This window comes from Diadema antillarum, unplaced genomic scaffold, assembly GCF_040938485.1.
Source record: "Diadema antillarum isolate AM-2024a unplaced genomic scaffold, OU_Dant_1.0 seq00001476_RagTag, whole genome shotgun sequence".
Classification (NCBI taxonomy): domain Eukaryota; kingdom Metazoa; phylum Echinodermata; class Echinoidea; order Diadematoida; family Diadematidae; genus Diadema; species Diadema antillarum.
The window spans coordinates 469,316-541,404 of NW_027272215.1; the positions used below are offsets into that span (position 1 = coordinate 469,316).

General features: G+C 39.0%; 2 protein-coding genes across 2 annotated transcripts; both read left to right on the forward strand.

Moving 5' to 3' along the window:
• The first annotated feature begins 839 nt into the window (after positions 1 to 839).
• LOC139709868 (solute carrier organic anion transporter family member 3A1-like) lies at positions 840 to 15,186 on the forward strand. The gene is made up of 10 exons (XM_071621826.1): positions 840 to 1,440; positions 1,923 to 2,137; positions 3,307 to 3,451; positions 5,026 to 5,190; positions 6,353 to 6,557; positions 7,508 to 7,652; positions 10,151 to 10,356; positions 12,243 to 12,307; positions 13,485 to 13,693; positions 15,127 to 15,186. The coding sequence occupies exons 1-10, from the start codon at positions 840 to 842 to the stop codon at positions 15,184 to 15,186; spliced, it is 2,016 nt and encodes a 671-aa protein (XP_071477927.1).
• A 6,161-nt stretch (positions 15,187 to 21,347) lies between these two features.
• LOC139709876 (dipeptidyl peptidase 1-like) lies at positions 21,348 to 42,754 on the forward strand. The gene is made up of 6 exons (XM_071621831.1): positions 21,348 to 21,536; positions 22,893 to 22,989; positions 32,632 to 32,931; positions 33,797 to 33,946; positions 41,189 to 41,431; positions 42,282 to 42,754. Exons 1-6 carry the CDS (start codon positions 21,360 to 21,362, stop codon positions 42,752 to 42,754), a joined length of 1,440 nt encoding a protein of 479 aa, XP_071477932.1. The 5' UTR covers positions 21,348 to 21,359.
• The last annotated feature ends 29,335 nt before the right edge of the window (positions 42,755 to 72,089 follow it).

Sequence of the window (72,089 nt, forward strand, 5' to 3'; positions counted from 1 at the left end):
ACAACCTGGATAAGCTTAGGAGTGATTTCTTAGCACAGTCTCAGGATAAAGAGACATGGGGATTGAGTGTTAAAAAAAGGGGTAATAACGAAGAAAGAAAGGCAGTGTATATAATAAGACAACGCTACAACTTCTTGCTATTAGCGTCACTGATAATGATCACAAGGGCAAAGTTGTCAATATCAGACCACACTGATGATGGTGTAAAGAAGCCGTTGTAGTAGAAGCACTTTGACTATTACTGTTGTCATTAATATTTTATTATCATCAGAGGTGATATGACCATCGATTCAGAGGGCTAAGGGATGTGTGTACAGTGATGATAGCATGGTGTTAGTCACCCGAGTTAACCTCTCTGGTGCTTTATCACACTCCCTGTCGAGGCTGCCATACCACTACTGGTGACAGCTCGTTATTCCAAAGTTCAATATTCTGAGGCTATGTAAGTTTGTATTAGTAAAAAAGGAAAAAAAAGTGGTCCTAATCAAACTGGGTCCCACGTTTTATCACAACACCTTGGTCTGAGGGTATCGCAGCCATTTGAAATCCAATTTTCATCAAGCAAACCTGGAATTCCTCTCTGAATTGAATGCCCTTTGATATAAGTGTTTTCTAATTCTTTCGCAAAAAGTTAAAACGTGAATCCCCATCAGAATTCTTATCCAAAACTATACCATCCCTCCAAAGTTGCTTGCAACATGAGAGCAATGAGTGAAGAGGCTAAAGATCATGCATTAATTTTTCGTATCCGCCTTGTTTTGAGCTCTATGGTAAATCCACTTTCACCGTTTTCTTTCTTTCTTTCTTTCTTTCTTTTTACGTTTCTATAGATTGCCAAGATGGCCGGTCTCTACGAACGTATCTTTCATCGCCCGGTGTTTTTCACCGCTCTGCTAGCTGCCTCCATGTTCACCTATTTCGGCGCGCAGGGTAGCTTCGCCACTGGAATCCTGACCACGCTCCAGCGCGACTTCAAGCTCAAGAGTTCCGAGGTCGGACTTATTCTCACCATCAACGACATCACAGGGCTCATCATCGTCACCCCGCTGGCCTATTTTGGCGCCAAGAGTCACCGCCCCCGCGTCATCGGCATCCTCAGCCTCATATTCGCTCTCGGATGCATCATCAGCACCTTCCCGCAGTTCATCGGCGACAGCGGACGAGGGTCTTCAGGCGACAGTCTCGCCAACGACACCAGCGGCTCGCCGAGCTCCTCGCAGTCGGCGGCGGTTTGCGTGCCCGTCGACGAGTTGGACGATGGATCGAGCCCTGATCAGTGTTCGGCCAAGGAGGAGGCGGCTTCGGGAGCCCAATACCACCGAGCCTTCTGGCTCTTCATCGGCCAGGCACTGTGCGGCATCGGAGGAGCCGGCTACTTCCCTCTTGGCATCAGCTACATCGACGATGGAGTGAAGAAAACATCAGCTTCAATTCATGTTGGTAGGAATCAAAGTTCAAGTTTGAGTTCGAATTTCGTTATTGCTATAGTTGTACTTATTTGGTTCTTTTGGCAAAGACGCAGAAAATCTACGCCTGATGTTCGTGTTGCTGTATGTAACAATCCTAGTGTCAAATGCCAACACATTATTTTTTGACACAAAAAGGGGGTTTACTTGATGACGTGTCAAGTCTCTGCCACAAAACTCGCCAGCTTCTAATGGTGTTACCATGCTCATTACGACTAATCAGCAAAGAGGGAACATTGAACGCTTTCATGATGACATAAATGGTATACTGACACTGAAAACGGTCATTGCTTTAGCAATCACGACAGATAATCTGCTATTGCCATCAATTTCCTTTTTAAGAATAGTTTAACTCTCTGTGTGCAACAATAATTTCTTGTTCATTAGTATGTGTGTGGAATTTGGGCATATTTGACTCATTACAAAAACGTTTCGCTGGTCCCGCTTGTTTTTCAGCATCGCTCTTTATGATGGGCAGTCTTTGCCCTGTTTTTGCATTCGGTATCAGCGCATTTGTTCTCTCCTACCACACCGACTTCTACAAGATCGACGTCAATGAACTCGGCTATGATGACAGCGACCCACGATGGATTGGGGCGTGGTGGCTGGGATACATGTTGTACGGCGCGATTCTTATTCTGACCAGTATTCCATACTTCTTCTTTCCAAAGGTAAATGAAGAATAATTTGTATGAATGATTTTAAGAGATTTAGTTGTAACATTTACACATAACTTCATTTCAATTTCAAGTTATTTCTGCGACTGTTTCAAGAATATAATATGCGAATCAAAAATGTAACAATAGCAAAGATTTGTTCAAAATATATTTCTAAGAAAAATAATTTAACAAAAATTTAAGATATCTTTTATTATTGTATTTCATTATCTAATGGTCCACCGGTGATTACTCGCTGTTTTTTATTCGAAGTTGATTTAAAATGTTTAATCAAAGTATAATCTCACATATTTTTGGTTGACAGTTAATATAATGCTGGTCATTTTAGTGTGACTGTTTTCTCACTATTATGTGATTAATGTTCTGCTTTTTTATCGGTGTATTTTGTAAGTATTGAAAGTGTATTGCCGTTATGCTATTGTTGTTGTTTTTTTTATCACAATGAGCGTTAGGCTTCATGATATTCTATTGTATGGTACCATGTACTATACATAAAACCATGTATACAGCCAGACTCAAAATCCGAATTAGTGAAGCATTTACGACAGAACTTTACATCACGTATATATGCAACATGTATGTGACCTGTCTACTAACATACCCTTGCCGTTTTCACCTTTTCGTGGTACGTTTAATCAGGGACGTGAAACTAAACTCCCTGGGTTAAAATTTAATACTTCATAGCTAAAAATGTAAAGTAAATCTCAGTTGCATCTAGAAGACACACTCAAATTGATCTCAAAGATCCTAGTGTTTTTTTTTCTTTTACAACAAATTAACATGAGTTGTCCTATATTGCAGCACAACGGACTTCCAATACCTTTATAATGTATGGTTCCCAAGAGCTAATTAAGCCTAGAAATACTCACCTCGACAATCGAAGAGTTTTGATGGCAAAACGAGTTAAGTACCTGATTTAGATATTCGAAAGTAAGTCCATCAAAAGGTATTAAAAAGCAAAATATTTTTTTTTCAATCATACCTCCTTTTTGTATAACGAGGCATAACAAGGAATATTTTTGAAGTTTCGATGATACAGAATATCCCATTTTTTCTTTATTTTCTTTGCTTTTTATAGCAAGTTTTATCGCAAATATTTCAACTTGGAGCAAACTCTTCAATTGTATGCTTTGAAACTCTATTACATTATATTTTCTCTCAAGAAATGGCCACATAGGAAGGAAAAAGCTGACGAAGCCGGCGAATTGAACGTTCCTCTGGAAAAAGTGGATTCTGACTCGAGGAATATTTACAACATGAATTCACTCATGCCAAAAGAAGGAACGTCCTTAAAGGAAATCATAAAAGGTGAGCACCGTAACTAGTTAGCTATTAAGCAGGCATGCACTTCCTTCCCATAATGATGATGATAATACATGTAATAATAACAATACATTTATACAGCGCATTTTCAATATACATAAATGTTGAAATGAGCTTTACATTTGGATCATTAATGAAACAAGTGAGTCTTTAGATGTTTTTTGAAGATGAATTTGGGGTATGTTGATTTCACAATTTGGGAGCAGCAGATGAAAATGTTTTATCACCGAGTGGGGAAAGCATCCTAGAAGTGGAATGAATGGTTCAGTGTGATACCTTGTGAGGAGCGGAGGGTGTACCAGGATGGATAACTGATGGCTAAACATTACATATATTGATCTGTCTTTATTGCTTTTGTCATGATTGTGCTTTAGAATTAGGGTAAAGTAAACATTTCAGTAGGTTTGAATTAAACATAAGTAAGGATAATAAAGATTTATGTCTCATATTGCTACTTTTTAAATAAAAAAGGCACTCTAAGATGTGACTAGTATCTCAATTCCCCGTCATCTTTTTCTTCCTTCCTACAAACTTTTTTGACCTCTGTTTTATTTTTTCATTCTTTCACTACGGTTCAGATTATATTATTGTCTTTACGTCACGATCGTAATACACTGCCAGTGCAATTTAGATAGTTACGGCGACATTAGCGCGACGATCAGCATGGCTGCAGTTAATAAAATGTTGGCGGTACTACAGGTGCATGTATCATGTTTTTAATCCCCATGTTGAAGGCAAGGGATTGCAATGGCATAATTTCATAAATTTTGGAACTTTAGACTGTCTGGTTTGTGTGAAAATGTTCAAATAAATTTAAAAAAAAAAACCTTCAGCATAGATCGTTATGAGAATCATGCTTTCACTTTCATTAGATAAATGAACAAATATCTTTATGCATGCAAACTATTAACTGCATGGCATATTTTAACACGATATAAATGTCGGAAACACTGGGTATTGGTAAGACCAAGTCGCAAACATATTTTCACTCTTCTGAGATATTCAGCGTTCATTTTTACTGCTAAATTCTAGAGGTTGATATTCATACATTCAGATACTATCGTTCAACGTAGAACCATGTACCTGAGTTTGTTCAAACATCGTTATATCTTTGCATTATAAATCAATATTAAACCCGATGCCTACAGGGGATCGGATAAGGATTGTACAAACTTCTCAATCTTGATATTTCTCTTCTTTTTAAGTGATTCACACAAAGAAAAAAAAAAGCTTCACTTTTCATTTCCAAGGCAGCTGAAGAAGAACAGACATTGTGCAACTCATAAACCACATCTCATAATGATTTCTTTTTCACACATTTCTATTCAAATGTGTATTTGCCATCGCATTGGAAATGAAGTAGGTAAGAAGAAATGAAATGAAATGAAATAGAATGAAATGAAATAAAATGAAATGAAATGAAATGAAATGAAATGAAAAGAAGCGAAATGAAATGAAATGAAATGAAATGAAATGAAGCGAAATGAAAGGAAATGAAATGGATTGAAACGAAATGAAATGAAATGAAATCAATTGAAATGAAATTCTCTCACATCAAGGATACTTCTTCGCCATGGGTCGTCTTCTCTCAAACGTTACATACGTCACTTGTCTCATCGCAGTCTGCGCCCAACTGGCTCTTCTGGCTGGCTTCTTCTCATTCGTCGGTCGCTACATTCAGACGCAATATGACGTCACACCGTCAAACACGTCCGTTATCCTCGGTTAGTCGACTTAAAGGAGACCTCCGTATGATTTTCAGACTTTTACAATTGAACGACTAATTATTAGTTACAAATACACTGAGTGCAGAGTTTCAGGATTTATAGTGACTGGGATGAGGAATAAGAATGTTTTCAAAATTTATAACAAATTGCAATGAACAAGGATGATGACATGGCAGCCTCACAATAAGAATGATGAGTTGGGGCTCAAGGAAGCAGAACAAAAGAAGATGGCATGCAGACGTTCTACACAGGTGAACTTGTTTAGCAAGCGGTATTGTAATGGAATTACACCGTTACATTTCTGAAATATGTGAGGCTCATGTCATCAACACTGTTCAGTGTACTTTGTTTGAGATTTTTCAGAGTATTTGTTTCTCTGCTCAGGGACCACGATGAATTCAACAAATCTATACATGGAGCTGTTGATTTATGTACTACATGATGTGAAATCAGGAAAATCACCTGGAATTCCACTTTGAAGATAGTCAGAGATTAAAAATTGGACAAGTGAATATAAATCTTAAATTCAAGATGTCTAGCAAGACGAAAAAAGGTGTACTCTTCTATTTGACAATATGTTTTTCGACGTCAACCTGATTTTCTTATTTTCTTATATTGAATATTAAGGGCAGGGAACAATGTTTTATTCAACTTATAAAAAGAAGATAATACTTTAAAGGGTGTGTACAGTTCTGGTCGAGGTGAAGATTTAGCTTTTAACGTTTTGCGAAATATTCAGAAACCACTCTATGAGATGTCAAAGAGCATGCAGTTCTAAGGGGTATCAAAAGTTTATTCGATGAAAATCGGTTTTGAAATGGCTGAGATATCCAAAAACAAGGTGAAAGAAAGAGATCCTAATAAAGTTGTGGCATGTCGCCTGTTATTATTAGCACTTTTTGGGATATCTCAGCCATTTGAAAACCAATTTTCATCAAATAAACGTTGAATCCTTCTTAAAATTACATGCTCTTTCATATTTTATAATAGGCTTTTCATTATCTCACGTAGGAATGTTCAAAACATGAATACCTACCTCAACCAGTACTGTACAGTCCCTTTAAGATATTCGGATGAAAAATAAGTGATGATGGCATTATTATTGGAGATAAACATGACCAGATGATAGTGAGTAACACTCTGTGATGTTATTTCACAGGGTGCATCATGACACCTGCCGGTTTCTTTGGCAATTTCTTCGGCGGCCTGATCGTGAAGAAACTGAAGCTGAGCCTGAAAGGTCTGGCCAAGATGGCGGGCCTCATCTGTCTCTTTGTCGTGCTGCTCACTCCGCTGAACTTTGCCGTCGGCTGTTCGAATCGCCCCATAGCCGGGATCACCGTGCCGTATCCTGGAGAAAATGAGTGAGGAATATTAGATTCTGGAAAATAATACGTACAGTCCTGTAGGTCTCTTGTCTTCTCTACTAGCCCAGATATTTCATTGTATTTTTCTTCCTAGCTCCCCCCCCCCTCTCTCTCTCTCTCTCTTTCTCTGCAGAAGTATATAATTAACATCTCCCCCTCTCTCACTTTCTCTGTTTTCAAACACTCATATATTTTTTTTCTGATATTCTTTATTTGAATTTCATTCAGCACCAGGGCCATGTTAACAATGAAATTAATATGAACAAAAAATAAGCAGCTGTATTCTTCCCTCTTGTACGTGCTGCTAAATCATTTTTTCCAACATAATATACAGTACAATATATTTGGTGGGGTTTTTTTTTTTCAAATCATACCATGTATAAGAGAAATGACATGATAGCGTACACAAAACAGACACACACACACGCAGTCTCTTTTTTAAAGGTTTTTTCCAATCTCTTTCTTTATCCTACCCCCCCCCGCCATTCGAAAATCTAAAGAAAAAAATCATTCCAACTGCCTACCTGCTATAACAAGTACAAATCAAGAGGGATGCAGCTGAACCATTATGTATTCTATACGTTTATGTAATATGTTTATTATGTTCTGTGTTCTATAGTTTTCTGTCTTCATATTCTCATCCACATGGTGATCGTGGTCCTTCCCAAATTGATCGAAAGAGTGGTCCCTGAACCTATTTCCCCCAGTGACACATCCTGAAAGAATGATAGCCCTGAAAACCCTTGATAAATAAAGAAAAAAAATCACTTCCGCCTGTTTTTTGCGTCTACCTGATTATTTCGTGAACAACTTTTAAAAGAGACTTCATAGCACAAGGGACGTTGAGGGAACATTCAGGGCTTGATTTCATATAACCGAAAATCTCTGGAACACGGAATATTGTTGTGAATCATTAATTTTTCTTATAATTATTTTGGTTTCTGCAGGCTGAAAGCGTTTCCATCTTGTCTAGAAGAGTGTATGGAGTGTCCGTCCGGCACGTACGCGCCCGTCTGTGGGTCCGACGGCATCACTTACCTCACGCCCTGCCACGCCGGCTGCACCGAACTCCACGATTTCAACACCGAAGAGGTGGATACGTATCCACAGGTGAGAGTCATGAGTGAGTCGCTTTAGTTTAAAGGGGCATTCCAGACAATTTTCATAATTCAACATCATGTAGTACATAAATCGACAACCCCAGGCATAGATTTGTGGTTTTATTCATTCATTTATTTCATTTTATTCCATTTCCGACAAAAGTATACAATACAAATGACATTTTCAGAGAAATATTGTGGTCTTTGAGCAGAGAAACCAATACCTTAAACAAATTACAATGAACAATGTTGATGATATAGGAGGCTCAGATTTCAGAAATTCCATTACAATACCGTCTGCTTAACAAGTTCACCTGTGTAGAATCTATGTATGAGTTCTTCTTTTGCTCTGCTTCCTTCAGCCCCAACTCAGGCATTCTTATGGTGAGGCTGCTTTGCCATCCTCCTTGTTCATTTTAATTCGTTATGAATTTTGAAAACATTCTTATTCCTCATCCCAATCACTATGAATTCTGAAACTCTGTATTCAATACAACTAATTTACAATTTTGAAGTGGTGGTTTTGAAAGGAGTGACATTCTTCATTTTTCTATTTAAAAATTGCCGCTAATGATTCATTTAGAAATATTCACTGATCTAAATTCAGTAGACAATAGACCACTTCGTAATTAGCTCATGTATACATTGGTAAAAATGAACTTTCATATTTCTCAGTTGGTTAGGCACTTCACTCGTTTTCAAAGCGGCATAATGTATAAGCTTGCCCGACGTAACAATTTATGGCATTCGTATTCAAACAAATAATGAACTTGTGTGTTTAGATCAAGTGATCAGAATACCCCATCACTTGACAATTTAGCAGGCATCCATTTCATTGTTTTGTACTGAATGCAATAACAGCCTATTTCCTTTTGTATTGCGAAATACCATTCTTGCTGTCGGGTGGATGTGCTGGCAAGCACCATTCAGATAAGGATACATGAATAACCATCGCATCACAGATGCTTATCTCAGTGAATTTACGAACCAAGAAAATGCTTATTGGTACAAATGACTTTTTCTGCTCATGCGCAAAGTGGAATTAAGAACTGGTCTGCTGTGATTGCATCGTCTTAATGACGTTAATTCGTTTATTCGTCCGGGACTTGGAAGCCATACTTGGAAACTCTTTTTACGGTTTTTATCCCCACAAAAAAAGCAGGTTTTGTAAGCCTGTGATGTAACTTGTGCGTGCATGTCTGTATTTATCCATGCATAATGTGTGTGCGTTTATTTAATTAAAGGATAACGATTACATTGTATGATTTGTTGTTGCTGCTGGTGTTGCTGGTGGTGGTGGTTGGCAGATGTCTTTTTGGGAATAGTTTTCAGTATCAGCTACTAAAGTAGCATATGGAATATTACGAGAGCTATCGAGAACACAACGTAAGGCACAGGTGAGGTCATGTCCGAACAAAAATAAAATCGCTTGGGAATGAGAAATAAGATCGAACTCACCTTCAGCAGTCAAGAGTGTGAAAGGCAGTAATGTTATTGTTAACAAACGGAAGTGGCCCGGACACAATGTCAAGGAATGCCAATACAATTTCTAACCAAGGTCAGTTGAATAAGTTAGTTACAACAGACTGAAGAGTTTGATTGCAAAACGACTTAACTCCACTCTTGTCAATTTGAGATATTTGCCAATAAACCCACTAAAAACAATGAAAATACGGGATATTATTTTTATTGCATCATTACTTCAAGAACGTTCCTTGCAATGCAACATATGAGGTTTCATTTGTATTCTATTTTGCTCTAAGTGATGATGATGATGGACTTACTTTAAAATGTCTGAAAATGGCGCATAAAACGTTTTGTCATTCAATTCTTCGAGTGTTTCACCCTTGGCTTTGTTGATACTAACAGAAAAAACAGCTATTCCCATCATGAAAACTTGCACCAGACAAACAGTCTATAGAGCACGTTGTATGAACGAGTATTTCCTTCCGGTGGTATGATACCCTGGTAAAATATGTGGCAATCGACAACACAGTACTGGAAAAGCAAATGCTACACGTAGTTGTCAACTTACTCAGCCCTTCTCTTAAGTCCCTTGTTGCATTTGTTGATACGAATAGTATTTGTTTCTTTTTTATTCTTTTGTTTCATTTTCTATATCTTGGAAGTTGCCTATTAAATATACCATATAGCTGCACTGGCTGGTCTTCCGTGAGGTCCAGTTGGATGTGAGGCATTTATAAAAAAAAAAAAACAACAACCAAAAAACAAATCGTTCAACCAACCAACTCAACTCAAATATAAGAAACATCTAATTTTGATATTAGTAAAGATACTGTGTTATTTTTGGTGTCAGTGAAACGGCTTAAGACAGTATTGGAAATGTCTTAAAAAGTACGTGACGTGATTAATATCAAGGGTGAATACTTGAGGTTATTTGGGGTGTAGTACGAAGTCACAATACGTAGTAAGGAAGCGGTCAGAAAGTTTGACCATTTCATGACTGTTAATACATTGCAATTCACGCAGAAAGTTTATACTGGGTGCACGTGTGTGGGATCCAACACGACTGCTGGTGACAAGCCGCTCCCGTTCCCACATGATGACTTTGAGGGCGTCCCACATGCCTGTCCGCGAGACTGCTTCACGAGGCTCGTCGGCTTTCTCGTTATTTTCGGGGTCACTGCACTCATCAATTCTCTGATCAAGAATCCGAGCTTTATGCTCAAACTGAGGTGAGTTTCAGTTCCACGGAGGCAATGTAATTTATGTGTATTTTTACTACCATTAAGTAATACAGTACTCTCCGCGTAATCGGGTATCGCTTAAACGGGTACTCCGTTTACTAGTAATTAGGTAGTAATGTCAAAATCAGTTCCAATGCACATTAAAATTACCTGATAATCGGGTTGCCTCTCCGCATAATTGGGTAAATAATTTCCTTGTTATCTACTTTCTACCCACATTTTATAGCAGATATAACACTTTAAGAAATCATGAATGTCAAATTTTCCACGGCTAATCGCCTTCTCTGCTTAATTTGCAAAGATGGACCATTTGGGGAGTGATTAATTTTGTCCATAAAAAGAGTGTAAATTATTGCTCGTGACTGAGTAAGTGCAAGGTATGTATAATGTGCCGTGCAAGCACGAGTGTTAAGCATACAGTGTAGGTGTTTGGTGCAGTGTACAATGCATGTACATACACACTGTGTGTGTCAATTGTGAATGAGACGTGTTCTTCTGTTAATCGGGTACTCCGCTTAATCGGGTAAGAAACGCTCTGCCCGAGCCTACCCTATTATGCGGAGAGTACTGTAACAAAATGAATAGGTTAGTCAGTGTATCCATTTCGGTGTTTCATGAATTTTACCGGGGAGGTGTCGTCTCACCTGCCTGATTTTACAGAGTAAGAGGCTTGGATGCTTCTATCATTTAAGGATTCTTTTTTTCATCCACCGCGACAGAAAAGCTTTGCTGTATAGTTAAATAAGCAGAGAGGATGGTGGAATACAGATTGGCAATGATTTCTTTTTTTAATTCCAAGGGATGTAAAAATTATTTAATTATCTAATTATCATAATTATCAAATGTGTCGATACACGGTCTGCCAGAAATACGTGGATTAGAGACAGATATCTTCTCATCTGTCACTTTATGAATCTAACCAAACTTTTCACTGTGCTCAATCATTGGAGGGGAAGCACAGAAAAAGTGCACAGTATGATTAAAAACGATGAATCATATCGACAGAATTGTACATGATTATAAATAAAAATCGCTTTGATTTGATTCTAATGGTGTAGCTGGTTAGAGATTACATCAAGCTTAGTGTCTTTTTGTTTCTGTTTCGTTTTGATTTGTTTTGATTTCATTCATTTTGTTGTAATTATATGAGCGCTTTGAATCTATTTTGAAAAGACACTATATAAATGCTGATTGTTATTAACACTTATCATTATTGTTATCAGTATTACTATTATTGTTATTATTATCTCGTTAAACATACCATTGATTTGCTGGAAAAAGTATCTGGCAAACTGCATCGATCTTATGTCTATCTCTTATCTCAATCATCTGTACATAATTATAGTCTTCTTTTTTAATAGCTGAAATCTGGTGGCTATAATAATCCATTGTGTTCCATTTCAGTAGTGATTTATGGCACATCTTGTAGTGTTGTGCATCCTGTACTAATTGCTAGGAAACCGAGACTTTATGTCACACTTTTCAAAACACGTGACACTTTGGCATTGAATGTTACTGCACTCGTATTTCATTCATTCATGTCAATTACCTACGCAAAAGTAGATCCTAGTGAAATGTGCGGGTTTTTTTTTTCTATGGTCAAATATAAGACGCTTGCCACGATAAGAAATTTCCACTGGGACATTAGTATTTTCCAGTCCATTTCATGCGTCCCCATTTTTCAGTCACAACTATTCTGCGATACCTACTTCCCTTATCATTTTCATAACAAGCATGAACTTTTTAATTGGCAAGTTGATATGTGTATGAATCCATATCATTATTTTTTTTTTCTGTCCAGCACATATATATCTATGATGCATATTGTATTGCCTCCTACTGTTTTCTTTTTCTTTCTTTTTTTTTTGTGACAGGTGCGTTGAGGACAGGGATCGAGCCATAAGCCTTGGTCTCGGCAGCCTGCTCATCCGAGTGCTTGGTAAGGAGAAGCAGAACACCACATTCATATCAAGCAATCAACAAAGAATGGTGGCGAAAAGAATCAGGAAAAAAATAGTGTTGCCAATAAATACAGCCGAGCGACGCAAACACCATCATGCAAAATCAATCTCACTTAGGATCATACAAGGTTATCAATATCTAGTTCAATTGATCACCTGGACATTTCAATGCAATCGGGCGAAGAGTATTATAGGCCTTTAGGAATTACACATTTTCACTTTAGTGGTCACTAAAGTAGAGATAATTGAATCAAAGACCAGCTGTAAAAAAAAAACACTCTTTCATTACGATATGTTTAGGTTTATCAATAGTTTATCCACTTGATTCTCTGTGATTGACACAAAAAGATCTCTTTCTGCAGTGTTCTGTAGTCGAGACATTGCATACAAGCACTCCGTGATAAAGTTATGACGTAGAACTCTGAAATAAGTGTAAATACGAAAAAGATCAAAGTTATGAAAAGAAATGAAAGTTATCTACAAGTTCCCAGTTTCATAATAATCTAGAAAGAGTTATGTTTGGCTATCATATGAAATTGGAACTTATTTCTTTCCCCGAATTTGCCCAAAATGATTTTCTGATGATCATGAATATAAAATGAGAACTCGAACAACTTTCTCACGGCATGATTCGTTGTGCGAGTCTTGGGTTTCTTTCGAAGCATAAGGAATTTAAGTCGATTGGCCCTGAATTCGATTTCTCCTGGTGCTTAAGGTTTTCATCCACAATTTTTCTCTTGACCTACTTAGGTGCAAAAATCAGTGCAAGTACCTGACAGTGAAAGAGAAATGATAACAAACTCTCAGAGTAGTCCAAGCAACGAAGAGAGTACCTGTAAAATTCCTAGAATTAGTTATGACGTAGTACTCTGAAAAGTTCTACGTCATAACCTATATGATTACTACAGTATTACCAGAACTAGTGATTATATACTTTCACTGTAATAGCTTCATTTCTATTTCTGTTACTGTTCCATGACTACACTAATAATATTTTTTTCTTTCATGTTTGTCATGTTTGTAATGTTAATGATAGGTATCCTGTCTTCATCACCTAAATGATGATGATAATAATAATAATAATAATAATAATAATAATAATAATAATAATAATAATGTTATTACTGTATATACTCCTATAATTCCTTCTTTAAGGATTCGTTCCCGCCCCAATCTATTTTGGTGCGGCCATCCAGAAGACGTGCCTCTACTTCCAAGAGCAGTGTGGTAGGACGGGGAACTGCCTCATCTACGACATGGACAGACTCAGGAACACCATTTTCGGTCTCGTCCTCATCCTGAAGTTCGTCTCCGCCCTCGGCTACACCCTCTCCTACTTCTCAGTCCGACGAGACAAACAGGGGGTAAGAAAATTATATCATAAACTTCCAATGTATCTGAAGTCAATTTGACTCTTCATCGTCAGATTTCGGCACTTACCTGTGGACATCCACAATCCCAAATATTGATGTAGGTTTCCTCTCATAATAGTCAAGACTCATTAATATCGTCCCCTTTGTTCCTCTCTGTTCTGTTCTGTTGACTGGCGTTTAAGCCAATGAGGCCCTACACTGTAACAAACGAAACGACAAATCAACATTTTTGTCATTCCTCCAACCTTTTTCTGCAATGTTAAATTAGACACTCAAAATGTTAAATTCAACACTGAAAATGTGGAACTATATTTCCGAAATGGTAAACCCAACATTTTGAGAGTTCAATTCAACATTTACAAAAAAAAAGGTTAGAGGAGTGACAACATCTAGAATGTTGATTTACCATTTCATTTTTTAGAGTGTAAGGCTCTGTGGACTAGAGCATGGACTTTCAATAGTGAGAACCTGGTTCGAGTCCCCTGACATCACTGGTTGTGCCCCTATGCAAAGGAACGTTTTTCCAATTAAGGGGACCTAAAGCCGTCGTCCCCTTGGTAGCGTGCTCATTATACGAATTCAAGTGTATCCTTTAGTGGTCATGTGAAATGAATCCTAACACACACAGGCACACACTCTAATGTACTTTTGACCCACGTGTTATGCAAACTACCTCGCTATGATAAGGTAATAATAATGGCAACCATAGGTAGCAGGATGCCAATCCTGGACTATGTCCTTGGCAGATTAGACTATTTTCATCACGAGGGCTTAGTGACTTGAACTACACTGTATTTGAAAAACTGTGTGACTATTCAGTAGGGGACAGTGTCACTGGCCCGATACACATTTTGTTTGATGCATATTCTGATCTTGATAGAACGTGACATATGAAAATCAACAAAATCACTAAAACAGAGAAACTGGCTTTTACAGCAATTTTGGTTAACTTTATGCACTTGACAGATCTGACCTTTTGTTTCTTTCCTCGAACATCTTGATTATCACATTCCATTTATAAGATGTCTTCTGAAATTAATTCGTGTTTATACCGATTTCATCAATAAATATGCTCCATCCCCTGCCCCCATGTTTCCCAGCACGCTAGGTTTCCCTATACTTTCTTGTGTTCAAAATTTTAATACTGCAACACCTGCATCAAAAGAAACCCTCTCAGTATGGTCGATTCCATCCACTGCAAGAGAGGGAGAGAGAGAGAGAGGGGGGGGGGAAGAAAATATTAAGTGAAGTAAGGTCGACCGTTATGTAAACTTTAATCATTCTAACAAGGTGTCATCCAACACGCCAGTTGAGTTGCTCCGGAGTAAATTCAACCCAAGTTACAGACACCCCTTCCTCCCTACTTAACTCTTAGTTTCATGATGCAACGCCTTTCTTCTCTTACGGTCTCTTTTTCATCACAGAGGTACCGTCACACCCAGCTGTGCTGTAGTTCAGAAAAGCAGACACCCGCCCAGGTCTGATGACATCCTGTATCTTTTTTATGACCCAGATCTCCCAGTGCCACCGACGGATTCACGCCGATTTCAAATTGGTTCATGTCAGACGCTGGGAAATCTCGTCAAAAATATTTTTCATTCGCAAAGCGCGTTAAGGTTGAAGGAAAAAGAGGGTACTATGCACAAGAAAACCCATCATCATTCCTTTCGGGCTTTCGATTTGTACAGAAGAACGCACTACTTTTCGAACTTAACATGTGTGTTTTTTATACTTGAAACGTTTTTGTACAATGAGGTATACCGCATTATCATTGAATATACCTTCAGGAAGGCCCACGCACTGCCTGTGTCTAAACTTAGGACGTAGTCTTTGTCAAATGCTGTGAAAAGGTGTTGATTCTGTGTTTAAGAAAAATAGCAACATTGTCAGAAAACGTTGAAAACCTAATATCAGTCGGGTTGACTCAATGATGATTTTTAAGATCTGCTAGAAATACCCACCTGTGAGACTCTCTTTGGCCTTTTTTTTTTAAATCCATGGTCTAGCATACAATTTCAATAAGTTTCTTGGTATATTTCGATTTCCAATGTATTGCAGCTATTGTGTGTATTGCTTTTGTATCTCAAGATTAAAGTATTATAACGTCCTAACTAAGTTTTAACGCAACAAAACGCAGTCCAGCTGCGTCTGCAAAAACTTTAAGAATGAAATATCCGGTAAGCTACACGTATTGCAGTAACTGTCTCGTGCGTGTTTTGAAATATATTTTTAAACGTTAATAAAGTGTGTGACTCTACATCACTTCCGCCATGGCATTAGAATTCCCTTATACCTCTAAAGAGCATTCTTGACGGAAGATGAAATTAGGCTCCGTTATGGATCTTCATGGAAGAAAAAGAAGAAGAAGAAGAAGAAGAAGGTAAAAAAATCCCGTTTGCAACAAAAGCAACCATGGTTATCACATCATGTGAATAGAGAGCTTAGATCTGCGACGCGCCTGCTAAGACGACGCTGTTTCAGAAAAAAAGAAAGACATCCTGCACATGCGCGAGATAGCTGTTCCCATTGTCCAAGCCGTGCATGAAGCTGCGTCGTCTTAGCGTTCGCGTCGCAGATATAAAACTCGCTAAAAAAGACAGGGGAAGCATTCACATCGTTTCAGTAGACATGGAATGATAGTCGTGCTTTATCATTGATAATTTTACCATTTTCCGCTAATATGGTCGGTGAACTCCTGCCATCATGAAATCGTAGATAATGCTATGGAATAAAAAAAACAACAACATACATGCTTTGCAACCAACCAACCAACCATCCAACAAACCAACAAACCAACCAACCAAGCAAACAAACAAACAAACAAACAAACAAACAAACAAACACACAAACAAACAAACAAACACAGAAAGCATGTGCCCCACTTCACCACTGAATCTTACCCGAAACCCACAACTCGTACACCGTACATCATTTGACAACCTTTTTTTTTATACTAACTTTGTCCATCCTAGCTCAGGAGTATGAATATGTACTCGGTATTGCTGTGCAAGGTACCGGAGAGAGCTGCGTGGAAACTGAAGAGGCTACCCTAGATTTATATGACTAGGGCTACAGTTTATAAAAGATGTTAGGATAGTAACTCTTACTGGAATGGCAACTTTCAATAGCAACAGCCAATCAGGAAGCTGGTACTCTCGTCGTTACCATGACACTTGCCATTCGAGCAAGAGCTTCTATCATATCAACTTTTTATGAAATGGGGCCCAGCATCTCTCTATTTCTACTGCATTTGAGTAATCTACCAGGCGATACTTATACTTGTAGTTGGTTGTATGATTTGCGTGCAGAAAAGGGAAAAGAAAACAAGCTTATAACTACTATTGGAACCTCCTAACTGCCTCTCTCTTTAAATTTGTACATATTAAACTGCCTCTCTACTGTCACATTGGCTATATCGCAATAAAGTTGTGAAGATTATAAAACGCATCACTCTTCCTGACTGCTGACTTTTACTCATTCTATTTGAATTAAGGATTGTCTAATGAATCGTTCTTGCCCTTTCTTACTTTTTGTTTACCTTTTTTGTGATATTTTGCTGCTGACAAAGTCATACAAACATATAATCTTACACAGAAGTATTTATTTATATGTGTGTCTGTATGTGTACATTATATATATATATATATATATATATATATATATATATATGTACATAAATGTATATATGTATGATTATGAAATATAAAATCCTCAGGTTTTAAGGTTAAAACACATTGTAGGGTATTCTCTGGAATTGTATTCTTTATTTGTACTCGTCCCTGAAGAAAATCATACCTGTCATTTTGTACTTTGTGTCTCGTACCGTAATAAAGACAGTTCACAACACACCAGCCACATCGAACCATGACGGGTATCATGTCTCCACAGCTAGCATCTACATTACTTCTATTTAGGACGATGATGAGATCACGAGCATATTGTTCCCTCGAGCATAACACGAGGGTGACAGCGCTCTCTGCGCTGGAAGAACGTCGCGCCGACACGTGACCTGTAATATCATCATGTCTCGTAGGAAAATACTAATCACTATATGTCATGTCATATGTTATATCACTATATTTGCCACAACCTCGAACCAAACGACCTAAGGCTCTCGTGCTTTGCATGCAGTTACAAATGATATAGTATCTTAAATTCGTTAGGCCCTATACATTACATATTCTATCAATTATTCTCTGAAGGGGAGAGAGATTACATAGAGCTGCAAAATTAACATTAATAAATGAAGAAAAAAAGCATACATGTGTTATAAAATGATAAAACCAATCACAATCCAACATAACATACTGATATTTTCACAGGTTCTTGCGCTTTCGAAGAACGGCAATATTGGTTCCAGCCACTCGTGCAAAATTATCTGAAAATAGTATCTACACGTACTGCAGATGCACCATTCTCCCAGTGTTTACTTGCATATAATATAAAAATCATGTGTATTTTCAAACGATTATTTACTAATCTCCCATGAAAGGCATATTTGATGCGACGGATACAGACCGTTCCTTTTCATTTCATGTTTTGTTTTTGTTTTTTTTAAAGGAAATTAAGAGTGATTTCTATATCAGACTATTACCATGAGAGTTTGACTATTTAGTAACAACACCGTTTCATCAAAACACATGATTTTCAATACTTAAATACTTTAATAATGAATCTGCTGCCATCATGATTGTTTGAATTTCGCCCATTCACGAAATCAAACTCATATGATACTTAAGTAAATGTAAAAATCTTAGTAGAATGTTAGTATTAACGCTAGAGTATAGTAAGAAAGTGTGCTCAAAAGTATGAATTTTCAAGGTTTCGGTATCACCATGATTGGATAAAAAGACTCCATCAATTCATGACGTCAGAGTAGGTCACCAATATAAAAAAGACATACTAGTAAAGAGAACTCTACAAATGTCACTACTTTTAGCAAATAAACTTTCATTCCACTTGTTACTAACATCAGATCGAAGATGAAGTTTACTTCACCATGCCTTATGAAAGAGGTAAATTAAGAGTTCTTTCATTAATACAAAGCTAGAAAAGTGAAATTAAAAAAATGAATGGCTCTTGCATTGAGTTGATTTTGTTGCAACTGATTGACCACTTGCCCTTCTTTGATGTAAATAAGTATCGATTATTCAATGTTCCAGAGTTAAAGCCATGGAAAAAAAATCATCAGTTGCTTATCAAAGTATGTTGAATTATCTGTACATATTTTCCGTATATCGTTGTCCTAGTGACATGATATGGATAACTGGCGTCTTCTTGACCCAACTATGGTGGTGCCGAAAAAGCAAAAATTCCAAATTATTTAACGGATTGTTTAATTATCCTCAAACTTCACTGATGCGTTACACTAAAATTTATACATTTAATCAAAACAAGTTGAGCACCATTTTGTATAACATTCTAAAGTAAGTCAACCATCAAATAGAGCTTTAAAAAATCCAAAGATACCTCACTTGTTGCACAATAAGGAACTTTTGAAATTCTTCATATGTAATCTGCACATTTTACTTTAAAAAGAAATAATATAAGAAAATGTCGACACCAAGACTCACCCTAAACCTTGATATCGAGTCCTTGATTAATATGAGTAAGTCCGATAACTTCTTCCCCTCAATATTAATATGATAGTCTAGTTAAACACTAACGAGTCGTACACAGGTGATCGACATGGTGAGATCAAATCCTGCGTGCTGTTTCAACACTTCCAGACACTGTGGCAGGGGCGGATCCAGGAATTCCGTGAAGAAGAGCCACGTTTAAATGATCAATATTTATTTATTTATTGTTTTGTTTCAACCAAAAATAAAGAGGGGGCACGCGCCTGGTGCGCACCCTCTGGATCCGCCACTGCTGTGGTACAGACAACAGATGAATATCCTGCATGGTCAAACCTACAAAATTATTAACATTATAATTCATTACAGTCATGACAGTGGTACATGTAATAACATGAAGGCCCTAAAGTCATGTGTGAACTTTTGATGAAAAGAAAATACGTACAATTCATAAATACAATCCTCATTCATTTACACACATAAATACATATCGATAGGTCGTATCGCATTTATGTGTTTATACATAATATTATAGATTATATGTCCGGATGTGTAAAAAAAAAAATCTTTATCCTTCGAGGAGTATGGAATGCGAGTATCAATTCTAATCTATTATGATAGTGACATTTGTTCCAGAGTAATGGACTGTATCTGATAGCTGAGGTCTAGAAAGATCAGGGGAAAAGCTATTTCATACTCTACCGAGATTTCAAAGTTCACTCTTTTCCTCATTTTCTAGGCTGCTACCTGCAGATAGATTATGACGTCATCAAGTCTATGACGTCATTCGATGTGGTACAGTGCTTTCCCCCTGCCTGGCGGGCCGTGCCACCCACAACTGTTTTTGCAATGCAAGTGTTGTTCTTGTTGCCAGGGTGAACCATAGCAACAAGAATGACGAGATGCGACAAACTCTCAGACAACGCTAGAGATGCTTTAATAGTGTCATGACTAAATTAGGATCGTTGATGTCAAAAAGTATAAATCATGACACCATGATGAAAATAATAGTGGGGCGCTGTGGTATAGTGGATAAGACTCCCGACTCCCGATTGGAGGACCCGAGTTCGAATCCCGCCCAGTGCTTTCGTCCTTGGACAAGATGTTTTACCCACTGTGTCCCTCTCGACCCAGGTGTATAAATGGGTACCTGGCAACTCTAAGGTAATAACAATAGCAGGGCCCTCTGGTAGAACAGTGGCAACACTGAAGAGGCTACCCTGGGTAAATAAGACCTTATTATTATTATATTATTATATAGTTCGACTCATGTGCTGAGCAACAGTGTAAAGGTCTACGCGTAACATTACTGTTTCTTTTTCTATCATTATGAAAATTCCCACATTTCCATCATCGAACTATACGAGGGAGAATGAGTATATCAATATCAGAATCGGACGAAATCAGGTTTACATTCGATATGGATGAAGTCATAGAAAGTAATTTGGAAAGATATGTAATCAAGACCATGAGGGTAAGAAAATTTGTGTTTGTTCTTTCTTCAAATCGTTAAACACTCTCTGAATACATAACTAGACACTGTTTGCCAACAAATCGTTTGTCCGCATTGAATAGAGAGTCACTTTAGATTGCACAGATAACATAATAGTGCATTACATAGCCATGACTATTGGTTGGTGATGTCTACAGTTTCGTTATGATACCTCGTAGACTTTATCATATTACCGTGTCAGCTTAGAGCAACATACCGTTCACTATCTTGAAGGAAAAAAAAAGAAGAAGAATATAACAGACGGTAGAATCACGTGAAAATGATTTCATGCAAATCGCGCATGCGCAGTGATGTACTTTCTCCATCTTGGGGGTTATTTTGTGTCGGTGCCGCCAAGCTTATCATCTTACTCCACGGAACCATCGGACCATATTCAGCCGCGCTGACGGCGCCGTTGTAGTCCGAAGCTCGCCATATGGTTCACTCAGAGTTCCTGTCCCCGCGTCTCGACAGTCCGCTGAATTGGCGCAAAATCTTAGTTGCATCCATTTCAGGTATTCTCCTTCACTACAAGAGGAAAACATTCACTCCAGCCTAAGTGAAAAAAAGGAAGAAAACAAAAAAGAAGATGACACATTCGACGACGAGAAAATGGAGCGGGTTGTTATTGGTATCAGCCACCTTACTCCTGGTATTCCTAGCCTGGGATAACGGGCCAACCGGATCAGGACTCGTCGGTGCCGATACTCCAGCGAACTGCAGCTTTGAGGATATTGAGGGAAAATGGAAGTTTTTCATGGGCCCGGTAAGCAGGCTTATAATATTTGTGTCTTTCTACACGATTAAAAGTAAAGTAGAAATGAACAGGAAACGTGCATTGTACGGATAACGACTACTTTATTATAGTTGACAATACACACGTATGCATAAATATTTCGATTGAGACAGAGCTCGCAAAACAAGAGCTATCCTCTCATCCTGCCACTGCCAGGAGCGTTAAACAGTGTGTACAATGCTATGAGATTTTCTGTGTCAATCAGCACTGCAAAGCACTGAAAGGGTTGAATTTTTTTTTTCTTAATCGCCAATTTTAGAGATTAAAGTTCAATGAAAATTTGAGGGATGTGACAGAAATAATGCTACAACTTTGAACAGTCTATAAAAAAGAGTGCGAACAAAAAATACATTTCATAGGGATATCTGATATTTGCCTCGTTTCGAATGTAACTTTGATATCACATGATAACATAACCTCAATAAATTTGTAAAGAAAGCACTTACAGACTCTGAATTGGTTGAGAAACAAGCGCAACATAGTACTAATAATAAAGACTGAAAAACTGCTAAGCAGAGTCTTGAAGCTGTAAGGTTGCGGGTTTTTTTTTCACGCTACAGCGTGAAATCACCGGCATTTTGGGGGCAGGTAAACAACAACAACAACAACGAAACGCACATAGATTGAAAGAGAAAAAGCAAGTTCAGTTAAATTCAATTCTGTGGACTTGATTGTTGTACCCGTCAATCAAGTCAAGAACATGTTGAAAATTGGACGACTTTACAACCCGTTTTGACATGGTAAAGAATATTATTGGTTTTGGCAGTTATTACTGCTATCATAAAGCTTCTTTTTGTTAGCTTGTATTTTCATTCACTTGCTGTTGTTGATTTTTTTTTTAATTTGTATAAAAGGTGATCTAATTCTGTCTGTCTGTCTGTCTGTCACTATAGCAGCTTCTATTATCATTTTAGTTTTCATTTGCATCATGCAAAGTGAGTCGATTCTTTCCATCAATGTATGTCAAGCTAAAAAAGAATGATAAAGTAGATAAAAAAGAAGAGGAGATGCATGTTCCTCTCTTAATCCTTTTATCATTAATAACCTTATTTATCACTGTTTATATCGTTAGATAAAACAGTATTCTAACTTAATCAGAAGGAGACAACAGAAACATTACGTAACGACAACATGGTATAATTGTCTGTGGAGCGAATCAGGAGCGAATTCATCATCTTGTGAAATTCATACGAAACTGTTTTGAGAACAAAGTACAAACACATTCGCTTCATGAAAATTTAGTTGACGAAAAGAAGACAAACCTTCCTTTCGTAACATGGGTAATTGACAGTTGACATATCCTCGAAACTGTATTTCTCTGTATAGTCGACAACAAACGGCGTGAACTGTTCAATGCCATGGAAGAAGACGAGATCGTGGGTGATCAATCTTCGATTTCCCGACCTCGCTGTCGACGAAAACGGTGAGTAGACATGTCGACAAGGAGCTTCTATCCGAGCAGGTGTTACTTTCATATACATGATCTGGAATCCGTTTCATGAAGTCATCACATAAAAGTATTTACATAAATCTCAGAATGGCCAACGTTACTGATATGTAGCTGTGTAGAGAAGTAAGATCCATTTCTTGAAATCTCTCATAAGTGTGCCTTATGGGGGAAAAGTCTCTCATGAGACTTTCGTGAAACAGACCCCGGGTTTATTCAAATTAATCTATGCTAATTAATTCATTCTTACGTTGTTTTTATTGAATTTGATTGACAGATAACCCTGCACCTGAATTAATCAGTGTTCTAGAAGTAGTCATGATAAACAGAAAGATAATGGACATACATGCTTATCATGGTTAAATTTTGTTTTAGGAGAGAAATTCCTTTTAACATGTTTAAGCTCAAGTTCCAATCGATGTGTGTCAAGACGGACGCTACACTAAAATGAAAATGTCAACAGAAAACTCCCAAATAAAATACAATAGAAAATAATAAAAAGGACGAAAAGGCAAAATATAGAAATCGTAAAATATGCAATATGGACGCTAGCGGTAGCAAATATGTTTATATCTAATAACAGAAACCATATCCGACTTCCCATTTGTCGCACAATATTATTTTATATAGAGAGAACTGCTGATCTTAAATTGGGTGATTACAACGTAAGCATCATTGAGTGACACCTAAATTTACTGTCGACTTTCGCAAAAATTTGGCTTCGAGAGCTGAAATGGGAAGGGAGTATTTATCGGAGGCTGCCCTGCGTGGGCTGACTGACTCAGATGGCTACGTAGCGTGACGCGGGTACAAGCTACTAAACCCGAAATCAGCGCAAATATTGCAGCTCCAATTGCACTTTTTGTCAATATTACAAAGTGTGAACTGAATGGCCTGCCCTTGAAATTCAGGGTAGGTGGAGAAACTGGTCAACGATGAAAAAATGGCCAAAAAAAATATGAAAAATAGAGTCATCCTATCTTTTCTTCTCTCATTGTCATGCCTGCTAGTGTTGAAATATTCCATTTAGATCGTCCGTGTATACAGTATGTCCTCCCCCCCCCCAAAAAAAAAAATACAATCGGATTTTTGCATTGATAACCCCAATACAATTAAACCGTCTTAATGCTACTTCAGGGCCTTAAAATATCACATCTTAGCTATATTTTACTGAAAACCCCATTCAATTTGCCTAAGCGGTCACAGAGAAATGTGGATTGTTGTAAAGCATGTCGTGAGTCTGATTCTTACAAGTTTAGCACTTGGATGCTCTTGGAACTGCATATTAATGTGCAAACACAATAAACAGAACTTGGAGGGAAGGGATTCCTGACACGCTCTACAAAAATCCTCTTTTCTCTTTGACCATGAACTAAAGCAAATTGAATGGGGTTTTCAGTAAGATGTGGGCAGTGAGTTCTAGTTTCATACCCTGAAATTGTGTTTGGATTGATTAATTATCTTTAACGTTATCGTTGCGGAGGTCACTGTTGTAATTGTTGGGACATACGGTGTAGTGTCCCATATTAGAATGGAAAAGAGGACACAATCGTTGATTTGTGCGAGAAAATGAAAACAACATCAAAGAAAAAGTATGAATATATTATTTGTAACGGCTGAATAACTTTTTGAACATATCTGAAACTATGCAAACTGGCATTATCAATTGCACTATTAGGGGGAAGATGTGCCATGAAATTGTTTTTTCCCCTTAATTCAATTAGATTGTCATCCTTTGTACAATTGTATTGGTAAGATCAAAACTGCTGATATACATTCTTAACAAACATGAGGTCAGTGCAGGTCCGACTTCCACTGGTTCATTTCTTCGACATGTAACGTAAGGTGCGGAGATGTGTGTATGTATGTGTGTGTGTGTCAACGGCGTAAATCCGTACTGAGGAGTGGGGGGATGGTCACCATCACCACGATTACAAGCCCATAACCGGAACGGCGCAGCCTTGGAGGGGGGGGGGGGGGGGGGGGAAGAAGCTTGGTGCCCCCCCCCCCCCCCCCCCCCCACACACACACTTAACAGGGATCGGATGTCCCACTCTTTTGCATGAAATATAAAGTGGGAGGAAAGTGGCAGCAAAAATATGAAGACTTTTAGTTCTTGTTGCTTTTTTTTTCCTTCTCAGATGAATTTCAGCGGAAAATCAGACCTTAAAAGTATGAAAACTTTTATTTTTGTTTTTGAAATATCTGTGAGAGGGAGCGGAACGACCTAACGGGGGGAGGGTGTGTATGGGGGGGGGGATCCCACTCTCACACGAGGAAGATTTTGCATTTTCAGACCTGAAATTCAGCGATCTGGTGCACACTTTGGTGAAATTTTGTTTTCTTTTCTTTAAAAAAACAATAAGAAAATGAAATATTCACAATATATTATTGAATGACTAAATCGTGGTATTTCAGCTCTTGCTCCGCCCGTGCGACATCACTGTTAAGGCCTACTAAATAATGGGGCCTATCACCGGCGTAGACAGAATTTGATCTTAGGAGGAGCGGATATGTGAGGGAGCGAAGCAAGCGGGGGGAGGGGGAGAGGGTATGGTAGGGGGATATCCCCCTCCCACGGTGAAATCTTTTTGCATTGAAAATTTTGACATTTTGCAGTCCAAAAACTGCCGTTTGTAGCTATATTTTTCGCTTTGGAAATTAAGGGGGGGGGGGCACACCGGGCGCACTGCTGTCAATCACTGGCAGCAACATCAGGAGAATGGCATAGCGATTAAATGCAAGCGAGCGGAGCGAGCGAGCTTGAAAATTTTGACATTTTACAGTCTAAAAACTGCCATTTGTAGCTATACTTTTTCGCTTTGGAAATTAAGGGGGGCCGCACCGGGCACAACTGCTGTCAATCACTGGCAGCAACATCAAGAGAATGGCATAGCGGTTAAATGCTAGCGAGCGGAGCGAGCGAGCTTGGAAATTTTGATATTTTACAGTCCAAAGACTGCCGTTTGTGGCTGTATTTTTTTCGCTCTGGAAATTAAGAGGGGCGCACCGGGAGCAACTGCCGGAAATTAATGGCAGCAACATCAGGAGAATGGAATAATGATTAAATGCGAGGGAGCGAAGCGAGTGAGCTTGAAAATTTTGACATTTTACAGTCCCAAAAACTGTCGTTTGTGGCTGTATTTTTTCGCTATGGAAATTAAGGGGCGCACCGGGCGCAACTGCCGGCAATTACTGGCAGCAACATAAGGAGAAGGGCACATTAATGCGAGCGAGCGAAGCGAGTGAGCTTGAAAATTTTGACATTTCACAGTCCAAAAACTGCCGTTTGTAGTTATATTTTTCGCTCTGGAAATTAAGGGGGGCGCACCGGGCGCAACTGCCGGCAATTACTAGCAGCAACATCAGGAGAATGGCATAATGATTAAATGCGAGCGAGCGAAGCGAGTGAGCTTGAAAATTTTGACACTTTACAGTCCCAAAAACTGTCGTTTGTGGCTGTATTTTTTCGTTTTGGAAATTGAGGGGGCGCACCGGGCGAAAACTGCTGGCAATTACTGGCAGCAACATCAGGAGAATGGCATAATGATTAAATGCGAGCGAGCGAAGCGAACGAACTTCAAAATTTTGACTTTTTACAGTCCAAAAACTGCCGTTTGTAGCTATATTTTTAGCTTTGGAAATTAAAGGGGGCGCACCTGGCGAAAACTGCTGGCAATTACTGGCAGCAACATCAGGAGAATGGAATAATGGTTAAATGCGAGCGAGCGAAGCGAGCAAGCTTCAAAATTTTGACATTTTACAGTCCAAAAACTGCCGTTTGTAGCTATATTTTTTGCTTTGGAAGTTAAGGGGGGCGCACCGGGCGCAACTGCCGGCAATAACTGGCAGCAACATCAGGAGAATGGCATAACGATTAAATGCGAGGGAGCGAAGCGAGTGAGCTTGAAAATTGTCGTTTGTGGCTGTATACTTTCGCTTTGGAAATTAAGGGGGCGCACCGGGCGAAAACTGCTGGCAATTACTGGCAGCAACATCAGGAGAATGGCATTAATTAAATGCGAGCGAGCGAAGCGAGCGAGCTTCAAAATTTTGACATTTTACAGTCCCAAAACTGCCGTTTGTAGCTACATTTTTCGCTTTGGAAATTAAGGGGGGCGCACCGGGCGCAACTGCTGTCAGTCACTGGCAACGTCAGGAGAATGGCATAGTGGTTAAATGCGAGCGAGCGGAGCGAGCGAGCTTTAAAATTTTGACATTTTACACTCCAAACACTCCCGTTTGTAGCTATATTTTTCGCTTTTGTTTGTCCCACTTTTATGAGGGGACCATCCCCCCCCCCATCAACGCCTCTGCATATGAGGGTGCTTTTGTTAAGTGAAAGATCTACTGCACACTCTTTGATAAGGGAAATATACGTCAATTTCAAAAGTGTACAAAGTTTATCGAAAGGGATCCTGTATAGTGGAGCTTTTGCAGGTTCATGATTGCAATACAACGATCTGGTGCATAGTTTTGGCGATATTTGGACAATTTTCCATTAAGAAAGTTCGAGATTTGTCCTCATCTCGGGAATTGCTTGGGTAATAAATGATTTGTCTGCCTAAACACTTCCGTAGGGGCGGGGCAAATGCCCCTTTGCCCCCCCCCCCCCCCCCCAAATAGATTCGACGCCCCTGATCTTCCCTGGTCGGTATGCCCATAGATGTATCCTGACTGAGTCATCAGTCACTGTCGTTTCTCAGGAATGATTCAGGAAATGGAGGGGGTTCAATTATGGCGATATAGTTTTTGTTATTGTTTGTTTGTTTTCGTACATATTTTGCAGAAGGTCCCCAGTTACTCGCGTCATAGCATGTTTACATGTAGGCCTACACTATTTGACGTTGTCAACGTCTGAGCCATACCTTACAGTGTATGTCGATGTTACTTAATTCTTCGCGAGCGAGCGAAGCGAGGGAGCGCTTGAGAAAATTATGTATACATTTTCCTACAAGATAGAATACTGTTCAGCTCTGTTACCTGTCTGAAGGCCGGCGTACAAACGTCATGCAATATGCCAAAATTGAAACAATCACATTTCTGCTTCCTCCATTTTTTCCCCTCAAAATTCAGGGGGGGGGGGGATGATTGTACAGGCCATCCCCCCCTCCCTTATCCCCCCCCCCATCCCCCCCCCCCTGGATTTACGCCCATGGTGTGTGTGTGTCTGTCTGTGTGTGTGCGTGCGTGTGTCTGTCTGAGTGTGTGTGTCTGTGAGAGACACTTGAATTACTTGAATTCTGTCGTGATTTCATATTTGTGTATTTTGTTCACGTTGTTATAAGCTGACCCAATAATATAATCAAAATGGTCAGAAATTAATTAAAGATTAGAAAACACAATAAAAATAGGGTTCATTACTTGGATATAGGATATCGGAAACGAAACCAACGCGAGTTTTAATAGGTATATTCATATCAACTTACTTTTAGTAAAGATATACTTACACAACTGGTTTATGATACATCGGATGCATGCTGTTTAAACATCTACTGTAGACATTCCTCTCATACCATAACAGCAGTACGTGATTATGTCGCCCGAAGTTCAGCTATAAAGCTCAGAAAATCTAGTCAACCGAGGCCCCCTCATTAACATTATTATGTTCCTTCCTTTCGTGATTAAGAGCTCCTTCTACATTTCCTTTCATAATTTGGAATAGGCGCTGCCGATCTCTCCCCCCCCCCCCCCTCCCATCTCTCTCTTTCGCCCCGGCTCTATCGGTCTTTTACTCTCCCTTTCTTCGAGCGGGTAAGCGTCGCAGGTGGAGCGTTAACTCTAGATGAGGTCGCCAGCGATTCGAAACAGTCAGTCTGAGATAGCCGGCACCATATGCTGTCGCCACAGATGTGGCGCATCATCGCCATCATCGCTTATTTGAGATGCTTGTGTACTATGACCATAGCCAAGACCGAAGAAATCAAGTTGAAATTATGCTAAATATCTCTTTAAATGATGTCGCTTTGTTCTAAAGTAGTCTAAAATCATAAAACGAATCATTGTCTGAGCAATGGTTGCAGTTCTTACAAACATTTGTGTTCTTATGCGTTCAATTCAAGGAAAACATGTCATTGTTGCAATTCTCGGGATCGCCAATACGCAGAAAACTTCTGAAAAGCCTTGTCACGGATGCACTGTGGGATTCCTCGGTGCCATTGTCGCTAGGCCATAGTCTCATTTCCAATGCTATTTAATCAATTTCGTCTGATTTTCTTTTGTTGCTGCTTTTTTTCTTCAGTTAGAATTCAACTAACAAAAAAAGAGTTTAACATTTCAGACTTTTATCATAAGATGGGCATCAGAATCTCTGCAATCTGATTGGTCAATTGTCATGCATTGATTTTTACTGATCCACACTGAGCAGTACGTCCGGTAAAATCCGAACGCATGGCCATGCGTCCTGTAAAATCCGAAGGCATGGCTCAAGTCTTGTATAGTGTTGTAGGTGTACCGGACGCATAATGGGGAAAATGGTTGTATTTAATGAATTTATTGGCCCATTCTATAACACAAATGATGCACAGGCCTATTTTGTGAATCAGTGAGAATTGGATGTTCTCGTTTAACTTTGGAACGGTCTAAAACCCACGAGCGCAGCGAATGGGTTTAAAGAGCTCCAAAGTTAAACTCACGCATCCAATTCTCACCGATCCACTCTGTCCTGAGCATCATTTTGTATACTGATCACATTGACGTCAGTATAGAGTCATGATTCACTATTGCAAGGCTTCAATGTGCTGGTCACAATATATGGAAAGCGAAGAAATCTTCACCAAAAAATACCCCTGGGTAAAGACGGAACGTTACCTGAGTTCATAATAATTGATATGCAGCCAAACCGGGGCAATTTGTCCCCTGAGCTATCCCATAATGCATCTAAAACGCTGCTCTGCACACGGCACCTAGGTACTGGCGATATCGAGACTTGCAAGGTATGCCCGGTCTTCGCTCCTCACCCCTCCAATTATACTCAAACACAAAGAAACGTCAGAATATTACGGGTCAACTGATTGAAAAGCGATTTCACGCAGCGGCATATCCCTCTCGTAAAGCGGTTCCCTTTGAAATTTGCAAGTTAGAACTTCGTGTAGAACTTCGGTTTAAAAAATAGTAATGTGATACTATTTTTACAACACAAATAAATCCGTGTAACCACTCTGCAACTACTTGCAAACAAGCATGCTTACACCGCGGTGTATATCTTTATCCTGTTTACGTCGTCCCGGTGCACCGGGACGACGTAAACAGGATAAAGATAATCTATTAGGCTATACAAAATCATAACATTCATACTAGTCTAATACAAATCTTGTGCTGTATTTTGAAAAATACAAAATTTGTATGACAGCACAGTCCAATTTAAGTCATAAGTTTTTTATTTCTGATTACCTTGATCAGGATCTGGATGTTTATACTTTCAAATAATCACTAAGTACTATAGTATGATAGAACTGGGCGATTAGACATGTGCATATAGTATGAAATACATTCCATTTTACGTACTGAAAATTTCTATACTGTTATGACTCAAAGAATGTCCATCTGTCGTGAAATTTGAGTGGATAATGCTTGATTCCCGTCATAAATTATGTACCTAAGGAACCTGAAAAAAAAAAATCACTCGCTTAAGCAGATCTACATTTCAGGTAAAACATATAGAGATTTATTACCGAACATTGATGACAGCTTCATCAACATTTATAAGTTTTCAGATTTAACTGTGACAGACATCTGTGAAAAAAATTGAGCAAAATTCGTCGAAAGATGTGGCTTCTATAAAGCCACATTTTCGTTAAAGTGGCATCGCATGTGCACATTTTTGACAACAGTACACCGCTTTAGGTCAAAGTTATATGTAACGATGGCGTGGTGCCCTTTAATAAGAATAATTACCCAGACAGCACTTCAATTTGACATGGACACGTGCACATCATATAAGAAGCAAATCTTTATGTCTAATAGGGATATGAATTAATTGCCTTCCGGTGTGCCTGGGCCGTGACGTGAGTGGTCATCCTTTAGCTCATCTTAGACTGCTGTTTGAAGACGGCAAAAGATATCTTGTCTGTCAAAAGATATCGTGTGTCTGTCTGGAAGAGCAATAGAATAAACAGAATAGTTCTCAGAACTGTCCCTATCATCACACATTATTTTCTTTTCTTTCGTACTGTGGGAAGGGAACCGGAAATCGTGTTTCATTTTGTCTGGAAGGGAAAAAGTAAGATTCGTAGAAAGCGCAATCCATGCAGTTTTTCGGTCATGCACCGTGCCAAAAATTCTTTGTCAGTGACATGTCACTCCTCACGACTTCACTAACGACCTGAGACAATTTTTTGCTTTTTATGTATAATCACTTTACTTACCCCCACACTTTTCATTTCATTTCATTTCATCTAATTTCTTTTCATTTCATATCATTATTAATTGTCAATTATACTTTGATTTGATAAGTCGAATTCAAATACGTAGCTGTGACTTTTTTGTGTCGCTTTACAATCTCATGTGATTGTGTTATTCAGTTGCATGATATCACATCTCACATCTTAGCCAAAATGTCAACAAACCCATAGAATTTTCTTTGTATTTTTGTAATCTCACTCTTCTGTTGATATCTTACATATCGAAAAGAATGAGCTGAATACTCTGACATCCTTACTTCACCGATCATTAGTTTTAAGGAGATATGAATCTACTGAGAGGATTGATAGGAGTTTTGATAGATGGAAAATCAGGCAGAACTATTTTTTTTTTAGTTGGCAACTATTAAAAGTTTCCATATCTCCTGCGATTTTTCACGAAAAGGAAACAAAACTATTCAGATAATTGATTTAGAATGGCAATGTGGCTGATAGAAGAGAATGACATCGACTCTTGTATAAAGAGGCCCTGGGGTCGGTCCTCTCAGGTGTGTGTGCACCCTCTGGCGCCATCCGGACCTTCTACTGCTGGGGTATTGCCAAAGCACAGGTTACCCAGGGATTTCAGTGTCAACTTCCGCACTGCTACTCCTACTGAGACAATTGAAATCTATGCCTTCATTACATGCATGTGCTATGAAAAATATAGAAGATGTGATATGTTGCTTCTGTTCAAAATGTAATCAACGTTACATAGAAGTAACTACTTCTCAAAGTAGTGTCACAAATTATGTTACCTGAAGAGTACGTAATATAATATATGATTGATATTTTACAGTGTTTTACTGTAGTTCAGTTGGCATCAGCGCCCGAGATCGCTTCCAGTTAAAACGAATATTGCAATAATTTGAAGAATTTACTCCTTGCTATGATACCTTGTCCAATCTGGTCACGTGGACTAGATTAAAATAGTTAAAAAAACAACAATATACACATCGGAAAGCGTATGTCTTTCATTATACAGTATAACATAAACGCGTGTATTCCTCTCTGTGAGCTTCAGATTCCAAATATAGAACGCAAGGTTTTCGACAGTTCTACATCTTACTAAGATTTTTGAGTACACGTATAACCACACAAGATATTTATAATGGACAAGACAAGCGTTATAAACAGTGTATACCATACACAGCCGAATTCTCCTCTTCCCGAAGGATTGATACAATTATTAATCAATCAAAATTATCTCTACTTAAAGGGAGACTTGGATTCTGGACCCTGATTTACAACCAGGGTTTCGAGGTCGTGATCAGGAACAAGAAGTTCTTCGGTTTCTCGGACTACGAGAAGATCTCGAAGAAGAAGGTCATCAGCTACTGCAACGTGACCATCGGCTGGGCTCACAACGATGACCAGACGGATTGGTCCTGCTTCCGGGGCGAACAGATCTCGCGTTTCCGGGACACCGGTTCCTCTGTGAAGGCCCTGGACTTGGAAAACCTGGAGTCGCAATTCGACGAACACGCCGTACATCGGAAAAACGATAAGTTTATCGCAGGTAAGGCTCCTACCCTGGCGTTACAGTTACACCAGACATGTGACCTGACGGTTCTAGGCAATTACCCATGGGCGATTACTCCAGACCTTTCTCCTGACCCTAACCCTAATCCTAATCATGAACCTAATCCTAACCCTAACCCAAACTCTAACCATAAACCTAAACCTCAGCCTAATCTTTACTCTAACATTATTGATAACCAGTATTTAGATGGGAGGCAATTGTCTGGGGGGCAATTGTCCTCGGGAGGTAATTGCCCTGATAAGGAACTGACAATATACGCAAAAGGCGGGAAAGGATCTATGTAGCTATTGAATTGACTGGAATAGACCAGTGTGCTAAAATATTCACGTTTTATGCCTTATGCCCTTTATTATTACAAAGGGTGTTCTCAACAAGCACAAAGCTTCCTTCTCCGATACACCAACAAGTGGGGCCTAAAGCAATATCTACATAAACAGCAATGTTGTCATCAATCATTATCTCTATGTTAAAACATAGATACTTTATTGTCAATGAAGAATAAAATAGAATAGACATGCATTCTTTAAGCAGACAGCAACGTAAAATTATCCAATTGCCTGGATTTATATAAAAGAAGTAATCTGCATGTTCCCGATTTTCTAAAGTTCAAATCAGCCTCCGTGGTTGAGCAAGTCGTGGTAGAATTTCCCATTTACTGTTCTCTTAAAACATTGTTTCATGGGTGGACTTCAATTTCGCATTCGCAAACTTTCCTCTTCAAATCAAAACATTTTCGCATCGACAAAGAGCAATGATTATCTGGTTGTATGTTCATAGATCTTATGAATATCAACGCGATTGTAATCATGTCCTGCTCTGCTAAAAAAACTTAATGTTCCAGCAATAAACCAGCACCAGAACTCTTGGACTGCTACCTACTACAAGCGCTACAAGAATCTGACTCTTGGGGACCTGCGTCGTCGAGCTGGTGGCAAACTGCATAAGAGGGTGTACCCCAACGTGGCCCCGGTAGATGACGACACGCGTGAAGGTAAGACGCTTGTCCAGTGATGTATTATAGGGATAGTACAGTTCCGGTTGGGATGGGACTTCAAGTTTCCATTTTCTTTTTTGATTTTTTCTTTTGAGATAATGAGAAACCTCTTATGAAATATGGAAGACCAAATAATTCTAAGGGGAATTCAAAGTTTACTTGATGAACGTTGGTTTTGAAATGGCCGAGATATCCAAATCAAAACAATCCTAATAAAAAAATGGGACCCACCTTTATTAGGTTCGCTTTGTTTTACTTTGTTTTTGGATATATCAGCCATTTCAAAACCGATTTTCATCAAATACACCTTGAATTCCTGTTCAAATTGTATGCTCTTTAACATTTATAAAGTGGTTTCTGAAGTATCTCGAAGAAAAGTTCAAAGCTGAATCCTCATCTCAACCAATACTATACCATCCCTTTATTCGTTCAGCAATCAATATCACTCTGGTTTAATGGCTTCTGACAAAATCTTTCTTTGAGATTCCATGCATTCATTTATACGTTGCATGGACCTGTTACAGAACTTTTAAGATTGAGTAAAAAACGCAATCGATCAACAAACAAGAGTATCCAAATCGGCAGATACTTTATCAACATGTAAAAGAAGTACATGTATTCCTATTTCGAAGTCATGCTTTTTCGTAATGGTTCATTTGTATCAACCCGTCGTCTGTCATTCTGTTTCATTCCAATTAGGAAATAATAATGTCCATTGTTTGACTGCGCATGCCTCTGTTAGTGTTTCATGCCGATATTCTCACAAACACGCATGCGCGGAGGCAGACAGACGACTTTGGGCAAATCAGTGAAGCGTGAAATTCCTGCCGTTTTGTTTTTGCTTTTTCTCTCTCTACCATGTCTATAAAAAAGGCCATGATGTACATTGCGCAATTATCATTCGTGTACAATAGATGTAGTCCCGGTACCTAACTTTAGTGTACATTATTGTTGTTGTCTGTGTACCTTTTTGATATTTCCTATGATGAATCATGCCGTCACGCGGGAGAATTCCTGGGGGCGGGGGTCCCTGGGAGAAGTCATTTCCCAGGGGTTTGATAGTAAAATCCTGGGGCCACGGAACATTTTTTTTTTCGTGTGTGTGTGTGTGTGTGTGTGTGCTTATGGGGGGGCGGGGTGCGGGGGCTGGGGACGGGGTCAAATGTAGTACCGTGGTTGGGTTAATAGTACTGATTTCCCACTTTGATTAGGGAACCAAACACTGTAAGCCTAAAGGAAAAAATGAAACGTGAAAAATTACGAGAATAATCAAAGTAATATAATTAGAACTAATCTCTAATTATTTCTCTCCAATAGCATCTATATTGCTATCCAACCATGCTATCCTAAAAACATAGTGGAAGGGAGTTCCCGCCATTTTTTTTTTCTTGATGAAGATGCACCTGGCGAATTAATGTTAGTGCCATCCATACTGAAATGGAACTAATGGACTGCCGAGTGTCATTATTATTTCGTGACAGAGTTGAGTTGGCAAAGTCGATTGTGATTATCTGCCCTTAACAGTGATTGTACACAGATATTAATCTTATTTGTTCTTGTTATAACTCTGACTTGAAAATGCTATGAGGACTTGAATGTAGCCCTTGATGTCTACAAATAATAGTTCCTACCTGTTCAGAATGTAGTAATTTATTTGTATTTATTCACTCATTTATCTTGCCAATTTTCTTATTTACCCACTTATCTATTCTTAATGGGGAAAGCAAATGTTATACCGTGTGAAATTAAGATTATTTAAAACCAGTGAAATGAGAATGGTTGTGAGGTAATGCTGTCCTTCCTTTTTGCAACATGCAAGGAATGAAGAAGAAGCAGTTCATCCACGAGATCTCCGTTTGGGATTTGTTGTAAACCCGAGACCTCTCCCAGAGCGAGTCTTCTATCGTTTAAGTGTATTCAATAAAGTAGACAGAGCTCGGACAAAACGAAGATGGAGAGTTTTGTTTACAAAGTATAGACCTGAGGGATTCAAAGAAACAAGTATGTCACTTGATCACGCATCGGAGTTCAAGAACGGTACAAGGAAGACTTTCGCCCGATGCCTCAAGCTGAACCCTCTGGGTGCCATAATAATTACCAGTCCGTAGGTTTTATGCGTGAAATTTGACTCCTTGAAACAGAAGGTGTTAAAGGAGTGTCCCATGTGATGTGATCTTGATGACCAAGCCGAGTGCCTGTCACAGATCACCTCGTGCTCTATCGGCGTGTCGGTCGCCACCGTAATCATGATGTAATGAGTAAAAAAAAATGATCGAGGACCGGATACATTCCTTCACTCTAATGTCGTAGACGACGGGTGACGATAGTGCGTTTTAATTTTCAAGAGCAAGTGCTTCGGTGACCACGCGAGGCAAAGCATGAAGAACCTACGATTTAAATTTAACGCCACCAATCATTTGGCTCCCAGTTATGGCATTTCCAGACCAAACTCCGTGTTTTGATTGACATCTCAGCTAAACCCGTGCGATATAAGTTATGAGAAAATCATGTAAGATTTCCTATGTACTTCATCACCTTAATATTTATAGCAGTCTGTAATCAAGGAGTCCATCTTAGTTAACGTATTCATCCAAGCATCATATACTATACAGTGTGTGTGTGTATATATATATATATATATATATATATATATATATAACCATGTAATATGCCTATCACGGGATATTCATTTTCGCATGTATTTTGTCAATTTACGGGTGTTTTTTTTTTCTTTTTGGTAATCATCACAAATATGTTCTGTTTATACATTGTCTGATTGTACATAATTTCTCTGTTTATCTCAAGGAAAGAAAAATAAATTTGAATCCTGAATCTTGAATCTTGAATCTACGGAGAACTTTTTTTTATATATATGCGGGGTGGGGATAAAGGGTCGTCCTCGTGTTTATGGGTCAAGGGTCATCATCCTGCCATGCTGCTGTATTGGTAATCAGAACTTGAAATATATCGAGGCGGCTAGGCAACTGCGTTTATCAAAATATGTGACAATACAATAAATATTCTGAAGGTGAATACCACAAAAATCTCTTTGCAAAAAGTGTTTAACTTGGTAAATATAGTATCGTCGCTTTGGTAAAACTCTTCGTCTCCGCCCTTCCTCTAAAGAATTCAATAGGTATCAAGACGGCTTGTACTGTTTAGGCGTGAAGGTACATTAAAAACGACACTTCAGATATGATTATAATAAGATATTGGTTCACTGTGTGGTTACGGAAAAGCAAGCGCGTATAAATTTTTCGGATCTCACAGCGCAACGAGATTATTAGTCATAGTCTCAAGGCTGCTTTGGCTGGTGAGGGGAAATATATATACACATATATAACGGCAACACCGCCCAGAGCTAGTATCTAATGACAGCACGAGCCTCCGAGCCCCAGACGAACGCTGCAGACCGTGAACGACCGTGCCGATAACTCAAGTTGCCATCTTCATATACTCCTCTGACGGGTAGACATAATATGGCATGCTAAAGGAAACGCCCGTACACTGCATCCCCTGACCATATGGAAATTAGAAATTTTCCCTTTTTTCGGTTGTAGTATCTATTCGAGAATGACCTATCCGTTCTCACTGTTCAACCTTAGCTCTCTATCTCTAGCCATTATAGTAATTGAGTCTATGAGAACATCTTGCAACCTGAAAAATATCTTTAATGATTTATAAATTAATAAATAGACAAAATAGATGGATACGATATAACCTAAATGTTAATGATATTTCAAAACAACAGAACATTTTTTTTTTGTGGATCAATGTAAGTCTATTGTTCAGATTTATATTTATATGATGATCTCATCATTTATGTCTTTCCAGCGATCACGTCTTAATCGCGTGAAATTATAGATATTAACATTAAACAATATTATGTATACTGTGAAAGCCTATTGTGTTATGTGCATAACATTGCAATGAAATCATAGCCCTGGAAAATTTGAGAACTATTGAAGATGTCAGCAAGTTTGAACTACTGATCTAAGACGTTCTAATTTGATGTTAAATCTTATCTGGTTTGTTATGCGTGTTTGCTTGTTTGTACACACTATATGTGCATATTCATCAGAAGGTCATACACTCTAAATAACGTCTTTCGAAATATGATCAACACTTGAAATGTATGAACAATTATGGCATCTAAAGATAAATATTACCATGGTTATCATTAATGTTGTAAGTGATATGATAATCAAAGGAAGGACGAGTATATTTGTGTAGGCAAAGAATGAAGTGTTAGCAATAAAGATATCAAATACTTCATATATTAAAAGTAAACTATTACGGCATGGGCGTGTCATGCAATTTTCTTTTTTTAATAAATTGACTTTCATTTCCACTTTCACTTGTAAACATAACACAAAATGAAACACATTAAAATTTCGCACATAGCTAGTAATGATTAACACAATAATGCTCCCTGAAACAAGACGAAAGTACAGATTATCAATTTTGAAGTTAACAAATACAACCTAATAGATGACGTTGAATATATTAATTACATAATTCCGGGGAACAAAACAGAAATTAAAGTGTCTTTGCAGTCATTAGATCTTGCTAATTTTATAGGGAGAAACCTACTGAAAAGCTAATAGAATTACTAAAATAAGTGAGAGAGAAAAATAATATGGGTAGATTAGGAAAAATATTAAAGTACAACACAAAAACATACAAATATGCGATGTACACCAGGGTAAAGAAGGAAAAGTGGATTTTATCTTTTGGTGTTGATCTTCAAAGAGAGTTAGTGACCGAAGTTATCAGCTTTGTTTTGCTCTATTGGAAAACATATCATTATCAACGGGCAAGCTATACAGGTGAAAGTATAGCCGTGTAAAAGATCATCTTAAAAGCCACTTTATTCATGTTAATTGCTATATTCACTCTAGTAGAAATAGGTGTCGAACAGCTGGGATTTGGGAGGGTAAATGGTAACGCACTATTAGAAAGTGAATAAATGAATTCATGAGTAATATATGATCATTACGGCATGACAATCACTACTCCTGCGGTACACCAAGGTAAAATCATACTGCAGCTGTACGAGCAAGAATTCTTGAAACACATAAAAGCATAAAATATGACCCCAAAAACAAAACTAAAAAACTTTTTCAAAACCTTAGATTCAATCTGCAATAAAACATATATCATTGAACGTGCTGCAAAATTCAATTAATCTATTTCATTGTATTACATTTCAACATTCATATTTACTTAAAACTGAGATTCTATATACGAAACTGGCAGTTCTATACATTTCAAACTAAATATTTGGCAAAACCTCAAAATTCAGTAAATATGGTCATTCCAGGGGCGGATCCAGGAATTCCGTAAAGGGGAGGCGCCTTTACAAAATTAAATGGGGCACACTCACCCACCCCCATCCCATTTTTTTCTTTTTGTTTAATAACCAAAAATGAAGAGGGGGCGCGCGCCCGGTGCCTTCACCCCGCCCCCCCCCCCCCCCCCGGATCCGCCACTGTATTCTATGGGAGATAACTTTAACACTAACACTCCTCCAACTTTACGGGTTGATTTTGTTCAATGTTTGTTTTTGCTAAGATATTGCACAGAACATTAACATGATTTGTAATTAAACCGGTTTAATGTTTAAAGGTCAAAGGTAAGGGGGTACGAAGACAACGTTTTAAAACTACATGTACTCCCAAAACGTTGTAAAAGTAAAACAAAACAGAAACAATGGACAAAACAAAAAGCAATATATATCTGAGGTAATCTTCGAGGCGACAGTGTGTGATTAAGGGCATGAAGACAGACATACAAAAAAAAAAAGGAAACAGGGCGAAAAGAAAATGTTTGTAACAATTAATGTGCTTAAAAACAAGTAATCCTGTGGGCATATAAATCGGCAACGGGCGTGTCATGTAAAATGCACCGGAAAACATAATATCTGAGAAAGAGAGGGATACTTTTTTTCAGTATTACATGATCTTCAGACCAATATATGTTGTTTTAATTATGTTTCTTTCCGGGATGGTTGAGATATTATCAGCATCCAAAAGTAAATGAGGCATCAATCCTAATTTGATACTCGAAACTTGTAACGCATATCGGCAACTCTCAATCAGGTTTAATCATAAAGATAACCATACATTTCACATTATTAGTGGCAGTAATTTATTGGCCAGAATGTCGGAATTCCTAACATCATGAATTTGACGGGGGTGAACACAAATCTTGGCCTCTGCCTAAAAGGACAGGGACGCCGACACGCTGTCGTTACTTTTTGATTAGCGCCTTATCGGCGGTTCTGACGCGTGACCGTAGGAAACCCGGCTTAATATTGAAACCCGTGAGGCGCAGCGAGCGAGTATTAGCAGGCTTACGGAGAAGAAGACGGGAGTTTGGGTCACTTCGTGGCGACTTGCACGGAAACGTCAAAACCTATCTTCTACTTCCTATCAAGATGCATGCGACTGAATTCAGCTGGGTTAGAATCCGATACGAAAGAGGCATAGAACGGGGGCTGGCCAAAACGAAGCTCATTTGCATGCTGTTCAACGACCTAGCCCGTAAAATTAGACCGTGTGTTGCTGTGTCTGAACCTTTCAACATCATAAATGTATAAGATACTCTCAGCGATACTGACAAATGCTAGATCTATGCAAGAAATGACACAGTAAGCGTTCCAGATTACAGTTACTATGATTTAACTATTTTGCAATATATTATATTCCACAACACTCTTACAGTAAATCCAATCTTAATGAAATAAATTCAGTTTTATCTATTTACTGTTATTTCCATCATGAAGGCCAACTTCAACGTGGAGCGGTTTTCCATTACAGAACATCCTTGCACGGATCGATGCACCATCGACCCCATGTTTTCTAAAAGAAACGATTTACCTACCTCCCCCCCCCCCCTTTTTTTTTTTCCAGGGAGTGATATTGTAGTCTCTTTTATAATCAAGCAGTTGTTAATGCAATTTCATGTGCAAGCGACTATGCTCCGTCTAAAATTCATTTCAGCGTGCATGATTTACAAAATGAAAAATAAAAAATTGAGAATAAGTTAATAGTAAAAATTAATTGTATTTGTCCTTTCACAACGTCCTTGTAACTTTGATTTACGTATATTTCCATACAATTTGTCGGTCGTAGTTTTATTCTGTTTTGTTTTGAAGGCTAGGCTTTTCAAGTTAATAATTTCACCTGAGCTCCCAGAATTCAAAATCAATGTTGAACACTGATCGTGCCATTTCAGCATCGTCGAAGCTCCCCGACGCCTTCGACTGGCGAGACGTCGGCGGTATCGACTACGTATCACCGGTGCGCGACCAGGGAATCTGCGGCAGCTGCTACGCCTTCGCCTCGACCGCGACGCAGGAGTCTCGGCTCCGCGTGATGACCAACAACACGGTGAAGCTGGTGATGTCGCCGCAAGAGGTAGTCAGCTGCTCCGAGTACGCGCAGGGTTGCGAGGGAGGATTCCCTTATCTCATCGCTGGTTTGTACATCCCATGCCTCATATCAAACCTTCTAATCTTCTTAAAGGGAACGCAAACCCAAAGAGTAATGTGGATTGAGTGAAAACAGCAATATTGGTAGAACACATCAGTGAAAGTTTGAGGAAAATCGGACAATCGATGCAAAAGTTATGAATTTTTAAAGTTTTTGTGTTGGAACCGCTGGACAAGGAGACTGGTAGAGGTAATGACGTATTAGTGGACAACAATACCAAGAAAATATAAAGGAAATCAAACAAAATTTCACTTTTCTGGCACTATGAAAGAGCACTTGACTAACCGCCTTCAGAAAGCAGGGGGAATAATAGCTACCCTTAACATATGTCAGTATCAAGTTAATGGAATTTGTAGTTTTCATGAAATTTCCTTTAAGTTTTCTTTGAATTGTCGTCCACTCATACGTCATAACCTCTAGTAGTCTCCTCATCCAGCAGTTCCAACACTAAAACTTTAAAAATTCATAACTTTTGCATCGTTTGTCCGATTTTTTTTCAAACTTTCACTGATGTGTTCTACTAATGTTGCTGCTTTCACTCAATCACATTGATTTTGGGGTTTGCGTTCCCTTGAAACCCAAATGATTTTAATGTGAAGACAATAATGGTGAAGTGGCACTTTCCTTTCATCATTATTTCAGTACTTCAGTTTTCGTGGAGAAGTCGAAGTTTTTATCTCGAGATAAATTCTTAGGCCCAGCGGTCCAGAACGCATAATGTTTCCCTAAAATGACTCTATTGTGAAACATGTTTAACACAATTTCTATCATGAAAATAATATGATTAATCTCTTCACATTTACCTGCATGTTCTTCATGTTACTCTTGTCGTATAGGGAAGTATGGACAGGACTTTGGTCTGGTAGACGAGACATGCTATCCGTACCGCGAGCGTGACGCTCCTTGTCGACGAGTGTCCTGCCGTCGATTCCGCACCAGCGACTACCACTACGTCGGCGGCTTCTACGGCGCCTGCAACGAGGACCTAATGCGTCTAGAACTCCTCCGTAACGGACCGCTTGCTGTAAGCTTCGAGGTCTACGACGACTTTCTTTTCTACCGTGGTGGCATCTACCATCACGTACCTTTCGTCGACCGATTCAACCCCTGGCAGACCACTAACCACGTGGTCACCATCATCGGGTACGGCTTCAAGGGCGACAACCCCAAGAAGGGGGAGAAGTACTGGATCGTGCAGAACACGTGGGGTTCGGAGTGGGGCGAGAAGGGCTACTTCAGAATCAAGCGCGGCAACAACGAGTGCAACATCGAAACTCTGGCGGTTGGCACCGTTCCGCTTACAAACTAGGAAAAAAAAAGCTAGAATTTCCATCGAAATACAAATTTTAAAAAAAAATGCCTGAATAATTATCCACACATACACAAGTCGATGATTATTAACATTGTTGCTAGCTTCAATCAAAATTCATAAAAAGCAGCTCGAAGAATGATTTATTTATTTATGCTTGTGGAATGCAACCCGGGTAACCCCCAAACCCAAAATAAATCTTGCACAAAGGTAACCTTATGAAGCTGAGATCAGCAGAGAGGGGCGGGACAACTAACAAAGGGATGACTTTTCTTTTTAAGTGAGACTCCGCAACAAAAATTGGGTAAAATTATGCCATGAAAATCATGTTTAACCAGAGAACTTACATGGGGATTTGCAGTATAAGAAAGAACAAACAAAGAAACAAACAAATGTAAATACTACAGTTAATCCACTTCATGACACTAAAAGCGAGAGAAGTAAAAAGCTGCTTGCTAATTACACATTGATTAACTAACTATTGTGATCGGATTGCACTAGGCCACTTCTCAACCGAAAATATTGAATCTATCTGAACAAGGCATTGCTTTATTCCATCGAAAAGCTACTGGGTACCAGGGCGATATGCAGATACCATTTTAATTAAAAATATATAGATAGCGATTATCTGCAAATTGTGTCTAGGAATGGACGAGAGGATGAGAAGTCTGAAGATTGCACGAGCATTTACCATGTGTGATAAAGAAATATGCTATGTAAATAATAGTCAGTTCAATTTATTTGTGATACGAACTTACTATACCGTAATGTGCATAAACATGACAGGTATTTATCATTCTTCGATTTTCCATAACATGCATGCGAAATGTTTCATCTGTATCGCGGAGGCTAAATGCACTGGCTTGTCGTGTAGTCTAAGATAATGAAAAATAAGACTTTAAGATTGACACGTAGTCGACAAACAAGGGTATGGTATCTGGGACAAAGTCCGTAAGACATTTAAAGACAAGCCAGACAAAGTCATACTTTCGTATCTACATCGTGTACATGATAACTGCGAGAACCACGCAATCAGAAACATCATTTCAAAGAATATTGAACTAAACACATACGAATTGTTAACACACACAATGGTTGGCACTCTGTATCAGTGTAAAAAGATCCTTATTGAATGTAGAGTACAAAACCGTGTCAACATCATGAAAATGTAGTTCTACATCATGTTTATTTCTCGTATTATCTCCTTTGATATTTAGTATTGAACTATCTGAAACGCCTTTCTGTCTTTTTTAAAATTAATTTTCCCTACTATCGAACTTGGACTTTCCTTATTATTTTGATTTTGCGTGTATTCTTTGTCATATATTACAGGCGTGTATTGATGTCAATTTAGGTTATGGAAGTCATTATGTATTCGCATCCTTAAGCAACAATTTCCATGTCTTCCAGTACGTGCTTGTGTTCAGTTTCTTCCGTTTGGTGCGCAATAAGAAAATGTCACAAGTAGCTATTTAGGAGTAGGAAATATCAAAGTAACTTGCTACTTTCTTTCTTCATCCTGATTCATATCCCATAAGCTTATTATAATAATCAGAAGCACTACAAACCTCGCATCGAAGTTAGATTTAAAAAAAAGAAGAAAATGAAAGAATTTATCCGTAATAGAATAAGTGCCTGTCGTCAAAATCTCTCGAAGAGTTACAACTCTTTTGTTCGGTCAATATGTTTTTCTCTAACTTACTTATCACTAAGAGCACAACAAAATCCTGCTCATTTTGAAAACATAGCATGGAAAAATGATGAATTAAACTAGTACACTTGTAGTTACTTGTCATAGGGGAGAGTTAAAGAAGTGAGTGGATATCTGATTAATATATTTTGGACGTTAATGTTACGATCTTAAAAGGCACATTTTGACACAGTAATTCATAAAGATGTCCATTCTTGTGAAAATATGTGCATGAAAACTACACACTCCATTTCAAAATCAGCCTGTATAAAATAGCCGTTCTCTTCACTTAAATTGTCCTCATTTGATTTAAAATTATTGTAAACATGTAAGTTCCTGTCGTTTCAAGACCTTTATTATGTACAATCTCTCATCGATTGAAATTATATTTCGGTGTACACTTTATTTCATCATAACTATATCTATATCACCTTCTTGACAGAAATCAGTAAATATGACAAATGCCGTGGCACTTCATCTGTTACGTAGCAGATAAATCCTGTAGCAATAATGACGGAATCTTCTTAAAATACCATTTTCTATAAATGCGCTCTTTATACATTTGGTCTTTAAGTTTCGACAATATTAATTTTGCCTGTTCTATATTTAGACTGGTTAATTGACAATTGATTAAGATGTTCACTGTTGTAAAATACATGTGCAGTATGTTACTAAATGTAAATCAAATCATAACGTAAAAGTCGTAGCTGTGTGCATGTTCAAACTAGGAAGAAAGGGGAGAAAAATAACTACCTTTTGTGTTGTCTGCCTTACAAGTGATGTAATTTGACTATATCCCATTTCTACCATACTGTTCAACCCTTTCACACTTTGTATTCAATTTTGTTGAAAGATAATCCACTGTTTCTGAAGGAATATTAATAAACTCTATTTCTGTACTGTTATATTTTGATACCAGTGTAAATGATAAATCATATCATGTAAATTCACTCTGCAGTCTCGTATTTTTATGGTGTTGATGACTGTTGTGTAAATTGAGTGTCTACATTCATAAAAATACGTTGAAGTTCTCATCGAACATATTTTGCCATACTATGAAAAATGCACGCAATCCATATACATATTACACGAACCAATTAAGGAGTGTGTACAGTTCTGGTCGAGGTGAGGATTTAGCTTTTAACGTTTTGCGAGATATCCACAAACCACTCTACGAGATGTCAAAGAGCATGCAATTCTAAACGGTATCAAAAGTTTATTTGATGACAATCGGTTTTGAAATGGCTGAAATATCAAAAAACAAGGTGAAACAAAGAGATCCTAATAAAAAGCGTGGCCTGTAGTCTTTTTTAATCACTTTTTGGGATATCTCAGCCATTTTAAAACCAATTTTCATCAAATAAATGTTGAATCCTTCTTAAAATTACATGCTCTTTCATATTTCATAATAGTTTTCCCATTATCTCACTTAGGAATGTAAAAAACATGAATCCCCACCTCAACCAGTACTGTACAGCCCTTTATAGTTGAATGATTTGGCAGGAACGGTAGGAAACGGAATATATATATATATATATATATATATATATATATATAATAGTAAATTAAAATTGTTACATTTTAAATATCATATTCAAAGGGTTAAATTTAGCACTCAAAATGTTGAACTACCACTCAGAAATGGTAAATCCAACATTTTGAGCATTAATTTTAACATTCACAAAAAGATCAGGGGAGTGACAACATTTAATGTTAATTTACCAATTCAATTTTTTTAAGGTGCAGTAAAATTTCGAAAAAAAGGACAATGACGAGGATTTATCATGTACAACAAAATAAATAATTTATTGAAACATTATGCACTGCTGGCTTCGAGAAGTTCCTTTTATACCAATACGTATACTTTTTTAACAAAATTACTCTAAATCACATTCAGAAGTCAATACATGAAAATGAAATATATCAATATCTATTGTCTATTGAATGATGTCACATATAATCAACAATTTTTTTTTCCCGAAATAATACGGCATGTAGAAAACTTACTTTCAATACATCAATCAAAGAATTTTCTATATTGGGCACGTACAACAATACAAGTACAGTCTTCATAAATCACCCCATCAAACTTTTGCAGACTCTCAAATCATTGTTTTGCAGGTACTACAGTGCACTCTTGTTATAACGAACACGGTTACAATGAAATTCCGATTACAACGATGTAAAAAATCAGGCCGCAACATTATCTTCTCTTTGTTTTTTATTGTTTTTTCATTCAGTTATAATGAAATTTTGATATAACGAAAGAAAACTACCGGTCCTGAGGACTTTGTTACAACGGGAGTCCACTGTACTACAAATATCACATAACCTTAACATTGCTATGAAATACATTCTTTTCAACCATGTTCATGTTTGTTGCTCCTTTGAGGTGGTTACATTCTGGAGCCAGGAAACAAGTAACATAGGATTTCAAGAAAATAAAAAACTGGCCATCCAATTGATGCTGTTTTGATATGCAACAAAATATAACAGAGTCTGACTGAATGTTTTTGATTCCCCGACTGTTTCCTGACTGGAAAAAAAAGTAAAATAATTTTCCCTGATTTCCCTGATGGGCTGGGAACCCAGTAACAGCTACAATCAAGACATTCAAGTATAATTCCTTATATTTTCCCAAAAGGCAAATGATGGGCTGTGTCCTTAACTATCACGAAAAATGTGATGCTCCAATGGACACCAAACATGAATATACTTGTAGACAAAAAAGAAAAGAACTTGAAAAGACAACTCCAAACATATTAGGAATTACATCACATCACATTACATCAAGATCAATTAGCCTTACACCCTAGTAAAAGCAGGTTCAACTTTACCCCTTTTGTCGCACTAGAAGCATCTTTATTGGTGCAACTTTGCACTTTACAGACCTAACAGTGCAAATTTGTATCTTTAAAGGTGTTAACTGGTCTGAAAGGTGCAATGTTACACCCTTAAATGTACTCTCTGTGTCGCACTGGTAAAGATGCAAAGTTGAACCTATTTTTCTTAGAATTGAGCATCTTTTTTTTCTGTCTTTCTGTGTCTCTTGCATTCATTCCTCATTTCAACAAGTCACAATTTCACAAGAAAAAATGACTTCCATGGAACTTTGCATATTTATATATCGTCGGTTGAGAATGATAAGGGCGTTAAGTTGTCACAAAATCCATAGTGTTCGAGACAACTTAACGCCCTTCTCATTCTCAACAGACGATATAATGTACATTAACAAGAGCAGTTACTTGCATAAAGAAATATTTTACTTATATTTCAATACAACATATGCAGTGAAAATATGAATACCACAGTAGATATTTACAAGTCTCACACACACCACTTGATATAATTATAAGCAAAAGTTATATCAATGTACAGTGTATAAATTAACCTGTTGTTCAAAGACTATTCCTGATCACACTCGGGTAGTCATCCATTGAAAATGCATGTTAAAGGGATCATACAGTTTTGGTTAAGACCTAATTTCAGGTTTCTAACATTTTTTGGTAAGATAATGAGAAACCTCTTATGAAATATGAAAGAGCATGTAATTCTATGAGGAATTCAATCGTTATTTGATAAACATTGGTTTTGAAATGGCTGAGATATCCAAAACAGAGCAATTCTATCTAATAAAGTCTGGGACCCACACTTTATCACAAAAGTGTTTTTTTTTTTACTTTGTTTTTGGATGTTTTAGTCATTCCAAACCCGATTTCCATCAAGTAAACTTTGAATTCTTCTTAAAATGGTATGCTCTGTACTATATCATTTACAAGCATTTTCATGGTATCTCGCAAAAGTTAAAAGCCCAATTCTCGTCTACACAATACTGTACCATCCCTTTAAAGCAGGAGTGGTATACAGTGTTTCAATTTTCTCATACATGAATTTCTATTTCCTGCTGGCATCTGCATGTAAAAAATATGCTGAACAGTGAAAATTAACATCATGCAAAACCATTTTACATAGTGCATAGGAGCTATGGTTTACCACTTTACTTTGACATTTTCTTGTTTTTGTGCCAAAGTGGAAAAATTAGCACAAACCAAGTATGCTATTTCATACTTCGGGGAAAAAAAATGAATGCTGATAAAGATATTCAAAGTAATTTGAACACCTACATGGGAGAAATGATCCACATGGATACATATTTTGCTGTGAAATGGGAAAATTACTCCTGGTGCCAAGTATGCAATACATGCATCATGTCTAAAAATAAACATATCACAGTATTCTCCAGTAAACCAAATAAAACAAAACACATGCTTTTTGTATATCAAAAAAAAATGCTAAAAAACAAACATAATAGTCTGTATGCATATTCAATGTCCTATACATATATTGTAATGTAAAGTGCATGGAAGTGATGATTTACATGGAAATGGGTTTTTACTAAACTGCTTACAGTTTTATGCATACACAAATAGTACATTTATTTTTCAGATCTTCCCACACACAAACACACACATACAAACACACATTCACATGAGAATGAATTAAACCTACAAGCCAAGGGCAACTACAACTCAATGTTGTATTGTTGGAATACTCATTCCCCATGCCTGTTTGGGCAAGTGGGAGAGATACTGGACACACACACACACACATTACACAGCTTGCACCAACAAGCATAAAATTCACATCTGACATCCTGTCCCTACATCTAATGTTCACCACACACACACACACACACACACACACACCACTAAGCAGTCCTGCATAATGACTATCTGTAACTCACAGCCAGGTTACTATTTCTTAATTGAAGAATGAATATTACATTTATGCAGGGCTATCTACACTGTGTGTTAATCACCAGGAAAATGTCAGGAATGCTACGACTACAACTCTAATCCACAATGAAATTCTCCTGAATAAAGTGCATATCAAATATCATGTACTTTTTGGGGTTTCTACAAAGGCAAAATATGCTTAATTTGTGAAATAGGTAAGTGTATGTTTGAAAGACAATTCTCTAAAATGAAGCAATCACTAAATCTTACTCAACTTATTCAAATGTGAAAAGATATGGGAAAGAATATTGCCCTCATAAAATGATAAAGCAGCAAATTGCTTCAAAAAGCTTGTTTGAAAATTTTGTGTTGTATTGTCAGTACATTTCATTGCGTTGTTGTTTTTATATTTCTTCACTTCTTGTTTGACAATAGACATGCTTCTATGGCATATGGAAATAAATTCCATGTGACATGTAAAGTGACCGAGTGCCATTGTACAGAATAATATGAATGGTAGTCTAGCAAGACTAATAATTTGAACAATTAAACTTTGTACTTAATAAATTTAACCTCATGTGAAAGAGAAACCACATGGCCTCCACATTTGGCAATGATTTCAGAGGTCTCTACTACCTGAAGACCATGAGACTGTTAGTCTACATCTACACGTAGGTGAGTTTCATTCCCCACATATTTGTAGTTAAGTTTTGAGGCAGGGTGGTATCTGATGTTGGTGTTGTAGACCCATACAAGGACCACAACTGCATGCCTTCTGCTGGTTTAGGGAAAAGGCCAATGACTCTTCACTGTGTGATTGGATCTCAACATTCACCTCTACTCAGTGCATGCTAGTGTATCATCAACTACTGGTAAGGGATCTCTAGAGGAGGCTCAAATTTTCAATGAATTGGATTAAATCAAATCAAATTAAGTGTAGTAACTAAATGAATCAAATCAAATTAAATCAAATTAAATTGAATGTGGCTTCTTGGCAGCCCGGGGGTAATGCTAATTTAAGGGGATACATTTCACATTGCACGACAATGCCAATTTCTAGTTATTTGTGCATTCTTGTTTGTTTTTTCATCCATCTGAACACACTTAGGTCAGGCAGCTCAGTTTTAGATTTTTTTTTTTTAAATTGATCAACCTCGATGTTGTTCAGAGGCTTTATTCAATGGATTGATATTCAATAATATGACTTGACAATGAATCAGCAAGAGCTTACATGGAAGTGAAAGCTGTTCATGGTGGGGGACTTGCTCTTTTAAAGTCCCCCAAAACTGCTCATATGAAGACATTGTGAATGTTGGAAAAGAAAGCTTCTTCCCAAATGGTGTTTCTGCAAAAGGTCAAGTGAAAGATATGCTGTTGTCTCTCGGGAACTTCCAAGGACACCAAATGGTGCAGGACGACTTCAACTTGAGCAACATGTATGAGATGTATGGAGCTAAAACGAGGCTGTACCTCTTTAGCTAAACAAACAAGATAAAAGGTTAGATTGACTTTGTCTTGATGAAAACTTGCATTGCTTATATGTGACCCACCACCCCCAAACCATCGTACCAATAAGTTGTTTTTATTTTCCTGTTCAGTACAGAATCTGAAATATGCAGCCAGAGCCCAATCCAGTACCCCAGCCTAAGGCACAGCCTCAGCCAGTCCTGGAGACACCAAGCAAGCCAGCTATCTTCGTAAATGCTCAATCATCAACTACTGGTAAGGAATCTCCAGAGAAGGCTCAACTTTTCAATGTGATATAGGAAATAAAATCTGATTTGGGTTGAATTGAACGGAATGGAATGGAATGGAATGGAATTGAATGAAATGGAATTGAATGGAATTGGATTGAAATGGATTGGACTGGATTGAATTGAATTGAATTGAATTCAGTTGAATTTAATTGAATGTGGCATCTGGGCAGCCCTGGGGGCAATGCTAATTTCTTGCAAGACATCTTTCCTGTTGATCAAGCCACATTTTAATTTAGCATGGATGGTAGAAATGAACCATAATCACATGGCGTATGCAGTTGCAGAACATGCATCAGATTTTAGTCTCTGTGACATGAAATCGAGGACACAGAAATCAAAAATATGGGTTGGCCTGGGTGGAAGTGGCAAAAATAATTGGGCATTGTTCACATACGGAAACTGCTGCCAGTGCCAGGGGATATATTTCGCATTGCATGACAATGCCGATTTCTAGTAATTTTTGCATTCTTGTTTGTTTTTGCATCCATCTAAACATACATATTTAGGTCAGGCAGCTCGGTTTTAGAACTTTTTTTTTTACATTGATCAACCACAATGTTATACAGTGGCTTTATTCAATGGACTGAAATAAAAAATATGCCTTTGCCAATGCAGCAGATCAAACCTTTATAAAGGCAACTGCCCATCCCATTCTCATCAGTCTGACACCTAGATCAGTTAAGGATAATTACTTTAACCTACACATATTTGTGAAATCAACTATATCACAGGTCTGTAATGCGCAAGGCTACACGTATGTCGTCACAAGTAAATAAATTTGTAAATGTACAAAGAGCAAATGGTATAGTACGGCATGAAACCATGAAGTAAACATTGGGATGTCAAACTGGAACTTTCTAGGCAAAATAATCAGTACTGGAAGTAACTTTAATTTCACCCTGAAGTGAGAAAAGTGGTGAATTGTATCTTAATTCCATTTAATTTTACAGGCGAAAGTGAACCTTGGCTGGAAACACTCCAATGAATCAGCTAGAGCTTACATGCAAGTGAAAGCTGCTCATGGTGGGGTACAGTGTACTTGACTATTAAAGTCCCCAAAAACTGCTCATATGAAGACATTGTGAATGTTGGAAAAGAAAGCTTCATCCCAAATGGTGTTTCTGCAAAAGGTCAAGTGAAAGACATGTTGTTGTCTCTCGGGAACTTCCAAGGACACCAAATGGTGCAGGACGACTTCAACTTGAGCAACATGTATGACATGTATGAAGCTAAAACGAGGCTGTACCTCTTTAGCTGGACAAACAAGATAAAGGTTAGATTGACTTTGTTTTGATGAAAACTTGCATTGCTTATTATGTGACCCACCACCCTCAAACCATTGTACCAATAAGTCATTTTTTCTGTTCTGTACAGAATCTGAAATCTATATGCAGCCAGAGCCAAATCCAGACCCCAGCCTAAGGCTCAGCCTCAGCCAGTCCTGGAGACACCAAGCAAGCCAGTTATCTTCCTAAATGCTGGTGTATCATCAAATACTGGTAAGGGATCTCCAGAGGAGGCTCAACTTTTCAATGTGATATAGGAAATAAATTCTGATTTTGGTTGAATTGAACTGAATGGAATGGAATGAAATTGATTTGAAATGGATTGGACTGGATTGAATAGAATTCAGTTGAATCTAATTGAATGTGGCTTCTGGGCAGCCCTGGGGGCAATGCTAATTTCTTGCAAGACATCTTTCCTGTTGATCAAGCCGCATTTAGGATGGATGGTAGAAATGAACCATAATCACATGGAGCATGCAGTTGCAGAACATCCATCAGAGTTCAGTCTGTGACACGAGATCGAGCACACACAAATCAAAAGTATGGGTTGACCTGTGTGGAAGTGGCAAAATTGATTGGCCATTGTTCTTATACAAAAACTGCTGCCAGTGCCAGGGGATATATTTCGCATTGAATGCCGATTTCTAGTTATTTTTGCATTCTTGTTTGTTTTTGCATCCATCTGAACATACATACTTAGGTCAGGCAGCTCAGTTTTAGAACTTTTCTTTTTACATTGATCAACCACAATGTTATACAGTGGCTTTATTCAATGGACTGAAATCAATAATATGCCTTTGCCAATGCAGCAGATCAAACCTTTATAAAGGCAACTGCCCATCCCATTCTCATCAGTCTTACAATTAGATCAGTTAAGAATAATTACTTTAACCTACACATATTTGTGAAATCAACAATATCACAGGTCTGTCGTGCACAAGGCTATGTTGTCACAAGAAAATAAATTTGTAAATGTACAAAGAGCAAATAATATAGTAAGGCATGAAACCATGAAGTAGACATTGGGATGTCAAACTGGAACTTTCTGGGCCAAATAATCAGTACTGGAAGTAACTTTAATTTCACCCTGAAGTGAGAAAAGTGGTGAATTGTATCTTAATTCCATTTAATTTTACAGGTGAAAGTGAACCTTGGCGGGAAACACTCCAATGAATCAGCTAGAGCTTACATGGAAGTGAGAGCTGCTCATGGTGGGGGACTTGTCTATCAAAGTCCCTAAAAACTGCTTATATGAAGACATTGTGAATGTTGGAAAAGAAAGCTTCTTCCCAAATGATGTTTCTGCAAAAGGTCAAGTGAAAGATATGCTGTTATCTCTCGGGAACTTCCAAGGACACCAAATGGTGTTGGACAACTTCAACTTGACCAACATGTATGAAATGTAAGGAGCTAAAACAAGGCTGAACCTATTCAGCAAGACAAACAAGATAAAGGTTAGATTAACTTTGTTTTGATGAAAACTTGCATTGCTTATTATGTGACCCACCACCCCCAAACTGTCATACATGTAAGTCATTTTTTTTTTCTGTTCTGTACAGAATCTGAAATATGCAGCCAGAGCCAAATCCTGTACCCCAGCCTAAGGCACAGACTCAGCCAGTCCTGGAGACACCAAGCAAGCCAATTATCTTCATATATGCTGGCATATCATCAACTACTGGTAAGGAATCTCCAGAGGAGGCTCAACTTTTCAATGTGATTTTCGAAATAAAATCTGATTTGGGTTGAATTGAACTGAATGGAATGGAATGAAATTGATTTGAAATGGATTGGATTGGATTGAATTGAATTGAATTGAATTGAATTCATAACGTGGCTTTTGGGCAGCCCTGGGGGCACTGCTAATTTCTTGTGAGACATTGTTATTGTTGATCAAGCCACATTTAGCATGGATAGTAAAAATTAACCACAATCACATGGAGTATGCAGTTGAAGAACAGCCATCACAGTTCAGTCTGTGACACGAGATCGAGCACACAGAAATCAAAAGTATGGGTTGGCCTGTGTGGAAGTGGCAAAAATAATTGGGCATTGTTCATATGATACGGAAATGAGACTTAACCAAACGAGAATTGCCGGTTAGTGTGAAACCTACTGCATGAGCCATTACACTTGAGTCACTTGGCATGTGGTGTAACAACAAAACACCTCAGTTGTTGGACTCAAATGCTCAAATGTTCAAATCAAAGCCAAGAAGTGGAAAGCACATCAAGGAAAATATAAAAAACAGCAACAGAAAGAAAAACGGCAAGGCCAGGAGACAGGCTGAATGGCAGGAGTCCTGGCTCCAAGGGAGGGCTAACCAGAAACCTGCTCCCACCTGCTGCTGATGTGCCTCACTAACCCACCAGCAACATTCCCATTGCCTCTGCTTTGAAACTTTGAAACAATGCTAATGGATGATAAACAGAAGTTTTGTTTCATCAAGACAAATTGTTGAAGATGTGGGAATGAGTCATCAGCCCCCAACACTTCCTTAAAGTTCCATCAGGAGGATGACAATCACTTCTTTATTTAATCTACGGAACTTGCACCAATATTCCTAGATATATATCAAAGATTGCAACATTATCAATGCTCTCCACATGGGATCTAATGGTGAATAAGAGAAGATATTTGAGGCTTAGCAAGGGAAGCATCCACTGCATTTTGGAATAGTCAATATACCAAATACTTTCCAGGGATTCATGTCTGCGTCCCAACTTTGCCTAATACCCAAATGAGAAAGGAAAGAAACAATACCAGACTTGGGCTCATGTGCAGCCATACAGCCCTCCACACAAAATCCTTCCCTAGCTTTATGGCAAGAAGCGTATACATCATTCTGGTGTATAACTCAACTACATGTTTGGGGAAAACCTCTCTAGAGTATACTACAAGACCAGAGACGGATCTAATTACAAAGGCACTGAACTTTGAAAATTTGATGACTGCAACCCAGCTGAGTTGGATTTAAACTTGCATCACAATTCAAAGGCTTTTGAGTTCAATGGAGCCTCCAGGAAAGCAGAAGTCCCAGTCCATCTTACTGTTGCTGATCTCATATTTTTGCAGAAGCCAGAAGGCTTATCTACAACCTGACCAGGTAAGGAATGCCACAAGAACATCTTCTTCTCTTCTGGTCACAACTTTTAATAACGAACCTCACCGAGTTACTTCAGCTGCAGAAACCTACCCCAAGAAAGGTTTTATCACAACAGTGGAGAATGATCTCACTAATAGTCAAGATCACGTGCTATATTTCCTGCACAGCAGTTAAAGATGCCCCCAAAAACACTTCTCCCATTTTCTGAACGTTAACTCTGTCCAGACTTGTGTGTGTAAGTACAGTGTCTTGTTAGAAGTTAGCTATATTAGTATCAATGATGTACCGTCTTCTGAAGATGATTCAGTCAATGATCCTGACTTTACACCTTCTCATAATGGGATGGACTGCAGTCCCTACCAAAGGGAAGGAGAGATTTCTACAGACCAGGAAGCATAAAACAAAGAGAAAGTATGGCTATGCCTTCCTTGTCCTGACAAGGGAACTGTGGGAGATGCTTTGCATCTACAAGCGAAGTGGCCGTCCCACTACCAATGGATATAGGGGGTCAGTCCACGAGAGCTCAGGCAGCCCCTTCTTCCTCAACAGAGGAGGTAATGGGGTGCAGAAGGTGGGACTGGAGATACTCCAGAGCACTAAAGGACTCAGTCTTGGAATGAATTGAGAATCATATTTAATCAAAGTGAGTAGAAAAGAAAATGATGTATCGAAATCATCTTTCAAGCGTGTATAGTGGGAGAGAAGAAAATAATTGTATGAGAAAACCTTCCAATTTTCAGGCTGTGTAAAGGCAAAGCAGTGAATAGACGTGCCCTAGAGGTGCACTAGTATTCGGATTGAAAGATGTAACACTTCCAGATGAGTTTATCATACACTACTCAAAAAAAGTTAAGGACCACTTTTTAATGTGTGTATACAATTTTCAAACCGGGTGTTGTATTTCTAGAAATACCCGAATATGGCTGTCTTGAATCTCCTCAAACACCCTGTAACAATTTCACACATGGGTGGTTTCAGTTGTTGCATGATGTCTCTCGCATTATTGCATATCCTGAAAAGTGGGCCCATTGTGAAGTGGTACAAATGTGGATTCAAATGCATTTTCTGTCTTTAGTCTCTACAATCAACAAATTGCTGACAACAGCAATGCCAAGATACAGCTGTCCAGGATGCCATCAAACACAATGAAATCAATTTCACACATGCAGTTCTTTCATGTCTCTTGCATCATTGCAATGTGCCCGTACAAAAGTGGCTTCCAAAGCATTTTCTGTCTTTAGTCTCTACAATCAACAACTTGCTGACAATAGCAATGCCAAGATACAGCTGTCCAGAATGCCATCAAACACAATGACATCAATTTCACACATGCAGTTCTTTCATGATGTCTCTGGCATCATTGCAGTGGGCCATAAGACAAGTGTCTTCCAAAGCATTTTCTGTCTTTAGTCTGTACAATCAACAACTTGCCGACAACAGCAATGCCAAGACACCACCTAAGTGAAACAGATGTAGCCAGAGCCCTAGGGATGCTGGAAGCTGGCCTCAGTCAGCGAAGAGTAGCCAGAATGATGGGCGTGTCACACAGTGTCATTAGCAGAGCAAATCAAAGACACCGAGAGACAGGGCTATACTCCGAGAGACCCCGCAGTGGCCGACCAGTTTCGACAACCCCTAGAGATGATCGCTACTTGACGAATCTCAGCCTCCGCAACCGCTTTCACAGTGCACGACGCCTCAACAATGACTTCGCTGCAGCAACTGGAGTGATTGTTTCCACTCAAACAATCCGTAACCGACTTCACAGAGCCAATATGCATGCCAGACGGCCAGCTCAGTGTGTCCCACTCACCCCTGCTCACAGAAGAATTCGTCTCAACTGGGCCCGGGAGCATGTCAGATGGACCAGACAGCAATGGCGTAGAGTTCTGTTCACAGATGAGAGCAGATTTTCCCTTGACCACAATGATGGACGTTCGAGAGTCTGGAGGCGACCAGGGGAGAGATTTGCAGACCCCTGTATTGCAGAACATGACCGTTATGGGGGAGGCAGCGTCATGGTGTGGGGAGGCATCACCTACGCCAACCGTACTCGTCTCTACGTGGTCCCAGGGGGAGCAATGACAGGAGTGAGGTACAGGGATGAGGTCCTTGAACCTATAGTGGTGCCATTTGCAGAAAATGTGGGACAAAACATCATTTTCATGGATGACAATGCCCGTGCCCACCGAGCTAGGGTGGTGACCGAGTTCCTTGAGGGCCAGGGGATTGAGCGTATGGAGTGGCCAGCGAGGTCCCCGGACTTAAACCCGATAGAGCACGTCTGGGACATGATGGGGAGGAGTCTCGAGCAGCTCGAAGCCCATCCACTTGGACTGCAGCAGCTGGGTGTTGCTCTGGAGGCTGCATGGGATGCACTGGATGTCAGAGACATCAATCGCCTCATCAGCTCCATGAGACAGCGCTGTGAAGCCGTTATTGCTGCAGGAGGTGGTCACACTCGTTACTGAACTGCCTGAAAGACACTCAGACATTCGTTTTTACCACTTCATGTCGGTAGCTGATACCCCTCGGGGCCCACTTTTCAGGATGTGCAGTGATGCGAGAGACATTGTGCAACAACTGAAACCACCCATGCGTGAAATTGATTACAGCGTGTTTAAGGACATTTAGGACAGTTGTACTGAGGTATTTCCAGAAATAAAACACCTTGTATAAAATTTTTATGTACGTTAAAAAGTGGTCCTTAACTTTTTTTGAGTAGTGTATATGCTTCTCAGGTGGGACCCTCAATGGGCTGGTGTGTTTAATGCGTTAACTAACCCTCGACTAGGGCAAGGAATAACTATAAGGCCAATAAATCTTCCTTCGCCCCCGTTTCTGGTCACCTCACCCATATATGAAGGGGCTTGAAGGGTTAGGTTTATTGAGATTTGCCTCATAAAAAAGGTCATTATTCATGTATTCTACATGTATTTATATTGTCATTTCAGGTGCAGAAGCATAAAACGAAGCGGAAGTACAGTTATGCCTCCCTTGTCCAGACAAGGGAGTTGTGGGAGATGCTCTGCATCTGCAGGAGTGGCCGCCCCACGACTAGTGGATATAGGGGGTCAATTCACGAGGCCCTAGGCAGCCCCTTCTTCCTCACTCGAGGAAGAAGCGGGGTGCAGAAGGTGGGGCAAGAGATACTTCGAAGCGCGGGAGGTCTTAGTCTGGGAAAGAAATGCCTGCCGACTAATGTCAGAAAGACAGCTGTGACCAATGTAAGTAATTCAAAGCACTGGAAAGCTCCTTGAGTAAACTAGTATCCCTTTTACGGTGAATGTAGAGGGTCAAACCATGACAGCCCAGGTAGCCCCTTCTTTCTTACCAGAGGAGGTAATGGGGTGCAGAAGGTGGGACAGGATATTCTGCGCAGCACTTGAGGACTTGGTCTTGGCAAGAAATGCCTGCCAACTAATGTCAGGAAGACAGTTGTGACCAATGTAAGTAATTCAACCCACTGGAAAGCTCCTCAAGTAACTTGTACCCCTTTACCAGTGAATACAGAGGGTCAAACCACGAGAGCTCAAGTAGCCTTTTCTTCCTCACCAGAGGAGGTAATGGGGTGCAGAAAGTGGGGCAGGATATTCTGCTCAGCACTGGAGGACTTAGTCTTGGCAAGAAATGCCTGCCGACTAATGTCAGGAAGACAGTTGCCACCAATGTAAGTAATTCAACCCACTGGAAAGCTCCTTGAGTAACTTGTATCCCTTTACCAGTAAATATAGAGGGTAAAACCATGAGAGCCCAGGCAGTCCCTTCTTCCTCACCAGAGGAGGTAATGGGGTGCAGGAAGTGGGGCAGGAGATTTAAGAATGCTACCCTTCCCTCTGCACTTTTGCCTTTTACGCTATTAAATTTTTTCTTTGTTATGTGCAGTTATATTAAGGATAATTCTAATTCCTTTTTTGTCAAAGAACTTCTTGAGAGGTTTACTAATGAGGTGTCAATAGTTGTGGAAAGAGCAATGAAAAGATCAATTGGGCAGAGGACTTTAAAGATAACACTGACAAATTGCACTTTTTCCAAGTGTGCGTGTTAATGTGAAGGAACGACGCATGTCTCACTGCATGGATGAGATAGATCTGTCAATGAAAGTTGCCAAGAAGGCCAGCCTGTACGAATGCATGTTTGTGTTAAGGATTTGAGCTTCTAGGGTTTGTGTTTAGGATTTCTCCTAACATTTTACGGTCCATAACCTTAAACATGGCCTTTTGTCCGATAACTTGGTCGCTCCCACAGACGCCAACCCATACAATCCATTTTTCTCTGTTCAAATTCAACCCAGTGGCAAACCATGTCTTGAATATGAAGAGAGTAAAATGGATAATGGTTTCGCCATAATGGGAACGAAAAATATTGACAACGTGGCCACGTTGATGATTATGAACCATAAAATGTTAGAAGAAACCGTAAAACACGAATCTGCAGTCATGCAGGCTGGCCTGATGATTTGACCACTTTCATTGACAGATCTCATCCATGTAGTCAGACATGCATTGTTCCTTCACATTAACACGCACACTTGGTAAAAGTGTAATTTGTCAATTTTGTCTTTAAAGTCCATGTGCTCAGTCATGCATGACAATTGTAAACATAATTAGGTATCAATGGAAAGAGGAAGAGTTCCCCTTTCCTTAAAACCAACATTGTGCTCTTCATAGCTGACAATTAAGAAATGATAGCCAACCACAGTTGGATTACCTTTTTTTTTGTTACACTCTGTACAGGTTGAATAATAGATTGACACACACCACTTTGATATATATTATGTTGACGAAATTACTTTTGACAGTTTTCTCTTTATCGGCAGATAGGTAATCCGGCGGATTAAATCTTATGTTATGTAAGCATTTTTTATGAAGCTCCATGGGTGAGGGCAGTATGGATACCCGACGTCATGAAATTACTTGATATGTGTACATTAAACTAAATCATTCTCCGACTAATGCTGGGTGTCCCTATGAAGGTTGGTCCCTATAACAAGACCATTGTTGAATTCATGGAATATGACAAAAAAAAACACACACTCACAAAGCAATTAGCCCTGAATATGAAGAGAAGAAGTAAAACAAAAGAGTTCAGCACAGAACAGAAGTTCACAAAGCTGTGAGAGTTCGGTCAGGGAAGGACCTGACGTGAACTTCGAGCAAACATGAAGAAGTTTTCTATGGTGGAATGGGCTACGTCAGGTGCAGCAGCGAAGAAGAAGAAGACAACATCAGAAATTACCTCCGATGTCGACCACGCAGTGTCCCAAGATGCCGATGCCCCTGCCCCCGTCAACGCTGCTCCCGTGGAAGAAGAGTCATGTGATCCTGATCCTGATAGTCCGAACCTGACGTTGCCCCTCCCCTTTCTGATCTCGACATCGATCAGGAGAGAGGGAGAACCGGTACCAATCAAAGACATGGCAGCCACTTTGATAAGGCTTGGTCTCTGCGGAGACTGTGACTTAAGGAAATGGTTGGAAAAGGTACGTCTTGTGCTTCCTCTTTGTATGCCCACCGCTATAATAGCGCTAAGAATGTTCCACTGTGGATATTTTACTAATTTAAGGAGTACATTATTTCGTTGTATGATAGGCGATGTCATTTAGTAAATAACAAGTGGAAGCGCCTCCCTTTGATATATTCCTTATTCCATTTTCAATATCAAACTTTCACAAGGATTCGTATAAATTTGAGATAGAGTACTGTGCTGTAAGCATGACCTGCATTGGAGAATACTGTAGAGCATAAGCTTCTCTTCAACATCAGAAATACTGTGGCTGACAGGGGCCCTACATCCAAATCATGGGTAGAACCAAACTAGATCTGTTTGCATTTCATGGATGCTTTCGTGTTTCTGTTGTAATGTATAGGACATCTAGGACGGGATAGGACAAGGGCAATGATCAGAAAGCGCTTCTACTGGCCATGTCTCTCGAAGGATGTTGCAGAATACGTGAAGGGCTGCATCTCATGCCAGAAGACAGCTCCTTCTCTCAAGAAGGTGCAACCTCTGCATCCCATTCCAGTGACTGGTGTATGGGATCAGGTAAATGATGAGAGAGTATATATCTCTTTGAAATATTCATATTTGATGAGAGCTGAATATACACTCTGGATTATGTATCTTGAAATAGCAAGGAGCACATTCAGAACAAAAAAAAATGTCTTCATACCTACTGTGATTAGTTTTTTTTTTTTTTTTTGCTTTAAAGATTACATCTTTATAATAAGATATGAATAATGTTATAGGGACTGTACTCATTTGTACTTCAATAATCATATCTGTTTATAGGTAGAAAAATGCTACACTTTTACTTCAGTTTTTTGTGATGTAGATCTATAGATGTAATTTCATATTCACTGTTTTTTCCTTTTTCTTGCTTTAAATGTGTCATGATTAAACAAAATTGAGAGGTACAACCTGAACAATATCCAACTAATTTCTTACTACACTGTAAATGGTGCACATGTAGCAATCTGCATGTTTTACCCTCTACTATGTCTCCATGAATTTGCCCCTGCTTTGAAGCATAATAACATTACATGTAGTTCACTTCATACTTTAAAGTGAATGTAATAAAAGCTTACGTTGACTTGTGATGTCATGATGTCAGGTCAATCAGAAATACAGGTTGACATGTAATGATGCTGGATTTCAAGGAGTTGAAAGTAAAGAGGGAGGTGAGATCACCTCCTTTGTAACACAGAATTCATGAGACTTACATTTAAAAATGGCATATTTTACACGACAATCCAGATTTATGCTTGTAATTAATGAACGTTGCCCTCCTTGCCTTTGGAAAATGTCATTTAGTCCAGTCAGTAAGGATTTGTTAATGTTACTTTTCCACACTCAATGCCAATAGATTGGAGTGGACCAAATTGGTCCCTCAAAGGAGACCAAAGGTGGTAAAAAGTACATAGTGACCCTCACAGATTACTTCTCAAAGTGGGCAGAGACAGCAGCAATCCCCAATAAGGAAGCCAAGACTATGACTGTGTTTCTGCATGAAGTAATGCCGAGGTAAACCAGTGATTTTCTTTATTTTTTGTTCTTGTTTTTTAGGAAAAAGTTAGAACTATTCTGTAATCAATATGGCTCTCATTATGTCAAGTTACATTCACTGTAGATATAAAGAACAAATTAATTCTGAATTGAAGTTTCCCAGGGGTTGCATTGACAGGTTGGAGTGTTTGAGCTGTATCCAATGATGGTTGGATTTACCTCGTCTGAGCAGAATGCTAGCAGTAAGCTATATCGATCATTTATGAAATAATTATAAGATAATGTAAAACTTTTTAAAGGCATTAATAATTTAGCATTATGTGTTTTATCTTACCTATTTTTGTGTGTCTAATCAGTAACAATGTTGGGAGCTCTCTTGCATCACAGTGCAGATTATATTTGTAGCTTCACTATACAAACTGGTCTAATTATTTTTATCAATATTCATCAGCCAGACATGGTAATGTATTGTGATATTAACATGTACTTTGCACAAATTGCAGTAGACAGAGGAATAAAATCCTCGTACGCAACGCTCCACCGATCAGACCAAGTTGGGTGAGTATGCCAAGTGCAACGTCATGCATACATCAGGATTTTTTTCAATGTGCTGTACAGTGTCAATAAACAAACGAGGTGTATTAATCATATTGCCAAACATTTACTTTTCAATTGCTCAACTGTCAGTTTCCATTTGATCCTGACATGTTTGTAATGTTTACTATATTTTTTAAACAGAAAATATTTCTTTGTTAAATATCAACTTTTCCCTTGAAGGCTGTGTTCTGTTCCATGTGAACAGAAAGAAAAAAGTCTTTTGTTAAATCTAAGAATTACATTGTAAGTGTTGTAGCAAATCTCTATTCAATATGTGACCGTGCACCTCAAAACGAACATAAAGTCGCACACACTGATTTAGCGTTAGGACTGAAAAAAAGTGAAATGGGTCAACCTAGCCGAACTTGACTTTTTCATATTTTCTGAAAGAGCGGGTCTTCTTTTACATTATACTAAAATTTGGTATCATAAAACGGGCAGGAAAGTGTGTTTTTTTAGCAGTTTATCTCGACCATTTTTGGTAGAATAGTGTGATTAGGTGTGTCTTTAGAATCCCTTTTTCATTTCTGAAAAACCTTGTCCACACTCTTCACTTTCAACTCTAATAACTTTTGAAAGGATATTGCTACTGCTTTGAAAGTTAGTATTAATTATGGACAGAATGTGTTAATGAGGCATGCCTAATTTCAGTTTAATCTAATAATTCCTTCATTGTTGTTACTCTGGTGGTTTACTTCCTGTTTTTTGTCCCATTCATCGCACAGCCAGCATGGTTTGGTAAAGATTAAACGCTTGAATAGACACTGTACTTCAGAGCGTCTTTTCTCAGTTCACACTTTTCCTGAGTTTGTGCTTTCTTTCCAATATTTAGATAGGTTAGGAGAGTCCATTTGATTTGAGTTATACATCATTTTAAAGCTTAAAGTCTGCTCTTTCAGAATATGGCCTTAACTAAAAATTCATGTCTGTCGACTTTTTGTTTGTTTTGAGGTGCAGGGTCACATATGATTTACCCATCATATTACATGTACACATGTGTATATTGCTCTTTGTGAACAGGAATCTCTTCAAGGCTGCAGAATGGAGAGTTAGACTGCCACCCAAACTCCTAACAAAACTGGAGAAACTACACTTAAGGCCGTTAGTAGTTTCTATTTATCGAGGAGCTCGATGATAGCATCAAGGAAGGATTTCTGAAAACAGGTCTGGACCCAGATGATCCCACCATAATCTTCCACACCACAATAAGGGACGATGTTGATGGAATGGAAGAGGTATCCATCCACAAATTCAGGCCCGACACCCTTTTACCAGACACAGCTTTTAGGGCATCCTTTATCATCCTGGAGTGCAAGGTAAAGTTTGGTAATGGTACAACAGCAGTTGTATTTGACGAAGACAAACGGACCTCAGTTAAGGCAAACAGACCGCTGCTGGAGGCTCTCGGTGATGAGAACTCACCATCGACTCCTTCTCTTCTCTTGCGTCAGATAGAGGAAGTTACTCCATCACCACACCATGAAAGTATATGCCGGCAGCACTACCAGAATCCACCACATCACCAGATATAACATAATGATAGATGAGAAGCTAGACAGATGGGGCCGGGGGGGGGGGGGGGGGGGGGGGGGGGGGGACTACAAGGGAGTGGCTCAAATTACATCTGCACTCTTTGCTTTTGATAACGTCCCTTTAGTTAAGTTATATTACAGCCTCGTACCTCGTAGTGCGCTCAAACAAGTGGCGCGAAAAAATAAAATGAATTACATGTTAATTTCTTATTTTTCTTCAAAGTTTATAAATTAACATATAGGCCTAGAGAGTGGTACACAAGTACACAGTGTTGTATATCAGACATGGCTATTTGACACTTTTAAAACTTTTTAAAAATGTATCCCGACGGGTGTGTTTTTATTACTTTTTTGTTTTCTGTTCTTTTCAAAACTTCAATCCCACTTTTTATGGCCACAGGTATTTTTTAGGTTCTCCTGGCAAACATCAAAGTAGGAAATGCTATGTACACCCTGATAAAGGCATCGGCAAGCCGGATGGAGGCCTACAAAGCAGCGATTGTAGCCAACCCACAAATCCAAATACCCATCCTTTCTGTAATGAACATTGATGAGGACTGGCACCTAGAGAGAGCAGAGTTCTCCACATACATGCTCCTAGCTGGCTGTAATCTTCTAGCAGCGCTCCTCGACTTGAATGGAGACAAGAAGTAAGTGATAAAAATCAAATATTATTGTCATCGTTTTTATTGCCATGTTGGCTGGAAACCCTACATTGGTCAATTGTTAATGTAAGGGGGAAAAAGGAAAAAAAAGTTACTTACTACTAACACAGGAAGGCATTCGAAGATAAATCCTACCAGGTACTCAGCTAGCACCTGAGTTGAGATTGGAAAAGCAGATTAAAATCTTCCTAAAGAACCCTAGTGCAGGGCTAAAATTTATACTCGCAACGTACCTTTTGACTCCATGTCAGGTGAATGAACCACTACACCATAACACCTTCAAATATTATAGATAGAGTTATAGATAGTATGTCTCTTCAAGGTTTGAGAGAGGAAGAGAGGTACTCACTCCTTACAAAGGCAGTGAATGGGGAAGTCGAGCTCCATCAGCTGAAGACAGCAGCAAAGCGGCTGAAGGGGCTACAAGCAGTTCGCACCGAGTTCCAGCTACTAGCAAAGAAGAAATCGTGGGAGGAATGTTACATGGAGTACCCTGAGTACACCAGTGATGCAGATCTAGAGCAGTTCATACAAAAAGTATAAAAATCATACCCGATAATTTTGTTGGTGATATTCATGAAATTGTAATCACGCAGTGGCGTGGTGTCCAAGACCTAAAATGTAGGATTGGTAGGAAACATGGTCCCTCTATCCAACAGACAGAGTGGCTGTAGGCGAGGTCACTATATAAACCCTACGGTATACCAAACTAGATCTGTTTGCGTTTCATGGATGTTTTTGTGTTTCTGTTGTAATGTGTAGGTCATCTAGGACGGGATAGGACAAAGGCGATGATCAGAAAGCGCTTCTACTGGCCATGTCTCTCTAAGGATGTTGCAGACTACGTGAAGGGCTGCATCTCATGCCAGAAGACAGCTCCTTCTCTCAAGAAGGTGCAACCTCTGCATCCCATTCCAGTGACCGGTGTATGGGATCAGGTAATCACATCTACTCAAGAAATATCATTTGTGTGCATCAAGAAAGGATTCATCAAAGCAGGTCTGGACCCAGATGATCCTACAGTAACGGTTCACGCTACAATATTAAAAGGATGGGGCTAATGGAATAGGAGAAGTGGTGGTTCACAAATCAAGAGCAGACACCTTTTTGCCTGACAAGGCATTTAGAGTCTCTTTTGTCGTCCCCAAGTGCGAGGTAAAGCTATGCAATGATAAAACAGTACTTGCATTTGAGGAAGACAAACCACACTCAGTAATGGTAAACAGATGGCTGTTGGAGGCTCTCGGTGACGAGAAATCTCCATCGACTACCACAATTCTTTTGCGTCAGATGGAGTCTAAGAGGAAATTACATATCCACCACAGAATGAAAGTGGATGCTGGCATGAACACAGGAATTCATCATATCACTGTGTACACCACCATAATAGAAGAGAAGATCGACAGATCACAGGGGCCGGGGCAAAAAATCTTGAGGAGCTTGATGGCAGCATCAAGGAAGGATTTCTGAAAGCAGGTCTGGACCCAGATGATCCCACCAGAACGGTTCACACCACAATAAAGGATGGCACTGGTGGAATGGAAGAGGTATCCATCCACAAATTTCCCTGACTTATCTGTCATACAGATGAAAGGTTATGTGGAAACACAAAACCTACAAAAGGCAGAGGATTGAACTCTCTCACAACAATGACAACATCAACATTGTGCTATGGAATGATGCAGCCACACAATCACAGAAAGCAGCAATGGAATCATCCGTCAAAATCACATACTTGGTAAAAAAGGACAAGCAAATCATCACAACATCATCGAGTGTTGTTGAAGTATGTGCTAAACAAGATCTATTTAACAGATTTTTGAACACTGAGATAAGTATTGGTAAACACATTTTCATCTTCTTCAGAACCAGAAGGGCGGATTTCAGACAATCAAACTTGGTGAGGATCATTCCTAGTGGTTAGGGTTGTTGTAAGTTGTAAGTAAGTGTAGGACAAGTGCATTGGTATGAGATTTAGCATTCCAGGAGTAAGAATTTGATTAAGGTAATCAATAATTGTTTCAGGCAGGACTAGTATTCAATGCTAGCAATTTTGTTGGGGGGGGGGGGGGCATTTTCTGGCAAAGATATGGCAATGTATCGAGTCCCTGTGCTGCCACGTCACTTTCATAATACTGGGTCATGGGTGGCGATAAACTTTTGATTTGTCTTTGTGATAATTGTGGAGGAGCAGAAAGTTACCAAAATGTGCCGCCAATGTCCTGTACATTTTGGTAAGTTTACCAAAATGTGCTGTAACAGTCTCACCTTTCATCATGATCACTCTGTTTTGGATATCTCTCCTGCTTCAAAACCAATATCTATCAATAAACATTAAATACCTCTTAGAATGGTATCATGCTCTGTACAATTTCATATCAAGTGGTCTCCCATTATCTCACCAAAAGATGTTAGAATGCATTCAGGAAACAAATGGCTCTTTTATTTTGTACAATAAAAACAATAAGTTACATATTAAAATCTTAAACAACTAGTCCAAACAATTTTTATAATTTGATATGTAGTAATACATGTAAATCAGTAATGCTGTCATAATGTGTAGACTAAAGAAATTGATTATACATTTATTTTCTTGATAAGATAAACTAATCCTTTGAAAAAAATTATTGAATGAGATTGATAATAAAGCAAAATCTCATATTCTCCTGATATAGCAGTAAGCCTTACTTAAAAGTTAAATGCCAAACACTTTCTTAGCGACTGAATGTAAAATTTATCTGTACGCTCTTTTTTCTTTGCTACTCTGTAAGCATGCAAGAATTATTATCTTAGAATACTACTAGAATTTTGTCATGATCCTAGTTCATAATGGTTAAAAAATGTTCAAAAAAGGTCCTTTTCACATTTTAATAGTCTACATCAGCTCCCATGACTATGAAGACTGGTGTCATTATTGGCCTGAATGATGACAAAGGGTAAGCAGATAACTCTTTACAGCCGTAGATCATTTCCCAATAGCAACAAAATATCAATTCACACCAGGCTTACTTGCAAAAGCATTGGAATACAATATCTGTCAATTGCTTTTAAAAAGTGGCTGGAGAAGAGGAAACAACATATTACAACTGATATGCTACTATATTCTTTTTTTTTTCCAGGGTCATAGAGCGAGCATGATAAGGATTCCTACCAAAAACAACACAAACATCTGACAGTCAAATAATTTTGTGATTGGGTCTTGATTGGGGACTACTTCCTCACATTTCTTCAATCATCAAGAGAAGCCATCAAACAGGTAAAAAAGAAGGCGTCTTCATACACCGAATCCACAAGTCCACAGATTCACTAGAGGCAGGCTGAGCTACCTGAGATAAACATACACTTGTCCCCAACCTTCCAAGTGTCAGTTGAACAAGTTCATTGTCTTCCTCCAAAAAACCCTTGTATCTGACCTCCGCCACCTGCTGACCATCGCTGTCGACTTGGATCTGGCAGATGACCGCCCTGTAGTAGTAGGAGTCACCAGAATAAGGAGCCATACACTTGTCCCCAACCTTCCATATGTCTGCCATATTGAGTTGTAGGGATTCGTACACTCTCTGGGCAATGACCGCAGACATTGCTTGAGCAACTTTCGGAACTCTTTGGGCTCACGTCCCCATTGTTCACATATTGCAGATAGAAGTATCCGATTTGAGGAACATACGGTATGACGTCTCACGCATGTACTGCTCCACCTATGCCTGGCTGGCACCAAAGAGGTTGCTGTTGACAGAGTTTGTCCTGCTAGAGACTGCGACAATCCCTTCCACTACACCTTTTGGGTGTTCTGATGCCTTATACAATTATCTTCCTTGATGTAAACACTCATCACAACAATCCGACTCTGTGATTTTTACTTGTTGCTTTTTGCAGACTGGACACGCTTTCCATTAAGCTGATAACTGTTGAAGGCCTTGCTATTATAATGTGTAGACAAAGGAAATTGATTATACATTTAATTTCTTGATCAGATAAACTAATTCTTTGAAAACAAGATTTATTGAATGAGATTGATAATACAGCAAAATCTCATATTCTCCTGATATAGCAGTAAGCCTTACTTCAATGCCAAACACTTTCTTAGCGACTCAATGTAAAATTTATCTGTACGAGTGGGTTCTAAGCAACGAGGAATAAAAACCAAAGGCCCTTTTAAGGGCCACACAAATCCTAGAAAGAATATGTGCCCAGCAGCCTGCACACACCCTTGAATTATCAATAATTTAGTACTCTGAAAAAAATACAAAAATATACAGTACAGATGTTTCACATATTAAATGCAATGTGTACGGGAGGCCAAGCATATTCGAGGTGGTTTAGATTTCTATATTAAAGTGAGCTAGCGTATAGTCCTTTGATCATTAGCCACTGCATCACAATTAATGAAATTACATGTGATACGTTTCTGCCTTATTCTAATTTTATTTATGCATACTCCTCAGTCTTTTAAGTCAAAATTTCATTGGAAACGATGAATTGTGCAATCTTTAATCTAGAGGTTCTGTGAAGTTTACAATGAAATACTTGAAATCAATTCGCTTCGTTTTATGATGCTATTGATTACAGGATATCTGGTATGTGGATAAGAATAAACCCAAGGACCTCATGGTTCCCCTTTGTATACTGGAGGGGTGCCAATTATTGGGGACATGAAAAAGAAGGAAACCTTCAGGAAGGGGAAAACGAAGGAAGCCCTCCTCTTCGCATTGCTGGAGAGCGCCTTTGGCATGGAGACGTTGGCCGACGGTAAGTCGTGTGGGACGAGAACGGCCATCAACAAGGTGGGAGATAAGTCCCATCATGCTCTCAACCCTGAAAAACTCAATGAAATAAAAGGTGAGAATAATTTTTCTTTTTCCATTGAAAGGTTGCAAGCTGGCATAAAAGGTTGCGGCAGCTCATTTAAATATTTGGAATGCTGCAGCTTGCCCCAAGCTTGCAGCAAGCTAATCAGCAAGCTTACGGCAAGCTTGCAAGGCATACTTTTCAGATTTGAATAAGGGCAGAGTCCCAAAGCCACATGCAAAGAGACTTGTGGCAAAAAAGGCAGCCCAAGTGAATGTGAGGGAGGACTTCCCCTGCAACATCTACCCCAGCAACACCGGGTCATTCCTACTTTCCTGATGTGTCATTCACATCACTTTCTTCAATGCCGTACTCGCCTCTACCATCGCTGTCATCTTTACCTGCCTCGCCTTTGCCATCGTGTCCTACGTCTTCTTTGCTGTCGTTGTCTTCCTCGCCATCGCTGGCGCCTCCATCACTGGATCTTCAGCCAGCAAGATAATGGGGATGCGCAGAATGATGGAAGATTACCTCGGATCACCACCACCTAACCCACCTGCACCAACGAATCCTCCAACCACAACAACGCCAACTCCAACCACAACACCGCTGTAACCAGGACAACGTCACCTTCACCAATGCCACCTGCACTAACGCCTGCTCCAACCACGACCATACCAGCTCATGCACCTCCATCAATGCCACCCGCATCATTCATCACTCCACCAGCAGCTGCGGCAGATAGAAAAATGCAGTTCCTGCCGTCATGCAGCTGTTCGGTGATGAACTTTGCGGCACGGTTGGCAAAGCGCCTGATCACAATGGAGGAACTCCGGGAAGGAAACTGTGCTGGAGTTTGAGGCAAGACAGCTCTGGACAGGGATCGACTGGCCTTCATTTTAAAGCATGTCCAAGCAGTATGTGGGGTCCACAAAGGTGAACTTCACACCATACGGTGATGTCGCATCGCAATAGATATGTATGCTTGGAAACAGGTAATTTGACTACCTGACTCGATCATCCAACTACTCTGCCTTCACCGACGCCCTGCTCCACCTCGATCGCCAACCATGCCAACGCCTTCTTCACCGACTGCACCATCGACCACTCCCACCACTGAAGTTCTTCCGACATGGATATGGGGGAAATAGCAACATTTTTAGCACTTGATCTTGACCTTTTGACCTTTTACCTCTTGCTAATGTCACTAAAATCTACTCAACTAATTGCCCCATCATACATCATCCTTGGACCAAATTTGGAGAAAGATGTTTCATCCAGTTTTGAGTTATTACGTAAACAGTTGAATTTTAGGATTTGACCTTGCTCTTTGACCTTTGACCTCAGTCCAATTTCACTCAAAAACAAATCAAGTAATTGTCCCATCATACATCATCCTCGGAGAAAGTTTGGTGAAATTTGCTCGGTCCAGTCTCGAGTTATCGCGTAAACAAACACATTTTCATGATTTGACCTTGACCTTTGACCTTTGGCCGATTTCACCCAAAATCTCATCAATTGCCCCGTCATACTTTATAGTTGGACCAAGTTTGGTAAAATTCCAGTCAACATTACTCAAGTTATGGCGTGAACGGATGGACGGACGTACGGACGTATGGACGGACAGACAACCTGAAAATATAATGCCTCCGGCACCACTTCGTGGCGGAGGCATAAAAAAAGAAAAGCATCAGTTCTGCGGCGAGGAGGAGGAAATTGAAGTCATCGATGGCTACGAAGAGGATCACCACATCTACTCTGAAGATCTGTACGAGTGGATTCTAGCCAATGAGGAGTAAAAACCAAAGGCTCTTTTTTAAGGGCCACACAATCAAGAGGAACACGACATGGACCTTTACCCAGAATGTGGACTAGCATTCACAAGAATCACACGCATGCGATTTACAAGAATCGCATGCATTTTCAGAACAGTGACTTTTTCTGTGTACATCCCGATGCGTTGAGACTTGTCTATACGCAGATAAGTTTGAGGTAGCTAACCCTATGGGTAGAAAGCAAGGCCAACAAAAGATGTTGGCATTATTGTAGTTTATAATGAATAATGTAGAGGATAGGTGGAACTCTACTCTGAAAAACATACATCTAGCATTGCTCATGAAATACAAGTTTGCTCAAAGATATACCTACAAAGCTATTTTACAACCTTAGTCAG

Coding starts and splice junctions, on each gene's coding strand:
- LOC139709868 (XM_071621826.1), top strand. CDS start 840: ATGGCCGGTCTCTACGAACGTATCTTTCATCGCCCGGTGTTTTTCACC. Junction 6,558..7,507: donor CCGTATCCTGGAGAAAATGA/GTGAGGAATATT, acceptor TGGTTTCTGCAG/GCTGAAAGCGTTTCCATCTT. Junction 10,357..12,242: donor AGCTTTATGCTCAAACTGAG/GTGAGTTTCAGT, acceptor TTTTTGTGACAG/GTGCGTTGAGGACAGGGATC.
- LOC139709876 (XM_071621831.1), top strand. CDS start 21,360: ATGACACATTCGACGACGAGAAAATGGAGCGGGTTGTTATTGGTATCA. Junction 32,932..33,796: donor AAACGATAAGTTTATCGCAG/GTAAGGCTCCTA, acceptor TTAATGTTCCAG/CAATAAACCAGCACCAGAAC. Junction 33,947..41,188: donor AGATGACGACACGCGTGAAG/GTAAGACGCTTG, acceptor GTGCCATTTCAG/CATCGTCGAAGCTCCCCGAC.